Raw genomic sequence first — 69,628 nt, 5'->3', positions numbered from 1 at the left:
GGCGCACGCGGATGGTAAAAAGAATCATTAGCTGCTTCGATTGATACATATTTGTACCGTAGTATATACACTGTGCACACTAACAAGAATGCCCAGCGTGAAAGAAAAAAAAACGAAAAGTGGGATGAAAGAATAGCAACAAGCAACTTTCAAAAAAAAAGAAGAAGAAGAAGAAGAAGAATAGCAACAAGAGTCACACATCCAATGGACTTCTCACATCGGTCTTGTTTGTCTCCGAGGACATACAGTGCCTCAGCAGCAAAATCAGGCATCACCACAAAACGGGCAGCCCACGGGACAAACCGATTCAGAGAGTGAGCTCCTCGAGACCTCGACCGCCACAAAACGAAATTTGCGTATATGCGCGCGTGCGCTGCACGGATCAAAACCGCCACAGATCAATGTTGCAGAGAGCGTATCATGATCAGCACTTGGGGATATCGGACGGCGGAGGCGGTAGCTTCTGGTTCAGCAGCGGCCCGTCGTTGACGAGCCACGCCATGGCCAGGCCCCAGCTCAAGTGCACGTCCAAGTGGCAATGCATGATCCAGACACCTGCATGCCGTCATGAAGAGCTCGACAGGTTATTATCGAGATGCATTGGACCAATATTCAACGCTAGGAAGTAGTAGTAGTAGTCAACGTTCAGGGGGTGAAGAAGAAGGAAATTAAACAGCTGGCGGCTCACCGGGGTTGTCGGCGACGAAGCGGATGGCGACCCAGCCGGCGGTGGGCACGCTGACGGTGTTCCGCTGCACGGGGTCGACGAGGTTGTACCTGGCGGTGTCGTTGGCGGCGGCGTAGTTCCCGAACCCCTGGCCGACGACGAAGAAGTCGTAGCCGTGGAGGTGCAGCGGGTGGCTCTCGGCGCCCAGGATGCTGGTGTCCTGCAGCACCACCTCGACGGTGGTGTTGAAGGCGAGCGGCACCACCCTGGTGCCGTGCATCACGAACGTGTTGTTGGGCGGCGCGCCGGTGTAGTTGAACGGCACCGGCGGCGCCGAGGGGAAGTTGGCCGTGAGCACGCCGCCGTACCGCCGCTGGTAGTGCGCCTGCAGGAGGGAGGTCTTGGGCATGGTGAAGGACACGTTGTTCATGGACGCGGCGAACCGGGTGCCGTTGGGGCCCTGGCACGTCCCGTTCACCCGGCTCCGGCACGGATCCGCGCCCAGCCCGACGGCGAAGAAGAACTTGCGGTCCACCGACCGCGGCACGCGCGCCGGGTACCGCGCGCTCGCGAGGCTCCGGAAGTTGGCCGAGAAGTTGGCCACGGCGCCCGTGTCGTTGTACAGCGGGAGCGCCGGCGACGGGAGGCTCCGGAGCGCAGCGGCGCCGCCCTGCAGCGGCGCGTACTCGAGGGTGGCGACGGCGGTGGTGTTGTCGAACGTGCCGACGGTGTTGGTGTAGGGCGCGACGGCGATGGCGAACGCGGGGGCGGGCGGGGTGGCCGCCGCGGCGAGGAGCACGTCCATGGTCTGCCCCGGGGAGATGACCAGCGTGGTGGCCGCGAACGGCTTGACGTAGCTGGCGTCCGCCGCCACCACCGTGAGCGTGTGGTTGGCCACCGCGAAGAAGAGCTCGTCGTTGAGCGCGGCGTTGACGAGGCGCAGCATGTACGTGCGCCCCGGCTGCACCCGCAGCCGGAACGTGTCGGCCGCCGAGCAGTTGTAGGTCGGGCCGGGGAGGCCGTTGAAGGTGTAGGCGTCGGAGACGTTGGGGCCCCCGCCGGTGCGCAGCGCCTGCCTGATGACCGCGTCCGGGTCGGCGTTGAACCACTCGCCGAGCATGAGGGGGACCTCCCCGCCGTCGGGCTTGGGGAACGGGTAGGGGACGCCGCGCGGCGGGAGGATGACGAGCGGGCCGTAGAGCGTGGCGCGGAGCCAGGAGAAGTGGGCGTGCCACCACAGCGTGCCGCGCTGCCCCACGACGCGGAAGTCGTAGGCGTAGCTCCGCCCCGGCCGGATCGGGCACTGCGTGATGTACGACGGCCCGTCCGCCCACCCGCTGCGCAGCTGCCGGACGCCGTGCCTGCATATGCATTCAGGCGCCGAGCGAGCCATGCCAGCCGGCCGCGTCAAGCAAGCAACAAGCAAGACGCGGCTAAGCTAAGCTAGCTAGCCAGGATCATCACACGACATAGACATACCAGTGGAAGGTGAGGTTGCTGTTGATGTTGTTGTGGACCTGGACGACGAGGCGGTCGCCCTCGCGCACGACCACCTTGGGCCCCGGGAACCGCCCGTTCACCGTGGGGATGCTCTTCGTCACGCACAGCCGCGTCACCGTCGCCATCGTCACCTGGGATCGACCGTCATGAACAAAAAGGCCATTCGCTACAAACAATCAGCTATTGCCGCCGGCTGCTTGAGAGAAGCAGGACACACATTGGACGCCGGAGGGCGCGTACGTACATTGAACGTGTAGCGGCGGGTGCGGGCGGCGGCGAGGCCCGGCATGGCGAGCAGGGCCACGGCGGCGGCGAGAAAGAGGCACGCAGGGGAGAGGCACCGGGGACGGCGGCCGCCGGCCATTGCTGCTGCTGCTGCTGCTGCTGGATCACCTCGATCGATTAGCGGCCGACGGCGGCAGGGAGAGATCGATGGATCGAGCTGATGGTGAGCGGCATGAGTGGGGGCGAAGCGGCAATTTAAACGAGCGCGCGCGCGTGCTCGCTCCGATCCCGGTCCCGGGGTGTCGTGCATGGTAGGAGGTCACTCGGCGATAGTGGTTGGCTGGTTGGTGTGCGTACATAGAAAACTCGCGACCGGGCCACTCTTGCTAGCTCGCTCGCCCCTTTTTTCTGCCCCTGCGATCGAATGGTTGCCTCCATATCGATCGATCGATGCAAGTTGTGTGATTAGATTCAATTTAGAAACATCAGAAACGCTTGGACAGGAATAGGTTTCAGCTGCATATGCCTATGTGCTACTGTGCTGTATTGCTATAGCTACCAGCAGCAGCTATAGCTAGCTAGCTCTCACCAGAAATATCAATATCGTTTTCACGTAAAGGTGCGTAGAGTTTCAATTAAGCTTGCAGGTAGAATAATGAGAAAATGCTGACCTGACGACGCAGTATTAGTTACTGCAAGATAAGTCCGGTTGACTCACAAAGTCAGGTTGTGTCAGTAATGCCAAAACTACTAGCTAGTGCTGCTTATATGTGCTTGAACACACAGTTTTTTCCCCAAAAGATGCCTGCTAAAAATTATTTCAATCTCTCACCAAAACTGATAAGAATTAAGTATATCACTTGAAATCAATACCCAACCATGTTGTTATGTATATGAAGAGCACAAATTCCTTTATACCCCCCCACCCAGTTAGAATTAGGGGAAATAAAACGTAAATGGATCTTGAGCGTACTCTTGGAGACTGCACCGGGTTTAAACGTGACTTACATTTTAGGGGTTTTTTTGAGAAGGGAGGGAGGGGTACATATATCTTGAGGGAGTATCTTGATTATGATCAAGATACTCCCTCTAGTCACAGACAAGTGGAGTCTTAAGGTTGTGATGTTAGCTGTAGGAAGTATCGTTATGGAAGTGACTTTCTGTTAGTTCTAAACCACTTCAAATGCATATCTTTTTCTTTATGGAATCAACTGCTGTTGTGTGTTACAAATATAAGTATATAACAGAAGTACAAAACTAGTTATGAAAGTTGTATTTTGAAGACCATATCTATGTCCAAATCATCATTAATTTGTGACCGGGCCCAAGGGAGTATAGCTCGCTTTTGGGACCAAATTAAAGCCATAGCAAACATAATTTCCTGTATTATTCTTGAACATAAAGAGTATTGTAATGGGCATCTCATTAATTGAAGGCAAATGCGATCGACCATGTGGGTCAATATGCACGCAGCATCTCCCCCTTGTGTTTCCAGTGTGGACAAACAATTCCAGGGCTTGCCCTGCTGCATGCCACGAATCATTGAAAATTCACATGATAATCTCATAATTGTGCTGTGCCCCAACAGATACTAATAATGATGCAAGTAATGTGGTGGAGGATCACCTCTGAACTGAACATGTGAAAGCTTTACGGGACCTCCAGCGCCAGTGCCAAAACCATCTCTTTATGGCCGCCTTTCCTCCCTTTAGGCCATGCTGATTTCCTCCCCTTCCCGCTGGCCATGCATGCACCACACCAATCTGAAATCTGCTGCATGCAGGTTTCTTTGTGAACTTCTCAAGTTAACCATGGCCCCGGCAGGGTCAATTCCATGTCTTTTCTCTGCAAAGCTTTCTTACAATTATTTATCTTCCATAAGATTTGTCAAAGCAAGATTGATTAAAATCACTGTTGAAACACTTGGAGAAAAGTCGAAGGTTTTGTACGTGGTGCTGGGTTATTGTTGCTTCATTGGATTGGAGCCGAGGAGTTGTTGCAGTGGAACTTCCTGCTTTTTTTTTTGCTGGAGGGCTGGAACTTCCTTCTTTTTTGTTCTTGCCAGATTGGATGTGCATGCCACCTAGTGATCTGATAAATCCTTTTTTTTTTGGCGGGCTGGGGCCCCGTGAAAAGTGTCTCATTATGCCCGCCTGCTCTGTCTTGGGAGCCAAGGGAGGCCATGGAGGTTAGGGGACCAACAACTAGTACACATCTGAATCAACACTACATCTATTATTGCTTTAAGGTGAGAGAACCTCTCTCTCTCTCTCTCTCTCTCTCTCTCTCTCTCTCTCTCTCTCTGCTTACTAGAATATATATTCACAAAAGTAATGTAACCAGGGATGTTTGGTGACATATTTAATCCATTGGTGTAGCAATTCTTACTTTTTCAAAGCATTTCTATTATGTGAAAAATACACATGCAAAAAATGTTTTCCTCATATATTGACCTAATACAATAAAAAGGCGGATGTCTGTTGCCCTAATACAAAAAATGCATGTGTTATTATTGTCCAAAGTTTGAATTTTTTCAAACAGACTAGAAAAAAGAAGAGAAAGGGAACAATCCCTGAGAGCTATATATCTATCAAATGGTTGGCTGTGGTCTTACTAGAAAAATCCCAGCTTGATAATAAGAATTGAGAAGAACAATAACTTTAGGCCGTTTGAAAAAGAATACTGTCAGGTTTCCAATGCGTAGAGATATGTTTCTTGAATATTGAAATGGGCACCGGGACTCCAATTAACCAAACGGCCAGTGTGCTGCAGCACTGGGATCCGCAGTAGCTATGCCGGCAGAAGATTTAACGTCGGTTACGATGTGACGACAGACATTACAGTCCAGTTAGTTGCAACGTAAACCGCGGCTGGCCAGCCAACCGGCCGGCCGGGCGGTTTGCATCCGATAGTGCAATCTGGTGGCTTGAAGCCGAAGCATATCTCGTCTTGTTGGCAAGCTAGCCTCCACGCCGACCGGCCGGCCTCGACGATCTCGTGGTTTCGGACGGCGGCGGGCGGCGTTTGGAGTCGTGGAGGGAGCGGTTGGGCACTTGCGCCGCTACGCTTCTCGTGGCCATGCATGCTCATGTACGACCTCATCCATCGTCTGCCGGGGCATCGATCGAGCTGACCACCAACTCGACGGTTCGGGCGTCAGGCCCAAGCTTTTCAGTCACGGCCTGCCGGATCGAAACCTAGTCAGTACTCCACTAAACTACAATCTTGGTCAGTGTGGAGTTGCCATCAGCTCAGATCATACATACCCTCTTCTCCGATCCTCCCGCATGCTGTTCATGGAAAGCCTGATTAACTGACATGATCGCTGGGAGTGACCGAAGCTGCCATCATTTGCATAAAGAACTTGAAGAGAGATACCCGGCACCGGCCGCGTGGACAGCTACGCTTCATTTGCGAGCATGATCGATCAAGTTCTATAAAGCAAAGCTTTCTTAATTGCAGTAGTACATGTCAAGAAATGAGGGTGTGTTGTGAAGGTGATCTCTGAAAGAGACCTTAGGGCTTGCGTCGCATACAGTTACACAACAGAGACCAAGACGGCATATGCAGGACCACATCTCAGACGTTGTCAGTTCCAGTAATCCAGATCGTAAGAAATTCAGCTAGCATATATGCATGAATCTCTATCCTGAACTAACTTTAAACAGTTATTTTGCAACGGAAACGTTAGCCGTTTGGGACATACTAGTATAGTGGATTTGGAAAGCCGTTCATGCAAACGATGTGGCATCTGACGGGGAAGGCCGCGATTCCATTATGGCGATCGCGCGTCAGGACGCTACGTGGCGCGCGACCAGCTGTCCGCGCTCTCCGCAGTCCGGTCTCTACGTGACGTGAGACTCCACGCACCCACGTGAGTCGTAATTTTTTTTTTCACCCACCTCCATATGATTGACGTTACATGTATTTATTTTTTCTTTTCATTTTTTGTTTTTCCTTTTACGTTCCATAAGTGTTGTTATTTTTTTTCTTTTCCAATTTTTCCTTTTAACTTCTATATGTCTGAAGTTTTCTTGACAACTTTTATATGAAAATCGTACTAAAAAATTATACCAAGATTTGTGCTTAGAAGTTGCATGATAAATTTGTGCGTACAAAAGTTGTGTGAGAAATCTTCCAGATAACATCTTCGTACAATTTAGGCTGAAAAGTTATCCTCTATAAGTTATTTTAGAAAACTACACATTACATTTTGTATGCACTGTGAAAGCTGTGTTAAAAAAATATTAATTTCAAATTGTTAAGAAAAAATTATACGTAAAAGTTATGTACAGCATAAAAAGTTATAATACGAATCTGGCTTCAGTGAAGATGTGCAAAAAATTATACTTGCAAATTATATATATAGGTTATAATGTTCCAAAATTGGAAAGTTGTGCGGAATAATTTGTTTCCTAAAAAGGAAAGTGATCCCTGTCCGTATAAAATCAATTAGTTTTTTTCTTTGAAAAGTTATAATTTGTAAATATAATTTTGTGTATAACTTATAACACACATGTTCTGAGACATAAAATCTCATCATAACTTTTATAGTACACATAACTTTTAAGTATAATTCTTTCTTAAACTTCTCAAAAAATAACTTTTTAGCACAACTTTTACAATACATAAAATTTTGGTACATAGTTTTTTCAAATAACTTGTAGAGAACAACTTTTTTGCACAACTTCTATGGTGTTAACTTTATCAGAAAGATTTATTGCACAAATCTTTTAACGCACAAACTTTTGAGTACAATTCTCGATATACTTTTTTTCTACAACTTCTATAAGAATTTATCAAGAGAACTTAGACACATGATAGAAAAAAGGTAAAAAAAGAAAGAATCTGAAAAGAAAAAAGATCTCTGTAATATAAATCTATTTTATAATTTATGTATGTACAATTATATATAACAGTAGGTTTAAAGGAAATTCCGAAGGGGAATGGGGAGGCGGGGGCCTACCACTTGGGCCCTGGGCTTCTGCGGACTCCCGCCGGGGGTGGGGGAGCCGTCCACGAGACCCCGACCCGTCAAAGGAAAGGAAATATGGGCCTGCGCGAATCCGCTGTTTCTAGAAAAGGAAAAAAATAGGATGTCGGAGATCGTTTGCTGGAATCTGTCCTGGCGTGCGTATTAGCCAGCCGAAGGCCCAGCTACCAACTGGACAGCCGGCAGGCTTTTCGGCAGCGACCGAACGCACCCAAACCAACCGTCCCAAGACTAGAGCTGCCTCCTGTCTTGGACTGTTTCTGAATTCCCATAGTGGTTCTAGGATCTTTGTGAGTCTTTGGGACATGTCGGGATCTGCCTCGCACTATAGGACCAGGGGCAGTCTGACCTTTGGTGCAGCCGTGCAGCGGTGTCCTGACAACAGCAGATATTGCAGGCATGCAGTGCTCCTGGTCTCCTGAATCTCTGGGGGCAACAGAAGTACAGCATCACTGCACTGTTGGACATCCCCCTCTCATGTTCAGTTTGTTAAAGAAAGCAAAGGGAGTACAAGCTAGAGATGGCAGCGGATCGGATTCGATGCGGGGATCCGCGGGTTTCGGGTTTTCGGATTTCGGGTTTGGTGTTGGTTTTTCGCCCACGGTTTTCAGGTTCGGGTTCGGGTTCGGTTTCGGGTTCGGTTTCGGGTTTTGGTTTCCACCCGTGGATATCCAATGGATATCCGAAATAAATTATTTGGAATTAAAACTCATGTTTTATAATATGTTAATGATAATTTGTTTACTTAAACTATTAAATTTATTGAAAGTTGAGTCATGAAAATATTTATTATTTGTTGCATCTTGTTTATTCATGTGAATATGTGTATATTTATCTGCGGGTTTCGGGTATCCATTCGGGTTTTGGGTATCCATTCGGGTTTCGGGTATCCGCGGGTTTGGTTTTGGTGATGGATTTCCACCCGAATCGGTTTCGGGTTCGGGTTCGGATTTCGATTTCGGGTTTCGGTTTTGGGTGCACGGAGACTCCACCCGATCCGAACCCGACCCGTTGCCATCCTTAGTACAAGCAGGGCCATGCATGCCACCAAGGCAACAACCATCGTCGATGAGGATGTCGTCACACTCGATCATCACCCTAAGAACAATCACATTATTATATATACTAACTAGCGAGATGGCCGGCGCTAGCGCGGGTAGCTAGTTTTTTTTTTTAAAAAAGTTATTTTTATTTTTTACCATAACAGAAGAGTTATATTTGGTATTTCATTTACCTCTACTTCACCCTCGTTGAATACTATCTGCATCTTTATATGTATAGAAGTTCACATCAATCATCGATCTTTAAGTTGTTTTTGGTCTATACCACGTTTGCATGTTTTAATACTTTAACTTGCAAAATAACTTATTCAAAAAAATTACAAAATATAAATTTGAGGATTGAATTTAATACTGGTCACCTCGAATAGATGTTGAACCTCGATTTGTGCCTTGCAATATTTTATTTATTATTTAGCAAAAGAATCTCTAGCCTAATTGTCAGAATACGTGAGTAGCATCTAGTAGACCTAGGTCTGACTCATTGTGGAAGCGAATTAAAAAAATCATGAATTAAATAAAAGGCTATATTTAAAAATTGTTGGGGCCACCTTACTTACTTGGGTCAAAAATATTTTATTTATTTATTTCTAGTCCTCCATACATAATATATATATGTGTGTGTGTGTGTTTTAATTTTTATTCAGCCGAATCTATTGTTATTTTTCCCCACTTTGGTTACAGTATCTTTTTTAATTTATTTTTAGTCCATCTGATTGGCTGTATAAATTGGTCAACTTTAGACTTTGTTATCTCGGCGGTGTATAGTTTGAGGCATTTCTTTGATGTTGTTTCTAACTCTTTTATTTAACTTCCATTTTCTCGATCTATTTTGGTCGATTTCTCCATCTTTTTTTTTGCTCCACACATTTGAAATTAGTGTGTTTCATGTGCGATACACCTAATGTAGAAGTTCCTTGTTTAGTTAGCTCATTTACTGAGTTTAGATTGTGCCTCAGAGCTTACAATTTTTTTTTAAATGAAGAGGAGCAACGGCAACGATTGTTTGTCTATTTGAATCATTTGTTATGTATCGTAGACTATCGACATAGGGCTAGTTTGGCAGGTCTCTAGGTGTAGCTGAAATGGCTCTGGTTGTAGTTCCTCTGATGTAGCATTATCTCTAGTGGAGATGGAGCCTGTTTGAAAAACATTTGGTACGATAGAACCATTTCTCTTATTTTTTTTAATGAATACATAGAAGATGTCAAATGTCCAATGCGCCTCTAGCTATATGCACGTACAAATAAATATATATTTTATAATATACATAATTTTATATGAAATAACATAGTAATGAATATAATCATGGACTAAACCAATATTTTGTCTTTCTTTTTTTCTTCCCCCTCACTTTTGTTATTTTTCATACCTTCTGTTCTCTTCTATTTTTCTACCTTCCAGCTTATCCATTTAACTTTGCTCCATCTTTATCCTTTCCCGTGCAAGTTACGTATAGGTTATAGAATACGGAATATTTAATACATAGTGTAAGCCAAGACGGAAATGTGTGTTCTTCATGCAGACTCTTTATTTGCTAGGGGCTCTGCTATATCTTTAACTTCAATTGGATATGGATTCTAAGTAGTTTAGAATATTGTATCTTCATTTAATTTGACATGGACTCTTCTGGTTAGTTTAGACCGTCAGATTTTCATTAAATCCAATGGTGGAAATTCTTCTCTTTTTTAGATTAACGTGAGAATTTCTAGATCTTCGCAGCGAACATGGTGGCTTCTTTTAACACTCCTTTATTAATATAATAGATATGAGGATGGAGTACTTCCTTTGTTCGAAAATATAAGTATTTCTAGATTTGATAAAAAAACAAATTCAAAGTTGAGAGGAGCAAACAGCAAATAGACAGTATAGCGCATTGACTAATGGTCGTGAGTACATGGGCCTACATGAAGAGTGTACACATTGCACGGCCCATGTATGATGATGGCCTGCGGGCTGGGCCAGCGCAGGTGAGACTCAGTGCATGCGAGCCCATTCGGTCGATGCGGCTATACGGTCACCGCAGAAGTTGTTGGCTCGTGGGAAAGGACACGTAGTCTAGTGGTTATAAGAGTCTCACTAGCATATGAGTTTTTGGGTTCAACTTTTTGTGGGAGCGAATTTTCTAGGATTTAACGGCGTTTGTGCTTTCAGTGGTAAGCGATGTTTCCATCGACAGCGAAGCGCCTGTGGTGACTTCGTCAATTTCAAGGATTTGCCGACTCAGTCTCTCGGAGGTGCTCATAAGGGTAGGGTTGTGTGCGTGTATTCATAGAGATAAATGTGCGTGCATGTTAATTTATGAGCGTCTGCGTCTACTGTGTTTCAAAAAAAAAAAGTTGTTGGCTTGTTGCGGTCTTGCATGCAGGCAGCGAATCGAACCTCCACGGCGCGTTTGGTTGGGGGCACACCCTCAGCCCTCGCCCCTCAGTGCTGCGTGCGTGCGAGAACAGATGCTTTGATTGGTTACTGTATCTATCGGGCTAGGCTCTACGCGTGCAGGAAGACTCATGGGGGCTAAGCTCCGCGGAAACGCCGTTTCTACCGGACCAGGCTCGCGGGGTGCGGGTAGTTATAACTTATTTTTTTTGAACGAACCGTCACAGACTGTGCCATTTCTATTAATATAGAAGAAAGTTATAAGTAAAAGATCCTGGCCGATCATTTACAGGAGAAAAAACAAAGCATGTACGAGAAAACAAGAAAGCAAAAAGTACACAAAATCGAACGAGAACCTACGCACCCTCCAGCAGCGCAGAGAGATGCTTAGCTCCCGCAAAACCCCAAGTTCTGGCCTCTTCATTGATCATGAGCAGAAGAATATGTACAGGCCGCTCCGCATGCTTGAAGGTTCTCGCGTTGCGCTCAAGCCATAACTCCCAATTCACAAGAAGAAGGAGCGAGCGAAATCCGCGGCCTGGAACCCCCTCCAAGGTTCCCATGCTAAGCCACCAGTCTCTCACAGTGCCTCTAACCGGCCACCTTGAGTGGTCGGCTCGGGGGATGGAGGCCCAAACAGCAACTAGGCCCCAAAGATGTTTGGAGTAGCGACAAGCAACGAGGATATGATGCGCTGATTCCGGTCGGCTTCTGCACAGAGGGCATACCTCATTTCGCGGCAGATTTCGCGCAGCAAGCCTGTCCGCAGTCCACACTCTATTTATGATAATCAGCCAAGCGAAGAACTTGCATTTTGTCGGAGTTCAAGGCTTCCAAATAAGCCAGCGGAGGTCAAACTTTACCGACCCGAGGAATTGAGCACGGTAAGCCGAGGTGGAGTCATACTCTCCGAAAGCCGTCAGCTTCCACGTCACTCGATCTTGTGCGTCCCGTTGGAGGCGCACCTCTTGCACCTCAAACCAAAGCGCATTGAACTCCTGCAAGTGCCCCACGGTGAGGCAAGCCGACATTCAGGTCCTTGACCCATGCATGGTCAAGTATGGCGTCACTTAGAGATCAGTTCTTTTTTCGAGATGCGTTATAAATGCAGGGCGCTATGTCCTTTGGTCGCCTTCCCCTCGCCCAGGCAGAGTGCCAAAAAGAGATTCTCAACCCGTCACCAATATGAGTGGTTGTGCAAGCCGCGAAGAGCAATTTATCAACCTCAGTGCATGGAGTGCCGATTCCCACCCAATGCTTATCTGGTTCGCTCTGTTCTTGCCAGAGCCAACGCACCCGGAGTGCCCTTGCAAAAGATTTGAGGTCAAGCACGCCAAGGCCTCCTAGCTGTAGCGGACTCTCTACCGTCGGCCAATTCACTTTGCACTTGCCGCCGGACAACGCCTGATCTCCCGCCCACAGGAAGCGCTTTCTCAATTTGTCTAGATCCTCAAGAAACTCAGCAGAAGTGTTGATGACTGTGAGAAGGTACACGGGTTGCGATGAGAGCACTGATTTGGTTAAAGCAAGTCGCCCCGCTTGCGTCAGGTTGCGACCCCACCAAGCCCTTAGTTTCCCGGCTACCTTATCCACGAAAGGTTGTAGGTCCACTCTTTTTAGGCGTTGTACTGTGAGTGGAAGCCCAAGGTACTTGATTGGGAAATTCCCACGTTGAGCGTGGAACTCCTGGAGAATGTCATCGAGGTCAAGGTCTGTACATCATATTGGTACCACTGTGGACTTCTGGAGGTTGCAGTGCAAGCCGGTGACTTCGCCAAAAAACTCAAGTAGCCTGGCCAGTGTGTTAATCTCCTCTTTGATCGGCTTGACAAAAAGGACGGCATCATCTGCATACAAAGAAGTGCGCAATCTACTGGGATTCCGACAGATTGCCCTTAGGAGGCCAGCTTCCGTTGCAAGCTGTAGAAGACGTTGTAGAGGGTCAATCGCAAGGATGAAAATCAGAGGTGAAAGCGGGTCACCCTAACGCAGTCCTCTACCATGCGGGATTGACTCGCCGGGGATGCCGTTGAGAAGCAACTGAGAAGAGGAGGTTGTTAGAAGTGCAGCTATCCAATCCCTCCATCTCACTGGGAATCCCAGACGGCTCAAAAGCGAGAGGAGGTAGTCCCAGCGCACTGAGTCGAAGGCCTTTTGGATGTCCAACTTTACCAAGAGCATGGGCACTCTATTGCGATGAAACCTCCTTTCCATACTATTGACGTACAAAAAGTTGTCGTGGATGCTGCACCATTTGATAAAAGTGCTATGGCTTTTAGAAATGATGTCCTTCATTGCTGGGGCCAGTCTCAATGCTAGCATCTTGGTGAAAAGCTTTGCGACGCTATGAATGAGGCTGATCGGCCTATAATCAGAGATTTTTTCCGCTCCAACTTTTTTGGGGAGGAGGATTATGTTCGCCGTATTTAGCAAGTCAAAGTTTAAGCTTCGCAGGCTGTGAAGCGTGTGGAACAACGCCATGAGGTCCCCCTTAATTATGCTCCAGCATGAGCGAAAGAAAGCTCCCGTAAATCCATCAGGGCCCGGCGCCTTGTCCGGAGCCGTGTGGTTGATTGCCGCAAGTGCCTCATCTTCTGTGAAAGGCGCATCAAGGTGGGATAGGTCGAATGTATGGAGGTTGAGTGCATTCCAGTTGAAGTCCGGGTCACGAGGCCTAGGCGTGGCCATCAAATTGGCAAAATGGAGTTGAGCCAATCTTGCTTTGTCCTCATGGGAAGTCGCCCAGCCCGTGCCATCTTGGAAGCGAAAAATGTGATTCCTACGTCGACGCCCATTTGCTTTCAAGTGGAAGTACTTAGTGTTGGCGTCACCCTCTCTCAAGTTTTTGACCCTAGAAGTTTGCTTTTTCCTCGCACTCTCGATCACCGCTCGATCACCGCGTAACCCAACACCCTATGCTTGAGCCTTTGTCGTAATTGGAACTCAGCCGAGGAGAGGTCCCTAGATTCTTGGGCGATGTCTAGCCCTCTGAATGATCTCGAGTTCCATGAGTAGCTTGAGCTTATTTTCCGAGATAATGGATTGACTCCAGGACCTCAAGTGTCTGGCCGTCGCCGCCATCTTATGATAAAGGATTCGAACATGTTGGGTGTGCGTCGTGGGTTGCTTCCACACAGTTTGAACCTCCTCGGTGAAGCCTGGTAATTTTGTCCAAAAGTTCTCAAAACGAAAGGGTCGTGGAGCCCTAGGCCCGGACATGCTTGACAGCAACAACGGGCAGTGGTTGGAGTGGGAAGTGGACAGGGCCTGGAGCCCATGTTGTTCGAAAGCAAGGTCCCAGCTCTCATTAGCGAAAACCCTATCAAGGCGGCACATGATTGGTCGGCGCCTCTCATTGCTCCAAGTGTATTTGCGGTTCTGTAGATGTATCTCTCAGAGCTTGCAAGATTTAAATGCTGCTCAAAACTGTCGCATGCGGCTCTGGTTGAGATTCCGGTTATTTTTGTCCCGTGCTCTATAAATTAAGTTGAAATCACCTAGAAGAAGCCACTTGCTTCCCTCATCAGGCTTGCAACGCCGCAGCTCTCTTAGAAAGGCAGGCTTCAGCAAATCTCTAGTGGGTCCATACACCGCAGTCATGAGGAACGAAATGTTGGAGTCAATCAGTGTTACCGTCGCCGAGATGGAGAAGCGTCTGATGCTGATATTTTGCAAATCCACGAAGTTACTATTCTAGAGCAAAAGAATTCCCCCTCTAGTTCCCGCTGCTGGTTTGTAGGCAAAATTGTCGAGACGGTATCCCCCCAGGAATGCAGCAAGGTGATCGTCAAAGTTGCTCAACTTGGTTTCTTGAAAACAAGCTACAGTTAGACACCTTGCTGCCGAGTTAAGGCCCCGAACGTTCCAGCATATCACATTTAAGTTGGGTGTAGACATGGAACAAAGTAGAGCAACGCAGCATCTGGCCTGGTAATAGTCGGCCGCACTTCCAGAGCTATCCTCATAGGGTGCGCGCAACGCACGCAAGCCACAATTAGAGGTTCAGAGCATGGTGAAGAAAGCAGCAGCTTCACACAGTTAATAGTAGAGTTCTTCAAGCTGGCGCGCATATTCTCCGCAGTCGACCGAGAGCAACCGGCAATCGAGTCTGATACTCGCCTGAGACATCTTAGCTCAGCACACATGAAACACTGAAGTTCAACAATAGCACATGTTCTGAAGGCGGCATGAGGGGGCTCCGTGGTTGACCAAGGAAAGTTGACGACCGAGACTAAAACTCGCCGGAGACACTGCTGCAAAATGCGTGAAGAGAAGACTAACATAAGCGAACCGAAGAACTCAAAGCAGGCTGGGCATTGTTATTAAGCCCCGTTGCCCTACTGCACCTCCGCCTGGAGGTCAACCACCTCCTATCCCACGAGCTCCAGGAGTGTGTCGCCGAGTGAGTCCATGTAGTCGTCGTCGAGGCCGAACATCGTAGAGAGGGCGGCCACCACCTGCTCAGGTAGTGGCCCGTTGTACATGGCGATGTACTCCGCAATCACCTTCTCGATCGGGTCAACGTTGATGCCGGGTAGGTGAAGCTTGCGGCACAGGTTGATCTGCTCCTTCGTCTCAGCCGGGATCGCCGGTTTCTTGGCTAGGCGCGTACTGCGTCGAACGTTCGACATGTCGTAGACCCGCCGTCGCCTTGGCGCTTTCGGTGCTGGAGTGGCCAGCGGTAGGGTTGGAGTGGTCGGTGTGGTAAAGAAGCTGTGGGCACCAACACGACCCTCCTCCAGCACTTCCTGCACCGGACGTCGCACCTCCAAGTCGGTGTGACCCACCCTGCCACCCAGTGGTGTGCCCTGTGGTGGACGCTCCTCCTCGACAGTGGCTGGAGGGTGGTCCGGCCCCAAATCTAGGGGAGGCGAGTCCCCAACGTGAGCCCCTTGCTGCCCGCCCCGGGAAGCGGCCTGCAGCTCGATGCGCCCCAGCGCCTCCTCCACCATCTCAACGGTGACCACTTCCGGCATTGCAACGGGGATCATAAGGTCATGCTTGAGATGCTGGAACACCGTGTGCTGCGGGACTGCCATGCCAGCACACTGGCCGGACGGGCGCAGTCCCGGGCTCGACGCATCCCCCACGGACCAGTCTTCAGCCCCATTGGACTGTAGCTGTTCGGCGATGCAAGCAGCCTTTGCGAGGAAGCCGACTACGGTTGCTGTTGCCGCAGGCGGAAGCTGCCCTGTATAAACAGAGGACATCGAAGAGTGAAGCTGAAATAAGAACCGAAACTTGAGCACCTCAGCATCTTGTCGTGCGGCGGCGTCCCACTGCCCCAGCTGGGAGATGTCGCGGCGTCGCCCCCCGTACCGCTGACCAGCACCATGGCGTCGGGGAGAACGCTCACGCTCCCTGAAGACCGGCTCCTGCTGCACGGAGCGGGCGCCGTATAGGCCGCCAGAGCGGTGGCCGCCCCGGCGGGAGTTGCCGTCCCCATCGTTGTGGTCGTCGGGACGTCTCTGTTCATTGCCGAAGTCGGGGTGGTCGTTGTTGTACGTCTTCTTGCCGGTACGGGCCTCACGACTGTCCCGGCGTACCTCTCGGCCCGCCACATTGGTCTGTCCCGAGGACCCAGCATGTGGCGGCCGGTCCCCGCGCCACTCGCGGGCTGGCGGCGGGACGTTGAAGGGTGGAAACGCCGGCTTGGGCGCCTCCTTCCCATCAATGGCACCCATGTGCCAGGAGAGACGTCGCCGCTCCGGCTCTGGCACGACCACCTGGACACCGGTGCCCAGCAGCCCGAACGGGTCGACGGATGTCCCCGTGTAGTCGTAGATCCACTCAAGGTGGATGAGGGCAGAACTTGAAGCCCCGTTGCCAACGCTCCGGCGGCATCGTGGAGATCGACACACTGGTAAGAGAGGTGAACACAAGCCACAGGTGCTTGGGGATCTTACTTGGATTTGCCGTCCAGGCCCAAAGATCGATCGTCCTCGTGTCGTCGGGGTGGAGAAGATTTGTGTCGAAGCACTCGAGTGAGCTATTGATTCCCACGATCCTCTCGATCAGCACCGAATTCCACACGTGAACAGGAACCCCCTCCAGACACAAGCGAACACAGAAGAACAGAGCAGTCCCCAGCGCTGCATGCAGACTGCGCCATGGCCGGACGTTGATAATGATGTCGTGGTGCTTGAGGCGAGCCATCGAGGCTGCCTCCTCTGCATGCTCCTTGTTGAATTTGATCAGAAACAGCTCCGGCTGGTGCCTGGAGACCGTGACGTCCCCACGACGCAAGCAGAGCTCGTCCAGCACAACAGCCTCGATCTCCTTGGGCCCCGTGGTCGGCAGCGCGCTAATGGCCATCACCACAAGCGTCGTGCCCTCCCACTCCTAGACCTCCTGCTCGAGGTCGAGGGAGGTGGGCACAAGGTACGTGGCCTCGTCCGGCCTGGTGGAGGGGTCGCCGATCCTCGCCATCTTGCTGGTGCGCGTAAGCCTTAGCGATGGAGGTAGCGTGGTGTGGCCGTTGCACGGCGGCGATGGCGCGTGGCGGCCAGTCGTTGGTGACACCCGGCGCCGAGTCGGCGACAAACCGCGACACCGTGCCGGCACGGCTTGTCGGACACGAGGGCGCGAGCGAGACGGAAGCAGGTGAGGGCGAGCATCCTGTCGGCCCCTGGGCGAGGGGGTGGGCGGCGCTCCCTGCAATGGGCCTCCCTGTGCCCGGACCTGCGGCAGGAGAAGCACCTGATGGGGTCACGGCATGCACTCGCTCTGTGGGATGTTGAGAGGCAAACGAAGCAGCGGCCGGCGGTCTTCCTCTTGAATGCGTCCAAGGCGAGTGAAGTGGATGGAGCACGATGGCCGGCAGCATGTCGACGCGGCGCCGGACGGGGGCTTGCATTCTCCTTCCTCATCCACCAGTACCTCGGGTGTACCTTGCTCCAGCCAGGGTCCGGCGAGTGATTGACGCGACGCGCTGCAGCAGGAGCCGCCTAGGCTGGACCTCCACTCCACGGCTCCCGACGAGCAGCATGGCGAGAGGGGGAGTAACTCCGCCCCTCAGTAAAAGGAGGCCGGCCTGGTTGGTGGTTTCGCTGCTCCCCCTTGAAGTCAACGAAGCGATGGCTCCTCACCGCATCCGTGTAGGATAAGGGTGAATCAGGCACGAAATCCACCGGATCTTGGAGGGGGCGGCCAGATCTGGGAGGTGGTGGTGGGGGCGCGGGTGGAATGGCCAAAGAAAGGGGACGTGGTGCTGCGACGAGGCGGTGAAGCTGGTGGTGCATTGCGGCGGAGTAGCCGGGTTGGCACAAGCTGGGGCTGCGGCGCCGGCTGGTGATGGCGTGGCGGCGGCGGGGGAGGGGGGGGGGGGGCAGGGCATGGTTTGTGACATCTTCTGTTGTGTGCAAATGCTATGGCTTTTGTAGTTATAACTTATAACCATCTAACAATGTTATTAAGATATTATTAGCGCATATTAAATGATATTAACATATTTTGATTGATATTAAGGAGTAATGAGATAAACTAAGAGCTAGTATAAGATAATAGTTGCATGTAATAGATGGCATGATGATAATTTTTTGGTATACTTTTATCTCATGCAACCCCGTCCTTATGCGAGCAACCAAACAGGCTCTCGGGACAGTCTGACTTGTACGAACGGATAGCCAAACACCACGTTCTTGCGTGCATTGGGCCAGGCTACCAGGAGCCTTCCATGCGAGCCAGGCTGCGTTCATGCGTGAACCAAACAGGCCTAGTCAACCACGTGCACGGGCACAGATGACGGAGGTCATGGAGGTTGTGCATGGAGCACAAATATCGTACTTGCACACACGGATATTTTATTTTTTTTTGCTTATTATTACTTTGGATTCTCAAAATCTCATTATTGAAACCCAAACTTTAATGTTTTGTTGACCATCTACCTCATTTTGTTAGGCCTTCTCCAAAGGCTAGAGTTATCATAGCTTATAGCTACAGTGGCTGTACAGTGGAGAAATCAGCACCGTAGTTTTTGCTGAGAGAGGGAGGCACCTTGGGAGCGATCGAGCTAGCGCTCCGCAAAGCGCTGGTCATATCATTTCAGCACTGTTTATCACTGTTCAGCGAATAGAAAATTGTATGAGCTAGCACAAGAGCTCGCCGATGGAGAAGGCCTTATACACTGTGTGGATAATTCATGCTCAAATTTGTTGCCTGCACTCCGCTGCAAGCTTCGATGTTGTCAGATTTTCAGGGCTCTCCAAAATGCGCACAAAAAAGGCAACGCCATCACGCTGATCCCCATCGCACAGTTCAAGCCCTCAGGGCACATGAGTTGACGTCACTGCTTCGCTCTCTCCCTTTTTCCCACATCCTGGCAAGCTGCCAGTCATCTTCGCGAGCGTCAGACCTTGTCCGAGTCGCTCTTTCTTCTTTCTTGGGAAACAAGATCGGTTTGGGGGAGACAAAAGAGTTGTGGACCGCGACGAGCCAACCGGCAGCCGTTTCCAGATCGCGACTTTTGCCCTCGTGGTACAAGCCTGACCCTGACCAATCCTACAGTCCGTACCTACACTTGGGAATGGATCATCATCCAAAATCCATCTAACGATATCCAATTAACATCTAATTGATATCATGTTAACATCCAATCCAATCCTAGTGGGCAGTTCCCACCATCCAATCCTGTCCAATCCAACCTCATGAATGTCCACATCCATCCAACCAATCCTACCAATTCTGCCTGACTGATGTCCACCTCCATGCCAGCGCAGCAAGCCAGCAGCGGAGGTAGGCCACCAGGTCCTGCGCCTTCCACTCCTGGACGACGCACATCGCCGCGAGTTTTATAACTCAGCCTTCTACTGGCTAAATACAAGGGACATGTCACTCCCAGCCAACTAAACAGCTACCTCATATAATGGATGGGTTGTTAGCTTGGCTAAGAAAATGGCTGCAATAGAGAAGCAAGTAGTTAATGCTTGCATGTGCATACAAATCTTTTGTGGACTACATCTTTGTGGCCATTCATCAAACAACATAATACATGAACATACAAATAAACTCATCCGGCCAACGAACATACCAGAACAGATTAATCTGGACTAACAACACAGTTCATTTTAATCTCAGACAACAGGTTATGGCAAATATTGCACAGGGAAACCAGGCAGCAGGTTCGCAGGTGGCCACCAGGGACCTTAAGCCGCCATGCCAGGTTGTTGTACACCAGCGAACCAACTTGGTGCCGAGGAGGGTGCCATGGATTGCGGTGTTCTTGGGGGGAGAACCAGGCAGCAGGTCCGCAGATGGAAGGGAAGGGTGGTGGCGGGACTCGATAGGGGTGGCGGTGGTGGTTTGACGAGCTGAGTCGCCGGCGATGGGACCTCCGGCGGCGGCGGCGCACGCGTCCTCTTCGACTGGCAGCTCATTTCGCGTCTTGGGGACGACGTCTAGGGTTTGGGGATTGGGAATTTGGGGGCGATTTTGGGGTGGATTTATCTCTGATTTGGCGCGAGAGGGATCGATTTGAGTCGCGGGAGGATCGATTTGGCGGGAGGGGAGGCCGATTTGGTGGGAGGGAAAGCCGATTTGGCGCGCAGTGGAAGGAGGAGTGCAGGGAGGAGCACGGGATCGGCGGCGGCGACTTCTTCGCCCGAGACGGGCTGGGAGCGGGTTTTTTCGCCTCGGGAGCGATGATTCAACCGGGCGAGTGACGGAGCGCCCGTTCCCTTGTCTCCCTCCGTTTCTCTTTCTGCCAGCACATATTTTCCTGACGTGGAGGCTCATACCGCCCGACGACGTGGCCTTGTAATACCTGCTCTTAAAAATCCCATCCTAGCCACTGAAGAGCACTCACCGTGACTCGAACTCTGCAATGAGGTGGGTCTGCGGCCACACCATCGCAGTCGTTGTGCACGGCCACACCATCGCACTCACCGTGAAAGTCCAGTCAGGCCACGCCCATGGCCAGCACGAGCCATGGATGGGCGTCCGGCGGGCACGCGGATCCCACCGGCGGCGAAGCGGCGCGGGCCTGCAGTCAGCGCGGCCGGGCGGAGCTGGCGCACTCGGCAGCACAGCACAGGGCCATGCGCGCAGCTTACGATGGCGGGGTCAGCCACGGCGCAGTGCGACAGCGTTCCCGGTGGCATGGCCGTGAGAGAGAAGTGCGCGGGGGGAGAAGACGTGCGTACCTGCTCGTCTGGTCCAACAGATTTGGATTATCTATCTTATTTTTATCCAATAGAATCCAATCCTAATTAACTTAAAGCAGTGGATATTCATATCTAACTAGATCCAAATCCAATACAATCCAAGGGCTAAAATCCAATTGGATTAACTAGATCCAAATCCAATACAATCCAAGGGCTAAAATCCAATTGGATTTGGATTTAGTCCAATCCATTCCCAAAAGTATCCGTACCCTCCAAACAACATTTTCCTACGCAGAATTCATATTCTTTGTGTCGCAAAAGAATTCAAATCAAATTCATCCCATCTTCATCAGTACTCGTATTTTCAAGTGACGAAAATTTCCTCGCAAAAAAAAGTGACGAAAATTACTGAGAATCCAGGCACCAACCAACCCCATCCCGAGTCCAGCCAACCTCCCCAGCTCGTAGACGCGGCGGAAACCGCGCACCGCCAAGCCAAGCTCACCCGATCCCGTGAGCACCGCCGGCCCGCCCGCACCCAAACCACGGGCACGCCCCCCCGCCGTCGCGGCGACGGGCGACCCCTCCTCCTCTCCTCACAAGTCACAACAGAGCAGACGACGACGCCCCGACGCGCCGCGCGACCCACACCCACCGCACAAAAAAAATCTCGGAACCGAGCGCATCTCTCCCCCCTACTCGACGCGGCCCCCCTCCCCGCCGCGCGGATCCGGACGCCCCGGCCCCCTTCCCTTCCCCCTCGCCCCGCGCCCAGCCCTCCCCTTCCATGCGCACGGCGCCGCCGCGGCAGACATGACGCTCGCCTCCCTCGCCCGCGCCCTCGGCAGGTCCGCGCGCTCCTCCCGCCCGCGCCAGGCGAGTCTCCCCTCTCCCTCTCCCTCCCCCCGGCCCCTATCCTCTCGCGGCGCGTCCGCCGCGGCGTCCCCGGTGTGGGGGCGGAGCTCTGACGGTCCTTTCGATGCTCCTTTTTAGGGTTTCCAGCTCGGGGGCCTCGGCGGGGCCCGGTCGTCGCCCGCGCCGCTTCTGCCGCCGCCGCCGCGGGTCCATGGCGGGGAGGGCGGCGGGTTAGGATTTGTCCGGGGGTACCTGACTGCGGCGTCGGCGGCGGGTCTTGCGAGGCCCGCCGCGGGCAAGGCCGTGGATTGGAGATGCCTCCTCGCCAGCCCGCAGTTCCGGCGGCTCTTCTCGGACGAGTCCAAGAAGAGTGCGTTCCTCCTCCTCTGTGCGGTTTTCGTTGGGTTTGCTGGCCCTGCTTTTTAAAGGTTTGCTTTTCTTCTGCTGCTAGATTACGAGAACTACTACCCCAAGGGTAAGAAGGAGGTGCCAAAAGGAGATGGGAGTAAAAAGTCTGAATCGAAGCGTAAGTTCCCCCTCATGCTTCTCTTGTTCGTGTAGAGGAGGGTAGCCATGTTATGGATATGCGGGATAGTTCATAAAAAGTTTAGCTTTTGATGCACTCGAAGCAAATTGAATCGGTGAATATATTTGATCAACAAGATGTGCAATTGGCATGTGATTGCGGATTTTCATATGCTGCAACTGCTTTGGCGAATAGTATTTGAAATGGTTGTTGACTAGAAATGGATAATGGTTTTTGTGCACTGTGCTTCTATTCGTAGTTTTATGACTTCAGTGCTAACTATTTCGCTTTTGATGGGACTGCAATCTTGTGGTGCGCAGAGGAATCCAATACAGACGAGAGATGGAATTTCCAGGAGAGTGCTATGAAACATCTGCAGAATTTCCTTGCGCCTCTATTAATTCTTGGCCTGATGCTCACATCCATGTCATCTAGCTCGGCAGACCAGAAGGAGGTGAGATTACTTTGTTAACTCTGCTGGAAATAATTCTGCAAATCATTAGTTCCATAGAACAGGTAAATCTATGTTTTTTTTTTGGTTTGGTTCACACTTGCATAATTAGTTTGCCCTGAAAGCTTCAGAGGTAATGGAGGAAAAAGACTATATCACCACTGGAATAACTTTAAAAGTCAAGTTCTGTACTTATAATTATGCATTTTATCACGAACCTGAGAAATAGTAGCTTGAGTACCATCACTTTCCACTTACATGGTTTTCACATTCTGACTACACTAGACCAACAATAGCACATCTATATAAATGAGGGAGAGATGAAGTCTGTATAGACAATACACTATTGCAGAATAGCCGTTGTGTAATTTACTGGTCTAACCTGAAGTTCTTCCTCTGGCATATCTATCTTAGTGTCCTGTGCAGCAGCATCATTAGTTTGCTGTCATGTGCTTTGTACTTGAAGTTTTCTTTTACTAGCCTTTGAATGTGAATGTGATATTGAGAGATCTTGATTTGTGTAATTGGTAATTTTGTCCAATAATATCATTTCATGATACTGGATAATTAATGGTTCATTACAATATCGTTTGTTTCAAATATCTGCAGATAAGCTTCCAAGAGTTCAAGAACAAGCTACTAGAACCTGGTTTAGTTGATCGCATTGTTGTTTCAAATAAATCAGTGGCAAAGGTTTATATCAGGACTTCACCACAGCCAAAGAGCCAAGGTCAAAATAGTGATACCCATATTTCTACAACTGATGTTCCAGGCAAGCCTGCTCCTAGCAGATGCAAGTATTACTTCAATATTGGTAGTGTTGATTCCTTTGAAGAGAAGTTAGAGGAAGCCCAGGAAGCGATGGGAATAGATCCACATGATTTTGTCCCAGTAACTTATGTTGCTGAAGTAAATTGGTTCCAAGAAATTATGAGGTTTGCCCCAACAGCATTTCTTGTTGGATTGATATATTTGATGGGGAAAAGGATGCAGAGTGGTTTCAGCATTGGAGGTGGTCCTGGGAAGGGAAGAGGTGGTATTTTCAACATTGGAAAAGCTACTGTGACAAAGATGGACAAAAATTCCAAAAATAAGGTTTGTTGTTTCTTTTTTCTTTTGTCACTATTTTAACACTTTTGCTTGGCCCTATTTTTTATGGTAACAACAAAAAAATCTGGCACAAATGTTTTTTCACAGACAGGCTAACTTCTGAGCTCTGAAACTCCACTTGCTTAGTTTTGCAGTAGCTTGATTACCATCTTCTTAAGAAGAAAAAAATCAAGCTTCATGAAATTCTTGAATGTCTTTTCAATAACACTTGCTTTTTCGTTGGTCCAGGTGTTTTTTAAGGATGTAGCTGGTTGTGATGAAGCTAAACAAGAAATAATGGAGTTTGTGCATTTCCTTAAAAACCCCAAGAAGTATGAAGAGTTGGGAGCTAAAATACCCAAAGGTGCTCTGCTTGTAGGCCCTCCTGGGACAGGGAAGACTCTTCTTGCCAAAGCTACTGCAGGAGAGTCTGGTGTGCCCTTTTTGTCTATTTCTGGTTCAGATTTCATGGAAATGTTTGTTGGTGTTGGACCATCCAGGGTACGAAACTTGTTTCAAGAAGCTCGACAGTGTGCTCCTAGTATTGTATTTATTGATGAAATCGATGCTATTGGTCGTGCAAGAGGACGTGGAGGTTTTTCAGGCTCAAATGATGAACGTGAGAGTACTTTGAACCAGCTGCTTGTAGAAATGGATGGATTTGGAACAACTTCTGGTGTCGTTGTTCTTGCTGGGACAAATAGGCCTGACATCCTGGATAAGGCATTGTTGAGGCCAGGAAGGTTTGATCGCCAGATAACAATTGACAAGCCAGATATAAAGGGCCGTGATCAAATATTCCGCATCTATCTTCAAAAGCTTAAACTGGACAATGAACCATCATTTTATTCGCAAAGGCTAGCTGCTTTGACACCTGGGTTTGCTGGAGCTGACATTGCCAACGTTTGTAATGAAGCTGCTTTAATTGCTGCAAGAAGCGAGCAAACTCAGATTACAATGCAGCATTTTGAGTCTGCAATCGATAGGATTATTGGTGGTTTGGAGAAGAAAAATAAGGTAATATGGCTATCAATATTTTGACTCCTTTGACTAAACCTATGATTATATGAAGCTTATATGTGAAGTTTGTTTGAATCTATTACCATTTGTACCATAATTAATTTGGCAGCCTTTTTCTGTGTGTAATGTATTTTTTGTACATTTATTTTTGTTCCTTATCGTGGCCTCTGAGCATGTTAATCGTTTTGCAGGTGATTAGCAAACTGGAGCGACGTACTGTTGCTTACCATGAATCTGGGCATGCCGTTGCTGGATGGTTCTTGGAGCATGCAGAGCCTCTTCTAAAAGTTACCATCGTTCCTCGTGGAACAGCTGCATTAGGCTTTGCGCAATATGTCCCAAATGAAAATCTTTTGATGACAAAAGAGCAGCTTTTTGATATGACATGCATGACATTAGGTGGCCGTGCTGCAGAACAGGTACAAAGTTTTTTTCATATATTATTTTTGCTGATGTTTCATGCTATAGATAGGATTCATGGATATTTCTCCCAAATTGTTTTCTTGTAGACTAATCAATTCTAACCATTGTAGGGTTTGAGTAGAATGAATCAGTTGTTACTTTAAACTTCCTACGTTCAGCAATGAAATTAATTATTGTATGCTTGGTTGATATTATCGCCACTTGAATTATGACTATATCTTGTGATATGGTCATTGTTGTCACATTACAGTAGAAATTTTTTCAATTCATTTGGTAAGTCAAAATACTGCACCATATAAGACTTTTGACCACATTTAAAGGAACCAGAAAACTTTTTAACCATCTCCTCTGCCCATGTGATGTCCACGATGAGATAACGACATTCATCAAACTGGTTGCCTTCTAAATGTTGTATATAATCTTAACTGCAAAAGTCTTAGAACATACCAAAAAAATAATCAATTCCCTGTGTTCCAATGCCTCGTGTTTGGATATCCATTTATTTGCATAGATCTGTACTAAATCTTTCCCAATATTACGATTAGAAATTCTTAAGCATATCAGTTGAAAGGCTCTAATTGAGCTTTGTTTCAGGTCTTGATTGGCAAAATCTCAACTGGTGCTCAGAATGACCTGGAGAAAGTTACCAAAATGACCTATGCACAGGTTGCCGTGTATGGTTTTAGTGAAAAGGTTGGGCTTCTATCCTTCCCTCAGAGGGATGACGGCTTCGAAATGACCAAACCTTACAGCAACCAAACTGCATCCATAATTGACGATGAGGTCAGGGAATGGGTTGGCAAGGCCTATAAGAAAACAGTTGAACTGATAACGGAGCACAAGGAGCAAGTAGCCCAAATAGCAGAATTGCTGCTCGAGAAGGAAGTCCTCCACCAGGACGATCTGACCAGGGTACTAGGAGAACGCCCTTTCAAGGCAGCAGAGCCAACCAACTATGACCTCTTTAAGCAGGGTTTCCAGGATGATGATGACAAGAGCCAAGCGCCAGCAAAGAATGCTGAGTTGCCTGATGATGATGCATCTCCCTCGCTTGGCGAGGTTGTACCCACGTAGTTTTTCCTCAAAGTTAGAGCTGTAAATTGCATGCTCGTTCGATAGATTCTTGTTTGTTGCAGCATAAGGAAACTGTATAAATTAGCGCCCTCGTCTGATTATGCCGTTGTGGAAATGCGTTTGGATTTCCACAAGGGTGGCAGTCCGGTTGATAGAATGCCTTGAGCTCATCATGGCATCTGCAAACGTTCTGAATCTTGTATTCCCATGTATTTTTCCTGAAAGATTCTGTCGACTGAGGAGTTGGTGCGAAAAGAGTGCTTGTCCCATCTGAAGGCATGTGTTTTTTTTTTAATTTTGCTGCAAATGACAATGACTTGTGTTTTAGACGAATCCGTACTTAGCCTTTTGAATTTTGACCAGCACCGGTGTGCTCTACTTTGTTGGGCAAATGTTATAATCATACCACAGGCTGTGTTTAGCTCCCCCAATTCCTCTAAACTTTCCATCACATCGAAACATTAAATATAGTAAATGATCTATACATAGAGTACTAAATGTAGGTAAATAAAAAAACTAATTACGTTGCGAGACGAATCTTTTGAGCCTAGTTAGCCTATAGTAGGATAATATTTATTACATACAAATGAAAAGTATTACAGCGATTTTCGCAAACACTTTTTGCATCATTTTCGCAACTAAACACAGCCACAGACACATTGGACAAGTTTGTTGCAGGGACATATGTGATGAGTCATGCACCAGGAGTAAAAATCTCTGTAAATTTTGGCTATGAAATTCACATACGCTGGACATTCACGTACGTATCACAACAGTTCGCAGCTAGTATCTTCTATGGCGGAAGAAGACCAAAAAAAAAAGTCAATTCAGTCATGGCAATTTGACGGCTACCAACCAGCTATCTACCACGGCTTGAGGTCCCCCGGCGGGCCAGCTGTCCAGTTGAGTACCGTCTGCCCGGGCCTGAGGAAGACGCCGTCGCCGTGCGGGAGCTTGCGCGCGAGCCCGTTGAGTATCTGGTGGAACGCGTCCCCGGGCTGCGCCGGCTGCGGGAACAGCACGGCGCGCTTCACGGCCGGGCTGGCGAGGAGCCGCTGCTTCCTCAGCACCACCTCCGGCGGGATGGAGGTGAGGATGGTGTCCAGCCTCGGCACGTCCTCCTCGGCGACGAACACGCCGACGTCCGCCCACGGGATGGCGTCGGCGAAGGGCAGCACGATGCCGTCCGCGATGACCACGGGGATGCAGCCGAACACCACCGCCTCCACCAGCCGGGGGCTCCACGGCGCCCACCCCAGCGGGCACAGGCAGAACACCGCCCGCTGCATGTCCTCGTAGTACGTCGCCGGGCGCTCCGCCGAGATGTCGAACACCGGGCTGCTCCGGAAGTTCTCCCACACCGACGCGCGGGCGCCCCTCGCGTAGCGCCCGCCCTCGGGGTCGTTGCCGGCGTCGTAGAAGAGCCCCCGGAAGTAGGCGAAAACGGAGCGCGGCGTCCCGGGGGGCAGGCGCCGCGCCTCCATCCGCGCCGGCGGCGCGTACGGCGGGACGGTGATGGAGCCGCCCTTGAGGCACGCGTGCCGCCGCTGCCCGAACGTCTGCACCAGCGTGGCGCGCCGGAGCAGCGGCAGGATCCCGCGCGCCACCGCCTTCTCCTCCTTGAAGTGGAAGCAGGCCCCGAAGTCGTGCGGCGTGACGAAGAAGTGGTCGGCGCCCTCGGAGCGGTTCCAGTGCGGCCACCGCTCGGCGACGAGGCGGATCGCGCCGCGCATCATCCGCGGCGAGTCGAAGGGCATCGGGTGGCCCGAGGACGTGAGGTCGCAGGTGGTGTACACGGGCACGAAGAACCAGTCGGCTTCCTCGGGGTCCAGGGTGCGGACGGCGCTGGAGAGGAGGGACCGGTGCACGAACACCTCCGCGGCGAACATGTGTGTCAGGCACCTCGGGTCCTTCTCCAGCAGCGCCGTGTTGTATCGGGCCGGGAGGTCGTAGACGTAGACCTTGAGCCGGCCGACAGGGTCGTCTTCCAGAACATTACCGGCGCTGCCTGCGTTTTCCATCAGGTTCAGAATGATGATGATCAAGGCTAGTAATAGTATAGGAGTAGGACACATCTTTTAGTTTTGGTGCAGAATTGAGGCCTCGATAATTTGAAATGCGTGAAGTTTGTAGGATTTTTGGAGGGATTATGCAGTTTCTTTAGAAATTCACATTCCAAACAGCCATGGTTTGGGCCAGCTGACACATTGATCGCGAATGAGCATATCTGAATTTGTTTGATATAATTTTCGACGGAGGGGAGCAGAGCAGCCCCACCATAGGCCACGCGCGAACACGCCCCCACCGCCTCCGCCGCTGCCCTCCCTTCCCTTCCCAGCCCTTCCCCGCGCCGCCGCCTCCCCCCAAATCACGGCCGCCGTCCGCGACCTCCACGCACCGCGCCGCCTCCACCGCACCCCTCCTCGCGGTTCCCTTCCTGCCACGACACCTCCGCCAGCAGTGGTTGTTCAGAAGAGCGTGGGGCACCCCCCAGCCCCCCACCCCCCCCACCCCCCCCCCCCCCCCCCCCCCCCCGCGCGTACGCTGGCACCATCGGGCTTGGAAACGGAGCGGCTATCGCGACAGGGCTTTGGTGACCAATGCAACATTTCTGCTTTGGTTCAGTTCTTATGACATCCTGAGGTCTAGTATACTAGTATACAACTATGCATTCAATGCTTGGCTAGGTACAATGATGTTAAGTTTTTTATTATCGTTTTCCTTGACTCTTCAACTTGGAATTTTGATTTGGTCTCACAGTTAACTTGAAGAGATTAATTGCTAAATTCAAAATTCCTTGGTAGTGTAGGGGTCCGGACATTGTGCGTGTCCATAGAGCTTGCACAGTCAAAACTAATCAATTTTATTATTTTTAAAGGTTCTAATTCTTATGATGATGACATTCTGGGTTGTTCATCACTTACTGGATATACTAGTAGCTTGAAGGTTCTAATTCTGGGTTGCACAAATGAATATTCCATCTTATAATTGCTGTACATATTTCGTTTTCTCCTTCAGTACCAGCTTTTCTTTTTCTTACTGGTTCCTGAGAAGGATGTGCTGATGGACACAGCACAACTATAGGATATGAACTATGAACAGGTGTCCTGATTGCCTGCTTTATTGTGTTTCATACTCGTGCAACATAAGCCAACATTTAATACTCTCGGGGCACAGGTCATAATTAAATTGTAGAGTGGTCATTAGTGGAACTTTCAGAGCCAAATATGATGTATTGCTCCCCAGTTGTCTCATGCAGGAAGGATGTATTTTTTAGGTCCAAGTTTCTACTCATGTAAATTTGCAACTTCCACATCACCACAAACTTGAAGAACTCAAATGTCTGTTTTAATTTGTAGCCTATTGCCTTCAGATCTTCTCTACAGAAGTAGCCAAAACCTACATTTCCTAAGAAAAAAATAGAATTTCTTTCTTTGTCTTTCAGTTTATGCATACTGAATACTAACAAGGGAATGTAAACATTTCCCATTTGCTAATGTCATCTTTAAGCAGTGGAGGTTTACCCTTTGCAGTTTATGCGTACTGAATACTGAACAAGAGAATGTAAACATTTCCCCTTTGCTAATGTCATCTTTAAGCAATGGAGATTTTACTCTTTGCAGAAGTATACAGGAGACGCATCACAACATTTAGGCAAGATGAAAAGAGCGAAGGAAATAGCACAAGGAAAAGAAAACCTGCCCCGCACCTGAGATCCTCTCTGTATGGTGGTCCTGCTTCACTTCCTGCGCCTCAGACCCAAGGAAGAGCACTGCTGCAGCGGTGGCGGCAAGAATGGCGATGGCGAAGACCTGCCTCATGTTCATGCTCGCCGCAAGCCCCTTGGCAGCACCTGTGTCTCCTTCCCAAGCCTCCCCTTGTGTGGCCTCACATTCTCATGAGCTAGGTAATAGTCACAGTGGTAGTTAAAGGTGTAAGGCAAGGATGAAGCTTTTGTGCCAATTTTCCTACCAAGAAGCGTTTGGTGGAGAGGTGAAATGGAGCTTTCCTGGGCTTGCTTCATTCTTCCTCCTCTCCTGCTGCACACTAACAACATCACATATCAGGAGCAATAACAGTCAATGCGTACTTCAAAGGGGGGAGCAGGGTAGGAAGGCTGTCCCTTGTTGATCTTTAAATATTTTTCCCTATACCTCCCTACTTTTCTTCTATATTTCCAAACATCAATTGCTAGGTAGGTGGCTGGAGGTCCCCCGCGACCCCCCCCCCCCCCAAAAAAATAAATAAAAAATAAACCACATTCATTTATCTGGTGTCAAATATCAAGGATTCATGGATATGTCTCCCAAATTTCTGCATTTTACTGTAACGGCTTCAAGTCAATATAAATGGTTTTATTAGAACAGATCAACAGTTATTTTAACTTGGTGTACTACTATAGTTTGCTAAGCTAATTCGCCACTTAAATCATGACCGCATCCGGAATATGGTCAATGTTGTTGCATTTTGGCAACAAATTCTGGTTTGTTTGGCAAGGGTTCTTAATTATCTTAGATACTTGATTGCACAGGTATTGATATGCTTTACTCAAATTGGTTGCGTTGCACCAATTTAACAAGTAAAAAGCCAATGCCTCATTGTCGGTACCCCAGGACTGGGGTACCCCCTCTTGCTGTGTCTAGGCAAAGGTCTTGTAGTTATCCTTAACTACATCCAAACAGCCGGACCCCTGCGGTCCGGAGTCCTGTTCTCCCAGCAACGGTCCGGACCCGTCCCACGGTTGGGAAAGGTCCGGAGACAACACGTGTCCCGGAAGAGGCAGGAACTCGTGCGCGAGCAGCCGGGGCTCCGGACCTCCCAAGGAGACCGGACCCCCGCGGGGTCCCGGACCCCTCATGGGGTCCCGGACCCCCTGTATAGTAACCGGACTCCTCACTAAGGGAAGAAATCGACACCCCGTGTCGGGGTGGTCTGGAGACGCCACATGTCTCCAGTATATGGCTGTTTGGGTTTCCATGCTAACGTTCACCCACCATTGCATTCATTGCGGTAGGTGGACGTCTGCATTGATATAGCAGAAGCTGAGGCGTTTCATTGACCAGGGGACACTATTGATCGCGTATTACCAAGGCAGTGGAGCCGCTGGCGCCGCCCATACCGCGTCTGCCAGTCTGCCGTAGCAGACTGGATACGACGGCTCGGCTTCACCCATTATGACTCTACATAATAGCCTCAGCAGGCCACGCCGCAAGCTACGCCTACTCCAACGGGCACCTAGCTGACGGGACAAGAGAAGACCCCCCTGAGTCAGAGGAACAGCAGTACTCATATCGGAGGAAAGATTCGTAACCATTGTAGTCTTTTAAGTACTCTGCACAGTATGCTGCACAGCACGTTGGGCCCACTTGTCGGGGCCCCAACGTCCAATGTATCCGCTCCCCCTTGATCTATAAAAGGAGGGGGCGCCGCTAGAAGACCTCAGGCTGGGTGAAAGCCAAGGCCTGGCAGAGGATAGGTTCATACACAACCAAGAACAATACATCTCCCAGTGGCGTAGGGTATCACGCTCCGGCGGCCCGAACCACTCTAAATCGTGTGTTCTTGTGAGCTTCCTCCCAAAGCTAGATCAGCCCAATCGCCAAAGTACTTCCCAGAGTCCTCCCTCACTGGGAATAGGCGGGTGCGCTCCGCCACCCGGCTGTGGGTACCCTAGAAACTCCCACGACATTTTGGCGCCGTCCGTGGGGAGTCGGGCGCTGGTTGGATCTTCGGCTTCTGGGTTCGTGTTCATCCTCTGCAACGACAAATGAGAAGATGAAGGAAGGCAGGGCGTCACCCACGCCCCGTGCCGTGACGCTGGGGCACCAACGCCCACGACCCGATGGCGCACGGCAGCGGCGTCTGTTGTGCGTTGCCACGGCAACACCACAGAGTCGGCGCGGCGGCGCACAGCGGAAGCGCCGCTGGGCGCTGATACCCCTGCGTCGACTCAAGGTTTTCTCTCAAGCAACGGTCATACTTCCTCTGCGGCGGTATAGCGTCGGCTCAAGGCTTTCTCTCAACATGGAGCCTGGAGCCGACGGCCATCCCGGAGGAAGTTGACCGTGTCGTCGTGTCGTCCCCGGCACCACCCGGGGCTCTTGGTGCTGCTGCAGGCAGGACCCCGCCACCAGGCGCGGGGGCCCCTGGCGCTAGCACCAAGGACAAGCCGGCGAACGACCGCACTTCTCCGCGCGTCGCACCGGTCCTTCTGCTGCACAAGGGCGTCTGGCTTCCATCGGCGGACGACGACGACGGCTGGGGACCTCTCCCATTCAAAGCCAAAGAATTTGTCTCATGCCATCTAGGCATGTGACAGCTCTTAGGCAAGGAGGGGTCCCCCGAGCTCCCGAGGTGATGCTGGATGATGCGGTTCAGGCACATCCAGGGCGCTTTCGCCTCCGAAGAACACGCTGTATAGCATGCAGCCGTAGGTTACTCCTAAGAAAAGACTAAGAGAGTTCCTCCTTTGTAATAACGTGGCGCCTACGTGTGTGTCCAGAGCGGTCAAGGTCCGACCTTGTAAACCCGACCTCTGGCCCTATCACACAAACAGGCAAAAAGTGGTCCGGAGCGGTGGAGGTCCAACCTCGTAATCCCGATCTCTGATGTATACCGTGACAACCACAATGATAAAGGAGATTTTCTTTCTCGGTCTTATCTTGGCTCCACCCTGATTACATTCACTCGTTTTGTTGCTGGCTTGTGGTCAGGTGAGGACACCCCTTCTAGTTGGAAGGCAGACCGGACCCCTAAGGACCTGCTCAGGAGAAGTGGTACTCGTATCCTGGGGTAGAGAAGCTCGGCGTAGCTTAGCCTGGTAATGAACCCTAAGCTACGTACTTCGCTACCCTGTTACAAGTACTCTAGTATCCGAGTCTGCTGTCTTTAGAGGTCCCGGGCTCTCTTCTAGTATAAGGCTTGGTTTCTTTGCACCTTACTATGAGGTCCGGTAACATGCTTCATCAGGTCATCAGCAACAATCCAAGTCCACTCCGGTGGCCCGCTCCGGCGGGGACCGCTCGCCACGGTCGCTCCAAGTCCACTCCGGTGGCCCGCTCCGGCGGGGACCGCTCGCCACGGTCGCTCCAAGTCCACTCCGGTGGCCCGCTCCGGCGGGGACCGCTCGCCACGGTCGCTCCAAGTCCACTCCGGTGGCCCGCTCCGGCGGAGACCGCTCGCCACGGTCGCTCCAAGTTCACTCCGGTGGCCCGCTACGGCGGAGACCGCTCGCCACGGTCGCTCCAAGTCCACTCCGGTGGCCCGCTCCGGCGGATACCGCTCGCCACGGTCGACAAAAGCCGGGTCCGGGAAGTGGTGCATGCTCCCTGAGCGATCCGAAGTCTGTGTAGCCGCTTAGCTTGGTTCCGTACCCTAAGCCTACACCTTCGTCGCCCTATGGAGAGCACTCTAGTACCTAAATCTGGCAACAGATGTACCGGCCTCAGGGGTCCGGGACTCCCGCTCTCTACACGAGCACACCAACGCAATTAAGTGGCGTAGAAACACATCCCGATAGTGGCCCCACCCGCGGGTTTGTGCCTCTCCCGAGGTGGGCCCGGGGGCCACTGTCGGTACCCCAGGACTGGGGTACCCCCTCTTGCTGTGTCTAGGCAAAGGTCTTGTAGTTATCCTTAACTACATCCAAACAGCCGGACCCCTGCGGTCCGGAGTCCTGTTCTCCCAGCAACGGTCCGGACCCGTCCCACGGTTGGGAAAGGTCCGGAGACACCACGTGTCCCGGAAGAGGCAGGAACTCGTGCGCGAGCAGCTGGGGCTCCGGACCTCCCAAGGAGACCGGACCCCCGCGGGGTCCCGGACCCCTCATGGGGTCCCGGACCCCCTGTATAGTAACCGGACCCCTCACTAAGGGAAGAAATCGACACCCCGTGTCGTGGTGGTCTGGAGACGCCACGTGTCTCCAGGATATGGCTGTTTGGGTTTCCATGCTAACGTTCACCCACCATTGCATTCATTGCGGTAGGTGGACGTCTGCATTGATATAGCAGAAACTGAGGCGTTTCATTGACCAGGGGACACTATTGATCGCGTATTACCAAGGCAGTGGAGCCGCTGGCGCCGCCCATACCGCGTCTGCCAGTCTGCCGTAGCAGACTGGATACGACGGCTCGGCTTCACCCATTATGACGCTACATAATAGCCTCAGCAGGCCACGCCGCAAGCTACGCCTACTCCAACGGGCACCTAGCTGACGGGACAAGAGAAGACCCCCCTGAGTCAGAGGAACAGCAGTACTCATATCGGAGGAAAGATTCGTAACCACTGTAGTCTTTTAAGTACTCTGCACAGTATGCTGCACAGCACGTTGGGCCCACTTGTCGGGGCCCAACGTCCAATGTATCCGCTCCCCCTTGATCTATAAAAGGAGGGGGCGCCGCTAGAAGACCTCAGGCTGGGTGAAAGCCAAGGCCTGGCAGAGGATAGGTTCATACACAACCAAGAACAATACATCTCCCAGTGGACGTAGGGTATCACGTTCCGGCGGTCCGAACCACTCTAAATCGTGTCTAAATCGTGTGTTCTTGTGAGCTTCCTCCCAAAGCTAGATCAGCCCAATCGCCAAAGTACTTCCCAGAGTCCTCCCTCACTGGGAATAGGCGGGTGCGCTCCGCCACCCGGCTGTGGGTACCCTAGAAACTCCCACGACCGCGCCAAATGTGGTGGTTCCGGACCCCTACACGGTGAGGGTAGTCCGGACGGGCGCAGGAGGTCCCGGACCCCTATGGGGGTCCGGGCCTCGGCGGTCAGCTCAGAGCTTCCCTTCCTTAGAGACACGCGGCGTCTCCGGACCCATCCCCAGGCGGGGAGCGGGTCCGGGGCCGTTGGCCTTGCGAGGGAAGAGCCCGACCTGTGGGGCTTGGCTACTCCGTCTTTCCCGCGCAGCTACGGATAACTACGCGGGTCCTGTCTTGCTGCAGTAAGAGTGAGTATCCCTGTTATAGGGTACCGACACTCATGATTGCACAATACTACCAGTGGAATTTTTTTATGGGCATATTAATGGAAAATCTCTAATTGACAGTTTGTTTCATCCTTTTCAGGTTCTGATTGGAAAAATTTCGCGTGGTACTCATAAGTTGTAACAGCATTGAGTAGGTAAGTAGGGCCATTCAGGCAATGGTGGGGTTTGTATCCTATCTCAGTGGGATGATGGCTTTGAAATGACCAGATCTTGCAGCAATCAGGAAGCATGCAACATCAACGAAGAGGTCACGGAATGAGTTGGTGAGGCCTATAAGAAAATAGCTGAACTGATAAAGCTGCATGAGGAGGAAGTACCTCATACTGCATGATTTCTGCCTAAGAAAGAAAATTCTGGGACCACCCCCCTGCCCTTTTCAAGGCATCACCGAACATTCTGACGTTCCGTTGCGGACTCATGTGCTCTTATCTTCTTGAAGAGTTCTGTCCACAGATGACATACCGCAAAAGAGAGCTAGTCCCATCTGACATGCTAGATGCTACCTTGAGCCAAATAAGCCGTTTACTTGTATCCAGTATGCTTACTATCTATATATCTTCGGTTGGAAGTAAACTGGCATCCTTCATGAATGACGCGTGTGTGGTCTACATACATCAGAACCTATGTGAAAAATGCTGAAGTCTGTAGCCTTTTGATCACAGAACCTGTGATGTCTGCTTTGTTCGACCGACTGTTGTAATCACTCACCAGATTCCTACGACATGTTCTCTAGAAGGTTGAAATGTGTCAGTAACTCAGTATGCATTCATACCGAACAGAAGATAAGGGACAATGGAAAGGGAACAAGAAAGAAAAGGTATGCAATATACTGTAGTGACTTGGTCATCTATCTGTTCCGATGTAAACTCTGAACGCTGAACCCATGTACTGATGTACAAACTCGGAGGAAAGCAGGGCATCTCATCCAAACGACCGGGACGGTTAAGGCGTCCCTCTCTGCTTCCCCAGGAGACTTGGAAGGGCAAAAGATTGCCACACGTAATCTGTGTCGAGCCTTTCTGAACCAGTGGCAAGGCTATCAGGAATCGTCAGCTGGGTGGCCAAGCCTCCTCCAGGTCATGTCGCCGTCTTCGAAGTCCTTTTTATTTGCTTGTGCATGCAGTCCCTTGGCATGTAAGGGTAAGGATTAGGAGGCCTGAATCGGCTATAAAGGTTCAGACTTGGAGTGGATATTTGCGGTCAAGGTCAGTTGTCACTCAAAGCGAAGCACTCTTTTTTTTTTTTGAAAGAATAAAGCGAAGAACTCAACCACTGCTGATTTAACACATTTTTTAGGGGTTGGTGGAGCCCTGGAGGCCTTAAAAATACCGATAAAGCGTCTGTCAACCGATCGACTGTCAACTGGTAGTAGGAAAAAGGGAAAACTAAATGTTGTAGGAAGTCAAATTTTCAGAAATTCGGCCATGATGGGAAACTGAGTGTGAGCCTCTGTCGATTACAGAAATATGTCTACATCATCTCGTGAGATGTTTAACCAAGAATTTAGCCACCATTTCAAAGATGGATATGCTTCATTTTAAATGTTTTTAGTAAAATTTGCAGCAAGAAAGAGATGAGACAATTGTGCGTGCCAACCAAGCCATGAACGCACGCGAAATTTCAAACAACTGAACACAAACCGCAGGCACACGCAGGTTGACTTTGGCCGCACTCCAAAGCTACAGAGAGTGCTTGCATGGACCAGCCAGCCAGCCTGCGCTCCCGGTCTATCACTTATCAGCAGCAGCAGCATGCTAAGCCAGCCACGGCCGGCTTTGATGCGACGCCGAGGCACGAGAGATCACCTACCGACGCAACGGTCGGTTAATTATCCACAAAGACCACACGTTGCATTTTTTATGACGGCACTTAGCAGCCATGTTTTCAGACCAATAATGGGATCCAGGAACGTAGAATGATACTCGCAGAAGGTTTTTACACTTAGCTGTCATGTTCCCGGCTGCTATATATGTGACGGCATAGAATGAAGGAACTGGATGTGCTTAGTGATGTTAGCTAGACTTAAACCATCAGTTTCAAGAGCTGTCCGACCAAATTGATGCCATTCTTATACCTTGGCCCTGAATTGATGAGGAGCCCTCAGAGTGTCTGCCTTCAGCCTTCTTGAGAGAGTACTAACGGGACAAGGAGACCAGACAGGAGAGATCTTGCAAGCAAGGGGATTCTGTTATCAAGGTTATGACTTATTAGAGTATTCACTCTGTTCTGCTGGCAACCAGCAACAATATTTTTCTCTCATACCAAATCAGCACCAGCCACCAGCCAACCAGTAATACTTTTCTCTCACAACAAATCAGCAACAGCCACAGCCAGCCGAACAGAGTGATTATGAGAGTCATACCTTGGCTCCTCTCAGCTCCTGAACAAGCAACACTCAAATAATCTTGTTGTTGTCCAAAATTAGGAAATCAAGATCTACATCGCACCTGGGGTATTTGCTTTTACTAGCTACACACCTGAAACTTGTGGCACACATGCAACTTACTTTCAGAAAAAAAATGAAGTATCTTTTAGGTGTTTAGCAGGTGTTGAAAAATTCAGGTATCTTGAGGGGGGAGTAACACATGAATTTCTAGGTACACCAATCAACTTAGAAATTCAGGTCTCAGAGTCATTTAAACAACCAAATTTGGTTTCCCCTTCATCCATGCATGCTAATTAGAAAGAAGAAAGAGGAAAAAGAAAAGAGAAGGGGGGAAAAATCGGTTGCGGCTAATAGAAACTTCTTGTGGGCATATGTTCCTTCTTTTTTTAAGAACTCATGTCACATTCTGCTGAAACAAGTTTTCTCCCGTTGAAAATAACACATGTATAGCTCACTGTATTCGTTGTTGGCATGATTGCAGATAGTAGCAAGAGACAATTGTTGCGTGTCAACATTAACATACAGTAGGCACACATGAAGAACAACTCAACATAAGCACAGTACAAACTACAAAGAGTGTTCCTTCAACAAAAAAAAAAGTACAGAGAGCAGACGACGCACGCAGGCAGCATGCAGGTTGACTTTGGCCGCACTCCAAAGCTACAAAAATAAGGAGGAGGAGTTCTTGCATGCGAAGCCGCTAGCTACAGCCGCGACCGACGTTGAACGCGACGCGGCGAGAGACCGAGAGAGTTCACCAATAGCCCGAAGCCGAACGGCAACCGAAAGCTACTACATGGAGCAAAAAAGCCCCAGTGCAAGCGCAATCGTGAAGCAACAACAGTGCACGCCGGCAGCAGGATCACCGAGGAGCCATGCATTGGCCGATCGCCGAGATCCATCGTTCGTCTGCATGCCTTGTTCCCCGGCCACCTTTACCTGTCGATCCCCGGCACTGGTGTATATATAGGCCATCCGCCGTGCCTCCCCCAGCATAGCTTCATTGGCGGATCGGAGGAGCTAGCTAGCTCGAGGAGATCTAGCAGCAGTGCAGGGAGGTAGCAAGCAGAGGGATCTAGAGAAATGGCGTCCTCCTCTGCTGTCCCTTCCAGCGCGTCCGCCGCCGCCGTCGCCTTCGCCGCGGCGGTGCTGCTGCTCGCCGCCGTGGGAGCCGAGGCCGAGACGAGGAAGTACCAGTTCGATGTAAGTCTGTTCGGTCCAGCCCACGCGTCTCGATCGCTCTCATAGTCTCATGCGTCAACCTTTGACCACAGCAGAGCTGGCTAGCTAGTTAAAAGTGGCAGCAGCGATGAGCATTGGTGATTGGCCCATGCTGACGACGCAGCTAACCAAATCGATGGCATGCAGGTGCGGATGGCGAGCGTGACGCGGCTGTGCGGCACCAAGAGCATCGTGACGGTGAACGGGCAGTTCCCGGGCCCGACGCTGTTCGCCCGGGAGGGCGACCGCGTCGAGGTCGCCGTGGTCAACCGCTCCCCCTACAACGTGAGCCTGCACTGGCACGGCGTCCGGCAGCTGCTCAGCGGGTGGGCGGACGGGCCCGCCTACATCACGCAGTGCCCCATCCCGTCCGGCGGGCGCTACGTCTACCGCTACCGGATCGCGGGGCAGCGCGGCACGCTGTGGTGGCACGCCCACGTCTCCTGGCTCCGCGCCACCCTCTACGGGCCCATCATCATCCTGCCCCCCGCCGGCGTGCCCTACCCGTTCCCCGCGCCCGACGAGGAGGTGCCCCTCATGCTCGGCGAGTGGTGGCGCAACGACACCGAGGCGGTCATCGCGCGGGCGCTGCGCACCGGCGGCGGGCCCGACGTCTCCGACGCCTACACCATCAACGGGCTCCCCGGGCCGCTCTACAACTGCTCGGGCTCGCGGGACACGTTCAGGCTGCGGGTGAGGCCCGGCCGGACGTACATGCTCCGCCTCATCAACGCCGCGCTCAACGACGAGCTCTTCTTCTCCGTCGCCAACCACACGCTCACCGTCGTCGACGTCGACGCGCTCTACGTCAAGCCCTTCGCCGTCGACACACTCGTCATCGCGCCGGGGCAGACCAGCAACGTGCTCCTCGCCGCCAAGCCGGCCTACCCTGGCGCGCGCTTCTACATGGAGGCGCGGCCCTACACCAACACGCAGGGCACCTTCGACAACACCACCGTCGCCGGGATCCTCGAGTACGAGGACCCCTCCGGCGCCGCCGCCGCCGCCAGCAACCAGCTCCCAATCTTCGCGCCCACCCTGCCGCAGATCAACGACACCAGCTTCGTGGCCAACTACACCGCGAAGCTCCGCAGCCTCGCGAGCGCCGCGTACCCGGCGGCGGTGCCGCAGAGCATCGACCGGCGCTTCTTCTTCACCGTGGGGCTCGGCACGCACCCGTGCGCCGTCAATGGGACCTGCCAGGGCCCCAACGGGTCTCGGTTCGCGGCGTCCATCAACAACGTCTCCTTCGTGCTGCCCACGACGGCGCTGCTGCAGGCGCACTTCGCCGGCAGGTCCAAGTCCAACGGCGTCTACGCCACCGACTTCCCGGCGTTCCCGCTGGTGCCGTTCAACTACACCGGCCCGCCGCCGAACAACACCAACGTGATGAACGGGACCAAGGTGGTGGTGCTGCCGTTCGGCACCACCGTGGAGCTGGTGCTCCAGGACACGAGCATCCTGGGGGCCGAGAGCCACCCGCTGCACCTCCACGGCTTCAACTTCTACGTCGTCGGCCAGGGGTTCGGCAACTTCGACCCCGCCACCGACCCGGCCAGGTTCAACCTCGCCGACCCCGTCGAGCGCAACACCGTCGGCGTGCCCGCCGGCGGCTGGGTCGCCATCCGCTTCCGTGCCGACAACCCAGGTGCGTGTAAAGCCAAATTCATGTGCCAAGTTCGCGATCTCTTTTGCTAAACTCTTCGTCGATCTATGACACTTGTTGCGTGCAGGCGTGTGGTTCATGCATTGCCACCTTGAGGTGCACATGAGCTGGGGGCTGAAGATGGCGTGGCTGGTGCTGGACGGGAGCCTGCCGAACCAGAAGCTGCCGCCTCCGCCGTCGGATCTGCCTCAATGTTAGGAACAAAACGAACTCCCCATCGAGACCAATGGCCAATATCGTTTCACAAATTCGCATGAATCATTTCCCACCAACAAAATCACTGCTTCGTTTGCTCGATCATCAGTTGCCGTTTATTCTGCTATTACATGATCGATCGTGTGTGTGTTCGTCGTATCTCATGATTATTTCCTTGTTGGTGTGGGTTTTTTCAATTGACTGATTATTGCTCAGGCGATTGACCATGTCAGATAAGTGTTTTCTTTTTAATATTTTCACCTTTCTTGTAGCTATAAAAAGCTTGCCCTGCAGCTTTTTTGTGACTTGTATCTAATTCAATGTAACCGTCCTGATCTTGCTTGCCGCAGTAATAATTAATAAAGAGTGCAAATTTTAATGGTTTTGGTGAAGATATATTGTTTGTGTTGTTGAACTACACGGTTACATACTTATCTGTTCCAAATTTCATATAGACTATACAAACTTTTGACATACTTTGCCACTGTCCAATTACTGATTCATAATAACTTTCACACACAGGTGATCGACCTCCTTTCGTAGCACGTGCATCCTTGTAAAATGCTTTCAAACAATGATTTCATCATTTCAGTGCTTTCCATAATGTTAGCCTAGGGTGAAGCCAAAATAATAGAGATAAGATATAAGCATCACTCAGCACACTGCAGCCTGCGATGCTAGTGCCAACAAAATTGGAAGCGGAGCTTGAACATTCACCAATGCCTGTGGAATAAATAAACCATAAGAAGTACAACTCCGAAACACTATTCGCTTGGTCTTCCTGCTGCTGCAGGCCGTAGGCCAATCACCACCCCATGCTTGTGATTTTATATTACCTCATTTTTGACCTTTTGCCCGTGTGTTGGGTCCCGCAAGTGAAACTTCACGCTGCAGCATTTGAGAGTGATGCCAATTAACTATTGTGGGACCTATTTTTACTTTAGGGCATCACTCCACACCGTGTGTTGGGTCCCGCAAGTGAAGCTTCACGCTGCAGCATTTGAGAGTGATTCCATTAGGTCGTTGGTAGTGATCAGCAAATGGATGTATAACAATTGATATTGACATTCACTTTGATGCAACAAATGTACAGCCAACAAACCTTACGGCCGTACATGGCAAATACATGGTAGCTAGCAAATCGTACAGCTCAATCAACTAATGGAAATATATAGTATTAGGGATATTAATGACTTAAATTTGAATATATTTGTACAAATGTTTTGAATAATATGAGTGGTCAAATTTGGTATCAAAAAAGTGAAACAACCTATAATTTGGACAGAGAGAGTAGTTAGGCGCATTCACTCGTCGATTGGTCATGTTAGGTTGTGAAGGATCTCTAGGCTTCATCTCCGTATTTTTTTATCCTTTTCGCTAGAAAAGAATTAAAAAAGTACAGACACCAATATTAATTGGTGGGACCGTTCTCAAATCTCAGCTCAATGGAGATGGGTTTTCAAGTACTTGTGAACCCCCACCCTAGTTCAATGGGAGATGGGTTTTCAGTGAACCCCTGCCCTAGGCTGTCTGCTAGTCCGCGCACGCGCGCCAGGGGCGGAACTGGCAAACAATTATCGACAATCCAAAAGTTTCTATTTCCGGCTTTCACATCATTTTCTTTCCATTTTCGGCCTCCTGCAGGACCTGCACTCTCCATCCCGCTCCTCCCGGCACGAAACGCACACAGCTGGCACGACGGAACACGCGTTTCCTTTCCGCGCCTGCGTGGCTCCACTGTGACCCACCCACCGAACCTCTCCAAAAATCGTATATACATCATATAAAATTATGCACAAACATTATAATAAAAAAATTTATACAACAAAATTATGTAAAAAGATAATAACGTGAAACATATTTATATAGCAAGCTTATATACATAACATTTACATAAACAAATGTATAATTTAATTTTCTAAGAAAAAAAGATAACAAATAAAATTGGAGAAAAAGTTGTGCAAATACAACACTGAACAAAAATTGTTGATAATACTTATGCAGAAAGATGATAAACTTGTACAGAAAGAAAAGTTTAGAAAAAAAATTTGTACGAGACAAAATTATCTAATTTATAATTTCTAATTACAACTTTTACGTAAAACTTTTTACACACGTCTGCTTAGAGATAAATTTGCATCATAACTTTACGATACATACAACTTTTACCTATAATTCTTTCTTAAGAACTCTTTAAAAAATAATTTTTTTGCACAACTTTTGCGATACATACAGTTTTAATGCATAAATTTTTCCAGGCAAGTATGGAGGATAACTTGTTACCACAACTTGTATGATGTTTTCTTTATCTGAAAAAAAATTGTACAATTTTTTTCGCACAAGTTCATCACACAACTGAGTACAAATCCTCGGTATACTTTTTTAGTACATTTTTTATGAAAAAATCTGTCAAGAGAACTTAGAACGTAAAAAAGAGAAAAACTGAAAAGAAAAAAATAATAGCACTTGCACCACGTAATAGGAAAAAATAGAAATAAGAAAAAGAAAACAACGGAGTACGTGGGTAGGGTAGTAGTCATGTGGATGCCTGGAGATAGCTTCATCATGCCAGTCGCGTCGTGCGCTAGGAGCCATCTAGCATAACGGGCCGCGCCGCAAGCAGCAAACTGGGCCAAAAAGAAAAAAAAACAAACCGCGCTTGTCGGATCGATTGTTGAAAAGAGAAGTAGCGCGCGATGGCTAGAATGGATTGCCCAATGGAGAGTGATTTAGAGTATTTGTGATTTAGAGTCCAATCAGTCGTCAGCCCATTAGCAGGCCCAGGGCGCAGACCGCGGCCCATCATCAACACTCGGCCCGGACCTAAGGGGCTAAGGGCTCATCTCCCACACGGGCCAAGTCGCGAATGCGACGTTCTTTCGCGCGCGGCCCCTCCTGCACGCAGAGATCGCCGCCGGTCTCCGGCTCTCCGCTCCGCCCCTGCCTTTCAGTTTCAGGCTTCTTCAGGGTCTGACCCGTCGCGCCGCGCGCTGGCGCCCCCGCGATGCCGCGTCGGCTCGCCTCCCGCCGGGCTGCGTCCGCCAACCAGATGCGGACTCGTGTCAGGACGACAGCTCCCCCCCCCCCCCCCCCTCTTCCTCCAATTCTCCTCGACACCCCCCGATCGCCTTCCCTTTTCCTTGGAGCAACCTGCCATTTGCTCCCGAGGGAAGCAGGGTCGCTGGGGTCGTCCGTGTTGGGCGATCAGGATTTGCTTTAGGTTGCAGGCTAGGTGTTCGATGCTATTGGCCTGACCGCCTGAGGTGAGAATAGGCCTGCTGCTCCGCTCGGTCTTCCGTTTGGAGGTGACTCACGCCCTTCTGAATCCGATTCAACAGCTGTAGAATCGAGGTCTCTTGCTTGGCTGTAGTTGATTCTTCGTCATGCTCGTCGATTGACTTGTTTATCTGCTTGCTTGTGTGGTGCAAGTGCAACCGTGTCGTTTCACTATGATTGCTCCTAGGGTTCCAGAACCAATTCTAGGCAATGGTGGTCGTGTTGTGCCCACTGCCTGTTTGGTGGAGGAGTATTCCAGCTGTGAATGTAACTAGCTTGGAGCCTGATATTTTGTCCAACTGCTGAATTCATGCTTCTCATTTGGAACATGGGAGGCAGTTTAACAGTCTTATAAGCCAAATTTTGTTTCGTCTTAATCAAAAGCGGAAAAGCCAGAATACGTTTTGTTATTGTTTGCTGGAACAAAGTAGAGTATGATTCGATCACTGTTTTCTTTTCCTTAAAAATGCAGATAGTTGAAAAATCGATTGAGTAACTATAGCATCTCGTGTGAAGCACTGATGAACTGCTAGCCCAGGTTCTTGAAAAAATTTATAACTTCTCATTGGTGCCAGCGAATCAATGATCTGCATTGAGTGACCTGCTTCTTGCTGTTCCTTCTGATTTCGTCTTGTGTACATTATGTGCTCACCTAGGTGTTTTAACTTTTAAGTGGTCTTCATATATCAACTAGGACACTGGATTCCAATCCAAAACAATTTAAGCGCGAGTGGTTTTGTGCAGGGAACATAATGAACTTCTTTTTAGAGAAGTTTTGCATCTCGATTTGATGTATCCGTGTACATCCTCTGAATTTTTTCATATTCTTAGCTTAGAAGGCACATATGAACAACTGTATTGGTAGATATTTTACTTTTACACTTGATGTATTTATTGCATGCTGCTGTTTTTTCCCCTTGTTGGTAATCATCATTTCTACAGAGATATCTCAAATCAAGGCCAAATATGTAAAGACTTGACTCTTTAGTTGGTGAACCAACTCTCTCAGGCTTAATTCACAACTTTCTTCCATTCTACTAGTAGACACTTAGCTCTGAATTCTGATTTTTTTTTGAGATAATCTGAATTCTGATTTGACACTGTGACGTCTGCTCTGGTATCCATAGTTGAGAATAGCTGGCGTGCTTTCTAATCATGAGCTTTCTGTTACCTTGATTCATTAAGGTAAGCATCAATGTAGATTGGTTTTGAGCTTTAGACGAGAGCATTTATATGTTAAGGTTGGTTGGTTGTTGCACTGGAGAAATCATTATCCAGCTGTACCATTGTGATGTACTTAGCTTATAAAAAGCCACTAGGTACTTCTATTTGCTCACTCTAGTGCTTTACTCCCCTCTGTGATCCAAGCTGACAGAAAACAAGAGGGATAACATCTGAAACAGCGAGCTTCGAAACAGAGTTGGCAGTAAATTAATGCTTCAGCTGTCTGTAATGCTGACTCACGTTCTCTGGTTTTGTTGTCTTATAGGGATTGATTTGAGACGTAAACCTTTTACCAGGTTGATAAATCTGAATTTTTCCACATCTTGACAAGAGCAATATGCCAATCCCCTTTTGAAAAGAATCCTTACAGATACATAATATATCAAGAGGAGACATTCAATACAAATTTGAATTGGTTGCAGATTTGGGAGCTTGCTGTACAGTGTCGATATTCAGTATGATCTAATTGTGTTGGGCTAGACATAAGTTGTTGTGCTGTCGTTGTTGCAGTAATTCCTCAATGGATTCTCTTTTAAGCATAGCATTCTTCCAAGTGTAGGAACAGCTGTCTGTGGTGATAATCTTATATGTCAAGATATTCACCTGAGGTCTCCGACAGATCGGCGAGACCGCTCGCTTTCATAGCTGCTGTGACCGGAGAAGTGGAGAGGACAGCAGAAGCTAAAGCAATGGTTCACCTGATCTGCTAGACTAGTTACTGCTGCTGCTTCTGTAAACCGCCGTCAAGACTCTGGAGCATTGGATGCTTCTTATGAGATCAATTGCGTGAACAGGTACGTTTCAAGACCTATGTTGTACAGCTGTTATTTTGGATTGTCTCATTGCCAGGTCTAGATACATCTTCTTTGTCCCCATAGTTCAGTGGTATTGCACCCAAGAAATTTACAGATCATCTCGGAACTTAGTACAAGAACATCTGGAAAAAAAATCAGAATAAGATTTACACCATGGGGCCTAATTATTCCTTAGCAGAACCTGGAATCTGTGCTGCCTTTTTGAGCAGGCACTTAGAAGCATCATCTTAGTTGGGTTACTTTGTAGGGCTACACTACACGAAAAAGGAACAGGCAAAACTATACACATCAACACAGAAGTAGACACGCATGCGTGCGTGTACAAAGATTCTGAAATAAACAAGTGTTAGCAAGTTTATTATATATATCGATGGCAAAGATGGGGAGCGTTGCCAACAGCGCCTCCGCGTTGTCTGACCAACCTACCCGACCGATTACATTACAAAATGGTAAAGCTTAGCTCTTCCTTAATGCCCAAGCGGCTGGCCCTTCACTCTGACAGCACCTTTGTGATATGGTACCAGCAGGCACAGCACAGCGAGGGGGGAGGGGAGCTGTGGGACTCGTCATTACAGCCTTTCCCCCGGACACCATCCCAGCAGCACAACTCACTCCAGCCGGAAGCACGCCATGGCGGAGGAGAAGAAGAAGCACAAGCACAAGCACAAGGAGAAGGGCGGCACGGAGCAGGCGGCGCACTTCAAGCCGTGCGCCGACGTGAAGGGCATCCGGTTCGGGGGCCAGTTCATCGTCAAGTCGTTCACGGTGCGGCGGGCGTCGCCGCTGGAGCTGCTGCGGCTGCTGGACATCCCGCCGTCGTACCTGAGTGAGTGCCAGAGCCTGCCGTTCCCGTCCACCACCACCTACATGCCCACCAGCTTCACCATCCTGGCGCACCAGGCGTGGCACACCCTGACGCTGGGCCTGGGCACCAAGAAGTCCAAGGTGGTGCTCTTCGTGTTCGAGTCCGAGAGCATGAAGGCGGCCGTGGACCAGCTGTGGCCGGCCATGATCCCGCTCGGGGACGTGAACAAGAAGCTCATCCGCGGGCTCACCGGCAGCGAGATGGCGCGGTTCAAGTTCCGCAAGGGCTGCCTCACCATCTACGTCTACGCCGTGCGCCGGCTGGGCGCGGCCGGGTTCATGCGCGCCGACGACCTCCGGCGGATCCTGCAGTCGGTGGTGGACCTCAAGGACTTCCTGGACCACACCGCCATGCTCGCCATCCCGAGCCAGAAGAGCATCACCCTGCAGTCCCGGACCGCGGTGGCTCACTGAGACCGCAGAGCATCGATCTCTGATGGAGCCATGAGAAAACCTCGATCAGTTCAGCTCCCAAGAACAGGTACGCCGGACTTGTAATCTTCAGAGGTCCTAATTCTTTCTCGGTTGGATTCGTTTGGTCAGTGTCGGTGCAAAGTGTTCACCTCCTCCTCTGCTGGGAGCAGCAGCTGTATAGATCTGTTGAACAAAAAAGTGTTTCAGCAAATCAAGCATAGTTTTTTCCAAAGGCGAATTTTCCTTCCATGGATCTTACATTTCGTTATACTCTTGTGGCCTTTGTCCCCTGAAATAATCCATCAATGAAGCCATCTGTTCTATGGCACTTTCTGGCCGTACTGGACAGCACCCGTTGCTGTAGCTACGGTACAGTGCAGTCTTTGGAATTCCTCCGCTCCTACAGTCCCTTTACCTCCCCACACTCATTGTTCCACAGAATTGCGAGCGCCCTTTTTCGTACCAGGATCGCACCCAATTTCGTACCGCGCAGCTGTTTCTCTCTGGGACGCTGTTGCTTGTTAGGATTGCCAAATGGGGCTGTCGGCATTCACTTCGAAGAAAAACGGAGCTGTCAGTCAGGACTCGAGAAGTCGAGAGAGGGGTCGTGTTTGGATGAAGGGTGGAAAAGTTTTGATGAGAGAGAAACGATGATTTGACTATTAATTAGTGATATTAAATAAAGTCTAATTATAAAATTACCTCCACAACTGTGGTACTGTAGCAGTTGCTCTAACTAATGAGGTCTTTGACCGCATGATTAGAGGATAATTGAGCGCGGTTACTGTAGCATCACTGTAGCCAATAATGATGAAACTTGGCTCATTAGATTCGTCTCGAAAAATTACACCCATTCCTAAAAGGGTTTTGCAAATAAACTTCGTTTAGTACTTCATGCATGCATTCGTCTTTTTGTGCAAAAGTTTTGATGGTTTTATCCAAACATGGACAGGAAAGCGAACGCTACAGAATCGCAGAGAAAAAGTTGTTCCCGTTATCAGTTTTTTTTTCTCTTTTATTTTATCAGCAGGTCTTATCTTTTTATGTGGAAGTAGCCATCATGTCATCACAGGTAGAAAAAAGGGAAAATTCGATTCATGCCACCACAACTCCGTGAAATTGGGTTTCACGTTGAAAATCATGTCACTCAATGGCATGAATTTCAACATGAAATCCAACTTCGTGAAATTGTAGTGGCATGGATCCAACTGACCCTAGAAAAAAAGATGCACACATGCTATCTTTTGACCTGTTTGAGGGCGGTGACACCAATCTTTTTGGTACAGGTGGCCAACCGGGCCGGGCACGGCCGAGCACGGCCGGCACTGGCACGGGACGGGACGGCACGCCGGGGCACGGCGCCGCCGTGCCGTGCCGCGTAGTGCCGCCGTGCCGGCACCCCGGCCAGGCACGGCCCGACGAGGCTGTCGGCGTGCCGTGTCGTGCCCCGGGGCGGCGGCGGCCCGCGCGGGGGCGGCAGCGGCGGACGACCGGAGACGGTGGAAGGCCAAGAGCGAGGAAGCAGTCGGCGAAGGCGGAGGCAAGGTCCGGGCACGCGGCCGGAGGCGAGGTCCGAGCTCGCGGACGGAGGCGAGATCCGAGCATGCTGGAGGTGAGGTCCGAGGCTCCGAGCTCGCGGAAGGGAGCGGCGCTACGGCGGCGGCCGGAGGGGGAGCGGCGCGACACGAGTCGCAATCGTCGGTCGCGAGGAGAAAGCGATGGGAGGGGGGAGCGACGCGAGGTGTTTGACGGGCCGAGGCCGTGCCGCCCCGTGCTTGTGCCTTGGCCGGGCCGGGCCCGTGCTAGTGCCGCGGGCCGGGATTGCGGCCCAAGCACGGCCCGGCGCCTGGCACGGCACGGGCCCGCAAGGCCACGGTTCGGGCCGTGTTCGGGCCGTGCCCGTGCCGGCCCAGCGGGCTCGGCCCAATTGGCCACCTATACTTTTCGGGCATCTGCTCCATCCTCCCCTGCGGCAGAGAAATTTGACCGAAAGTCCGGATAGAAATACGCCCGGCAGGGGGGCATCGCCATGATCATGGGGGAGGTAAAAGTTGGTTGGGCAGGACGCTGGGTTCAGTGACGTGCATGATGAGTGGTTGAGCGGCATGGGCCACCCACCACGCCCTTGAATCATGAGGAACAAAAGCCGTCTTCCGGGTCGCGCGGCGCCGAAGGACGGACGGTGCAGTCCCTACCATAGTCCCGCGACCTGGCCTGCCTCCCGGATCGTCACCCCTTTTATTCTGTCCTTGGATCTCGTTGGTGTCAATGAAACCCCGAGATGTGCTGCTGAATCGGTGTGTACCGTAACCTTTTTGTTTCCTGAAAGATTGCCGCGTACCTTAACTTCTGTTAAGCTTATTCAAAGCTGAAGTGGTGTCGAACGATTGGGTTTCCAGTGTTCTGTGAGTACGCAAGTGCTCGGCTGAGCAGCAGAAGTAGCCTTCCTTTGACGAGCGTAACGCACAGGTAGAAAGACGCTGGTCCTTTTTTTGCAAGGAAGGAGTGGCAACTACTACAGGATCGAGATTACTGTAAGGTTTACTGTAAGGTTATGGGATTCTTCTTCTAGTCCTCCAGCAACCGCACCTAGACATGCATCTCCAGAACTCACATCGCAACTAGAACATTGCGCGGCTGCGCCTCGCAGAAATATGCCTTCCAGTTCAGGTTTATTTTAAGAAATTGAACTGCAAAAAGTCCGGGGGAATTTTCGTAAAATTGGTAGACTGCAGGGGGTCGATTACTGAAAAGTTCAAGGGGTTTTTCATAAAATTGATGGACTTCATAATTATTTTAACAAAGTCTAGGGGTTTTTTACAAAATTCACGGAGTACGACACGATTAATAAAAGTTCAGGTTTTTTTATAAAGTAAGGTTCCACAAAGTCCGAAGGGTTTTCCGTTAAATTGATGGACTCTGTGTTCATTTTAACAAAGTTCGGGATTTTTTTTGCAAAATTTACGTCCCTATCTATTCTGACCGTCCGACGGCCAATATTTTCGGAGCCAACGTGGTCCATCTCCTGGCCGCGAGCGCGACCAGGGTTCAGTATTGAAAGATAAGTTTCGGCGGCCCGTGTGTAATTGTAGCCGATCGGTAGCTGGCCGACCGGGTCCTCTCTACGCGCTGGCTGGTCTCGTCGCCGTCGCCGAGCCAGCCCCCGGCCCGCCCAGCTGACATCTGCCGCCGCCGCGTGCCCGCATCGGCGTTGCTGCCGGAACAAAACAAACGATGCGGAATGGAACTCGGGGCACCTAACCTAACCTGACCGACGCCCGGCCGCGGGCGCGCTCGGTCGCCTTCAACCGTGGCGAGGGGCGATTGGGGAGAGCTCCAATCATGCCGCCGGGGCCCCGCCGTGTGACAGGGCACGGGGAGCAAGCAGATCGAGACGTATTTATGCGCTCATGTGGCAGTGCATGGGCAACCGTCTGTGCCGGCCCGGCGGCCCGGCCTAGCCTCCCCTGGCTCCGTGGCTCGGCGAGTGCGAGCCCCATGCTCATGCCCCCCGTGGCAGTTGGCTCTGGCGCGCGCATGTTCTGGTGCTCGGCGGGGGCGCGCGCCCTGCCTGCGCGTCGCAGAGGGGACTTTTCTGCCTGCCTGCCTGCTCCTCATCGTTCCCGTGCTGTTTCGGGGGGTAGGCAGGGCAGCGAGCCCTGGCTCCGTTGGCGCGATGGCACGGAACGGGGGACAGGCGGAGGGCGCGAAACGTCATGGAAGTAGTGGTCCGGTTCCCCGGCGGATCGTCATCGATCAGGTACGCGCGCGCAGGGGCGGTCGGGTTGGGGCTTTGGGACGCGACGTGAGCACCGGCCAGGCCACTGTCTGCCAGAGTGCCAGAGCCCAGAGGATTGGGAAAATCTCGAGCGCGCCCGTGGTCATGAGCCTAGGGGTTCGCAGCCCGCTACGCCATGAGCGGCGATGGTGCGGGAGCGTGCAGGCTGGCAGCGCGCCGCAGGGTGATCGCGAGGGCTCCTTTTGGTGGAGCCAACTTTGGCAACAGCGTGATAGCTTTCCCCTTTGTTTAACTTGTTATTATCGATGATTAAAGGGGGATCTATACGGGCGGCGGGATGAGTCGGATGGCATGGCAGACGGTGGGTGGATGCTTCCTGTTAGTGTTAGTACTACTACTGGCACCATCGTTTGTCCGTTCCAGGGCTTTTATCAGACGCTTTTGACTCGCTCTTTCTGTCCTCGGCTTTTAGTTTTCATTTACAAAAAAAAAATCAATGGATTCCTGAGTCAAAGCTGATTCAGTGATTGGCCCTTCCTCCTACCGAACTAGAGACTCGGATGGAAGATTAAAGTCGGTACCTTCGAGTGCGCAAAGTCGTAAGACCATGTATGGGGGCTTGACGCATGCCCAGTGCCGGAAGGTCAAGAAAGTTGGTAAATTGATGACAGGAAAGCTGGAGACCGAAGCTCCGGTGAACAGCAGCCGTAACTATAACGGTCCTAAGGTAACGAAATTTCTTGTCGGGTAAGTTTCAACCCGCACGAAAGGCGTAAGCGTAACCATAGTCACAAAGTTCCTGGGTCGACTGGGTCGAGGAACGGGGTCGAGGGTCGAGGGTCGTCACTTTATAAAATTATGATACGAAGGGGGTATACATCTATGGAACGATAAATTATTATGTGGGACGCGACCCTGATTCATCGGGGTCGATATCTTCGGGTCGATAAAGACAAAAACTATATATATGCTACTAATGAAGAAACTAATCTGTACAAGCATATAAGAAACATATAAAAGAGTATATTTAGACCATGCTACACGTACTCAGCTCATTGTCTAACAAAAACCATACCAATCCACTGTCCTTAACCTCCTTATCCCAATTAAATCTGCTAGCAATGGGACTGCGACCCCTTTCAAACCGGGACACGATCCAACCTTGAATGAGACGCTGACCCACTTCGACCCCGACCCTTGAATCGGAACGACGTTCCCGGGTCGAGGGACGAGGCATCGACCCCGAATCCTGTGACTATGTGCGTAACGATATGACACTGTCTCGGAGAGGGACTCGGTGAAACAGACATATCTGTGATGATGCGGACTACCTGCACTCGACAGAAAAACCCTATAAAACTTTACTGTTCGCTACCCTGAAAAAAGAGCAGATAAAGCGCTTGGCAAATTCAAATGAACCAGCTTCTTCTTTGAAACTTTGGGAACTTAGTCATAATGGATTGTAATTCAAGCGGCCCACCACCCCCGCCGTATTGTGTGACTTGATTGAGGCAGTGGGCCAAGATTGGATACGTGGTTACAAACAAAGAACATGAATCTAACCCGACCTGGAAGGCTGGAACTTCGTACATTTCAGCATAATATAATATAGACAGTTCGTAGTTAAGCACTTTTTTTACACTCCGGGCGATTATTCCTGATCTATTATATTAATAAAGGAGTGTTAAAAGAAGCTACTACGTTCGCCGAGAGGGTCTAGAAATTCTCACGTTAATCTAAAAAAGAAAAGGATTTGCTACGTTGGATTCTATGAAGATCTAACGGCCTAAACTAACTCAAGAGTCCGTATCAAATACGATCAATAAATTGCTAATTTCGGAATTAAAATATTAAAAAAAATTAGTACATGCCCTAAGAGTTCATAATGAACACGATTGGTAAAATATCAAAATTTGGAATTAGAAAATTTGCACTCCTGCTTGCCCGTCCACCAGTAGACTGTTCATTTCGCCTTGATGTCCTTTCCAGAGTTCACGCATCCATATATACTTATGTTGCGCTTACCATCATGGCAAATAGGTTCCCTCCCGTGACAGTGTTCGCTGGGGCAAGGAGGGAGCTCGGTACATCCATAATATGAGCTTATCCGTGAGAGTTATGATTGCTCGGTTCAAGTTACATGTGGCCTGTCAGGATTCAGGATCTCGGGCTGGCAGATAGTTGCATTGGTGATCATCGGAGTTGACTGGAAGCATTTGGACACAGCAAGTAAGGCAGATTCAATGATTCATATCAGTACAACAAAAGGAAAAAGTAACGGCACCCTCCATGCAATCATGTGATGCATGTGATACAACTTAATACAATCATGTGTTTGCCTCTCCTGCAATGCATGCAACGCTGAACATGGACAGCATGCGATCACTCAACTCAACTGATAATGTGAGCCTGGTGAATGGTGTGTTCGTATCGTCACTATTGATCTCGATTACATATGCATGTGGGTTCGAGCTATAGTGAGATATTGATTTCATTGGTGATTGATAAACAACTCAATTTCGACCCATTAATGATCTAGACGCTACACTTTGTGGCGAGAGAGAAAGAGAATGAAGAAAAACAACATATAGAGAGAGAAGAAAGTGGGGAATCTTGCTTGCACAAAGATCAAAAGGTGGTACGAGGGTGCTATATAGGTAGGATGGTAAAGGGTCTAAAATTTAGTCTAGACATTTTAAGGATCAGGCTAGAATTGGGGCTCATATTGAAAAACATCATATAGAGAGAAGAAAGTGTGGAATCTTACTTGCACAAAGATCAAAAGGTAGTATGAGGGTGATATATAGGTAGGATGGTAAAGAGTCTAAAATTTAGCCTAGACATTTTAAGGATCGGGCTAGAATTGGGGCTCATATTTTATATATTTTTTAGCTAAAAATAATTAAGCGTTGAGTTTGATGTTGAGGGGGGTATTAGAACCATGGTCCATTACCATGCCTATATATGGGGTAGACAAAGATCCCATAAAAAATACAATTGATCTATTACCATGAACCCACTTGAAATTACTAAACAGAGTTGTCGTATTAGTGAACCACACAGTAAAACAATGTCAACAATCATATGTAGTAGTTATTACTAAAAATTTTTCAGTAATTTTAGGTGTAGCTACATCTAAGGTGTAGAATAACATATGTAGGTATAGCTTCAATTGAAGAGAAATTTAATAATAGAAAAGATAGATAATCAAATCGGTATCAAGAATATAATAATAGAGGTACCATAAATGATGAAATTTGACCAAATAATAAGATATCATTCTTTATCCATTTGAAATTACGATGGGACAAAAGAAAAATAATCAATCCATGGGTGTCTGGATTGGCTAAAATAGGAGCGCCAAATTTATCCCTAGGTGCCCATGGGCTAAATATGGAGTAGCCCATATTTAACCCTCTTATTTGGCATCCAAATAATAGAGCTAAGTTTAATATGAAATCCAAACATCCCCATATAATACTTAAGTGTTAAATGAATCCAATAGACTTGCTCATGGGTTTATAAATTACCACAATAATAGGTCAAAATATAAATATCTCCACCATTGATCTTAGTGGATTCATGACATAACGAATAGATTTTCTATGATACAAGGGTAAACTAAAAGCATCTTAGGATGGCACACCTATAACGATTACATTAAGTGCGTAGTATATAAGTGCCAGAGTGAATTACTGTTTGTAGAATCATCAAGGTGCAATTAAAAAAAAGAATCATCAAGGTGCAATGGGGGAGTTGAGGACATTCGCTGTGCCCTAAATTTTTGGCACCAGTCTAGAGAAAGATTAGTGGAGCAAATGTGAGAAACAGAATACAATAGGTAAATCACTGGTGGAAGGCAGAGAGGCTTCCTAGCTATGGAAGGACACACGAGGCATTGGTACACGTCAGTGAAATAATTTTAGAAGTAAAGACTTTTGTGAAACTATAGAAAAACGTAAGTCAAATAGAAAACTATGAAACAACTAAAAACTAAGGATCCATAGTGACTCCAAGATAATATAATTTAGTGAAATTATGCATTTAAACTATGTTTATACATTAGATATTTCCTTTTATCATGTACATGTTTTGCGTGATAAAATAATATGATAAAAGGCGATATCTTAAACTAGGCTATTCAGAAAAAAATAATGATAATGAAACAACAAACAAAATTACTTGAATACATTTAATTTTAAATTAAAAGGATCCCAAATACTATCATAAAACAAGTTAGCTACCCGCGCTATTTGCGCGGGCCACCTTGTTTCAATTAAGCGACAGAACTACGTGTTCAGCGCAAGCAAGCGTCAGCGGCAGGCTGGCAACTCTGGCGAATTTGCCAGGTCCGGCAGTCACGAGCCGTCTAGCGACTAGCGATTACCACGGTAGCGGCACACCCTGGCGTCCGTGTACACCCTCCCCAGCTCGCAGAAGTATCCCTTGCTCGGCGCGCAGTGCGCGTCCTCGGAGCACACGCACAGCCCCTCGAGCGCGCACCCGTCCCTCACCACGCTCACGCCGCCGGCGCCGGCGACCCCCAGCACCTGGTCGCTCCACTCGCTGGAGAAGAGCCCGTCGGGGTCGTAGGCGCGCTTCACCCTGAGGAACTCCCCGGCGCGCCCCGCGCCGAGCCTGCCGGCGGCGCCCTCGAAGGCGGCGTTCCGGTTCTTGCCCCAGTGCGGCAGGCCGCCGTACCTGCGCAGCGCCATCTGCTCGATCTCCTCCAGGGCGTCCTCGTGCAGGCGCGGCGCGCGCGGGGTCGCGGCTCCGGTAGTAGGTCATGTCGAAGTCCACGACGTCCTCGGGCTTCCCGAGCGGCGCCGCGGAGGCCCGCACGTAGCGCATGAGGACGCCGCCGTACACCTCCAGGCCGCAGAGCGCCTCCGGGCACAGGTCCCGCAGCCGCTGCACGTCGCGGATGAAGCCCGCGGCCTTGGACACGGGCACGCTGATGGCGGCCTGGAAGAAGAAGGCGCCGCCGGGGACGCGCCGGTCCCACCCGCAGGCGGTGAGCAGGGCGTCGTCGGGGCCGCCGAGGCAGCTCCCCGAGGACTGGATGCGGTTCTGGTAGCCGATCACCGTCTGGCCGAGGAGCGTCGGCAGCAGGCCGCCCGCCGCCGTCAGGCCGTAGTTCGCGGTGGTGATGAGCGCCGACTCCGTGACGGCGGTGGCGCACCTGAGCTGGGCGTCCCTTGTGGCTTCCGCGGTATCCTCTTCATCATGTGACAAGGAGCGAGATCATCAAGAACACTCACTTGCTGTTTGTACAGAGAGCTACGAGATTCGATCGAGGTGATTGGTTTGGCGGCGTAGAAGTATTTACCAGATTGTCTGGCGGACTGGATGGCGAGCGTGGGGGTGGGCCGGAAGCCTACGAAATCGTTCACGGCGTCGCCGGGGCAACCGGCGGGGGCGCGGTCGTCGATCCTGTAGACAGCCACGCGGTGGCCCGGGTACCACCAGATGTCGGCGAACTCGTGCTCGCTGGCGAAGGCCACGGCTCGTTCCGCCAGGTCGGAGTCGGAGGCCTTCCGGTACGTCACCGAACGCTTGAACATCGGTTGCAGCGCCAGAGTGACCTGACGGAAAGCATGATGGCAAAAATGTTAAGCATCGGAACATGGTCCCGTTTACAGAGTTCCATACTTTCCCATGAAAACATTACAGGGAAAATCCTGGGTTTAATTTTTCTACTCGATGTAAATGAATCAATTGTGGAGTGCACGTGCACCAAGCATAGGAGGTGCCTGGCCCCTTTATCCCCTGCCTGGACCCCTCCCTCGGTCGGTCCAGTGAACACTCATCCTCCAACAAGCCGTCTCCCTTCTAGAAAGGCCCCATTTAGGTCTATTTGCTTCTAAAAATTAGCTGAGGCTCCACTTCGATCCCCAAGCTAATATGCCAGCTAGTAACCTTACCAAGCAACTAGCTCCTAAATAATGATCACTGTAGTTGTTATTAGCTGTTCCACCCTAGCTAACATAAGTATAATAGTTAGCTTCGAGAAATCTGCTCGGAGCTAAGTCAACAATTGTTTACAAAAATTTTGTCCGCAAAAGCAGCACTTAGGCATTTCATGTGCGTGCATTGACTTTTAATCTGAATAGACTATCATCTACTCCTTCCATTCAGTTTTGATAGATATATTTTCATATGGCACAATGACCAAAGACACTAAGTGTGCTTATCAATCTAATAAATGCAACATAGACTTTTTATTGGTCCTCCAATGGTTTAATTGAGAACTCCTCATTAATAATGATATTTATTGCTACAGCACATGTCAATAGCAAATATAGCTATTATTTTTGAACATTTGAATTTTTGAAATATATCTATCAAAACTGGATGGAGGGAGTATGTGGGATCTCCTATATGCATTAGAAGATTATATGCAGCTTTACCAGCTCATCAATTTTGCAGTATACTAGGTTATTAGTTCCAGCAAATTTGTTGACTTCTGTGAAAATTATGTATGGATCCCAAGGTGATGATTCGTTCACAAGAACAGAATGCATGGTACCGTCGTGGGAACCACGTCCCATAGCTGCATGTTGCTGTCCAGGAGAAAGAAAAGTAGGAGAGAGAGTGTTGCATGCTGTTCACGCTCGAGCAAAATTATTGCTCTTGCTCTAAGGGTACGACTCTACACCGGCCATGCTCATTACAAGCTCATTTGTAGGCATGTTTTCAACAATTTATATTATATGTTGGCAAGAGGCGCACTCATGCGTGTGCAAATGTGGTTATGGGCAATATTCTTATTTTTTGGAAAACAAAAATTACAGCATCACGGTAGAAAAATTAAGCCAATGGTACCATGATCGAAGGTGCAGTTATGTGAGTCTGCGTTTGACCGAGTCCACATTTCTCTAAGAAAAAAGAAAAAAAGAAACTGTCATGATCTATTATTATATAAATATTTGAGTGTTAGAAGAAGCCACCACGTTCGCCGAGAGAGACTAGAAATTCTCACATTAATCTAAAAAAGAGAAGAATTTGGACCGTTGGATTTTATGAAGATCTAATGGCTTAGATTAATCAAAGAGTCCATGCCAAATACAATCAAAGATATTTAGTTATTGTAAAAAAGAGTATGCATATATTAAATATAGAAAAGAAAAGAATGTAAGATTAATACAAAGGGTCCATGCCAAATATGATAAAAGATATTTACTTATTGTAAAAAAGAGTATGCATATATTAAATATAGAAAAAGAAAAGAATTTAAGATTAATTCAAAGAATCCATGCTGAATACGATCAAAGATATTAAATTATTGTAAAAAAAATAGTATGCATATATTAAATATAGAAAATTAAAAGAATATAAGAGTAATAAGATCAATATATCTCTTTACTAATTTCTCATCTGTTCTTTCCAAAAAAAAGAGAAACAACAACAACCAAGTCGTACTAATAAAAATAGAAAATTAGGGCTTCATTTTTTTCTTTTTATAAGGAAATAGTAGAGAGGCAAACCTCCCCCCTTTAACTAATTCCATTAGCCGAATTGACTAGATCAAAACTACAACAAATTTATAGAGGGTGCAAATTATAAAAAGTAGAAGGGAAGGGAGAGAGATTAAGACTATCGAAGTTCATGCACTAGGTTTAATTTGGACATCAATCCAAAATCATGTTTCTTGGAGTGTGCAATCGATCTCACCAATATGACATAAATGACAACAAACTCTACTCGGCAGTATATTAGTTTTGAAAGAAAAAATGAGGACAATTACATATGCATGTGTCAATCAAGCCAACCATGCAACGCTGTAAAATTTGTTTTGGATCATCATCATCTCCCTTTGCCTCGCATGTCAATCTTTAGTATGTTTGCTTGATTCTTAATTACAAAACATCCTTGGTGAGAACGGCTCAAGGAGCCAAAGTCGAACTAGACATGTGGATATCGATTATCACATATTTGAGGCTTTTTTTTAGTGAATATCATCCCTATTCGCCTCATGGTCTTCAATATATTTGCTTGATTCTTTATTGTGAAAGCGTCCTTGGTGAGATTGGCTCGAGGAGCCAAAGTTGAACTAGATAGATGGAGATCGATACATCATAAATCCAAGGCAATGAGATGCATGTCACCAATAGCATAACCATCAAGAGGGACGAAAAGGGTGTGACACTCATCCTGTTACCGCTGAAAGAACAAGCAAGGAAGCGTTAAAAGAAGTCACCACGTTCGCCAAGAGCATCTAGAAATTCTCACGTTAATTTTAAAAAGAGACGCCTAATGTCATGAAGATCAAACGGTCTAAACTAGCCTAAAGAGGCCATGTTTAAAACTAGCCCAAAGAGTCAATTTTAAATACGTTCATCGAGAGAGGGTCTATAAATTCACACATTAATCTAAAAAAGAAGAATATACACTGTTGGATTTAATGAACATCTAACAGTCAAAATTAATCCAAAAAGTCTATATCAAATATAATTACTAAATATCTAATTTCAGAATAAAAAAATAGGACATGACCGATCGAGATTGTCTGGATGTTACTCAGGTGCTCTAACGACTAGACTAGACTTTCTTTCACTTAATATTATTCAAAATATTGCACAAATCAAAGTTCAACATCTAAGTTACAAGTTGTTGGCTTCAACATCACTAACACATACATATAAATATATTTAGTACCTACATATAAAAAATTTGTAAAAAGATAAACATGTATCCAAGTTGATCCGATCTTGCGAATCATCGAACTTAAATATTATGTGCTACAATATGCGTCCATATTCAAGGTTACCTAATATTATTGAATCATCATATTTATATTTTGCAAGTTAAAATATTATGAATTAAAATGCGATATATAATAAAGCAATTTAAAATCTGATGATTTAATACAAACCCATAGGAAGCTGCAAGTAGTATTCAACGAGAGCGAATGAGAGGTACAGTAAATAAAATACCAAATATACTATTCTGTTAAGATAAAAAAATTTAAGAAAATAAATAAAAAACTAGCTACCCGCACTATTAGCACGGCCCACCATGAAAAAAATGTGGTTTCATCATTAAAGTCGAAACTAAAGAAGTTTTAGGAGGAGATCAGGTCCAACCAAATAAATCATTAGTGTGCGATCTAGGAAGCATGTTAGCAACTAAAAAACCATTAGCATGGCCATGGAGAAGTATAATTTAATAGCATTGTTTAAAAAACTATGAGTAGAAAAAAGTGAATACGAGTGAGACTTTCAGAGAGTGATGATGACCATTGCCGGCTATAATAATAAATTTGTAGAGCCCGTTAAGGGCACGCAATAGAGAAAATATACCGCGACCATAAAACAAAATAAATGCATATGTGCATAAATTTTAAAGAATTGCATATGGAAGAATAAAAATAAAAACTAGCCACAAGCAAATGCTGCAACAATCCTCAATAGTTCATTCTCCGCTTCATCGAGGCGCACTACTGCCGCCGCCGCCCAAAGCAATTTAGGAGAGGAACAGAGAAGACTTGGTGATCGGCTTCAGCAATCTCTCATAAAGCAAATAAAACATATTATTGGGGCGGCCTAAAGTTATGGGGCCGGCTACTGGAGGATGCTTTCTACAATTCTGCTAATTCTCATTTTATGTTACTAGGACAGAAGATTTGGTTGCTATGACTTAGCCGTGCTCGATCAGATCACCAATGTGATTGGTTTTTAGGCTAGACTTAGAACGCCTATTTTTAACTTAGATGCTCTGACCTCTGAGTGTGCCTTCATGGGGCACGACTTTAAACTTTAAACTTAGATGCTGGTCCAGATCTTTTTACCTGAGAAATGACCCCAAGTACCCCGAGGGACACCTTGGCCGCGTTCAGCTCAGGAGTGCCGTCGACGAGCACCCAGACCTTGGCATACCCCTCGCTCGCTGGTGCCGGCGTTACAATCCTCATCCCGACGACGTACTCGTGCACAGCAGAGCCGTTGCCCCACAGGGAGCTCCCGTGCGCGCCCGTGGAGAGCAAGCCGCCGACCGTCACGCCGAGCCAGTAGGGCGAATGCGGCAGCGCCAGCCCGGCTGCCGCCACGGCGTCGATGAGCTGCTTCAGCGTGACGCCGCTCTCCACGGTGATCTCCCTCCTGGCGGCGTCCACGCCGACGACGCGGTTCAGGGCGTTGGTGCTGATGACGAGGCCGCGGTCGCCGCCGGGGCACGCCAGCTTGGGCGCGCTGTGGCCGTACCGCGTGGCCACCTTCATCTTGGTCCCGGCCGCCGCGGCGCTGGCCACGACGCGGAGGAGCTCGGCCTCGGAGGCCGGGAAGGCGGCCGCCGCGGCGCGGCACGTGGAGCGGTCCGGGAACGCGCCGTACGCGTTGGTCACGGTGCAGTCGGTCATGCCGGCGGCGGCGCACCGGACCGTCAGGGGCGGGGGGCTGGCGCCGGAGAAGCGGGCCAGAAGCAGCAGCGACGGCGCGAGGCACTCCACGAATAGGACGGCGATTGCCAGGAGGAGGCCATGCGTGCGGGGCATTGCCGCTGCTCCGGCTAGGCTACTTCCTCCTGGCATGCCGTGCCTTGGTGTTCGTGCTCGACTGGTCTGGTGGTGATCTTTGCGCGACCAGTAGGTTGGGGTGTGCCCCGGCATCATGCGGAGGGGTGTTGATTAACGAGTACTTTGCGCGCCTTGGCGCGCCCTTGCGGTTATTTTATAGTCATGTAATGATAATATCATTTGCTGTACAAAGTTATATCTCTATGTATGAGAGGTAAAACAATTTCTGAAAAAAAACATGGGTAGTAAATAGCCATCCATTATTAGTATCTCCTTAAATGTGTAAGATCACAGAGAAGCGATGAGAATCAACAACAAAAAACTAAAGGGAGCAAATGTACGCCTAAATTCTATAGTCTGAAATATCACTGAGATTTGTTACTAATTAACATGGTAGTGCTGCTGTTTTTTGATAATAAATTGTTTTTGGTTTGAGTGGTAGGATATATGCTTTTTTTCTTGCAAAAATTTCCAAGAAGCATCTGAGTGAAATAGTTTCTTAACAGTTGTAGAGCAGCTTGATGTAATACAGATCGTACGGGAACAATATCTAAAGTAGCAGATAGTTATATGGGCCCTTAAACTAAAATGGAAGGGCCAAAAGGTAGAAGGCCACAGCTGTATTTAGTATTCAGAATCTGACCTGTTTTACTTCTCCATTCCACAAATAGTGAACAACAACGAAACTGATCACGCCAGGAACAATGTATAGTAGAGCAGGCTGCATATGCCCCCAAAATGACCATATTAATATTTCAGAGATGACAGAAATAAGGGGATGAAAAGGCAATAAACCTGAGCAACAGAACTCACCTGTGCAGCTTGAGACCAGTTCATTACAATGATGGTCACTGTGAAACCCAGTGTATCTCAAAAAATGCACTGTTGAAGTAACGGTTCTTGATACCTCTTGAGACGTCAAAACGCAGGGCAAGTGCAACGAAAATCCCTGGACCCAAATGTAACACCCCTGTGTTAATTGTGCTCGCTAATCCCGTGTTTAATCACTAATTATGGCTTAAACGCGTCATTAGCGTTAGTCGTGTTCGCATAGTAAACATCATTTTAGCCATGTTTGACCCCATTTTTCTCGATGATCCGAACTTCAAATCAATTTTCGCCCAAAATGAAAGTTGTAGATCTTTTCCTCTACAACTTTTATTTTGGTCAAATTTCAAGTTGCTATATGAAAATTTGAGTTATGGGAGGTCAAACTCGAGTCAAATCGATTCAAATGAGTTCACTGTTCAGCTCCAGCGCTTCCACTGTGCACGCCCGACGCCCGTACCGGCGTCTGGCCGTCGACGAGCTCTTCCACGCGTCGCCACGCCGGCGATCCTCGCCCTCCGCGCACGCCATTCTTATCCGTTCGAGGGCCCTGGATGCTTCTCGTCCGTTCCTTCTCCTCCCTCGCGCTCGCGTCTCGCTGAGCACGAGCAAGCCGCCGCCGAGCCTTGCGCCGGCCAACCCTCGCCACCGCAGCTCGTTTCCGCGCGCCCCAACCTACCTCACCTCGCCCCGCACCGACGCCGCACCGCCCCGACCTCGATTAGGCCATTAACCGGCCGGAATTGGGCCGTCGCAGCCATCCGCCATCGTCGTCCGCCCCCGAAGCTTCGCCCTCACCGTTGAACTCCCCTCTCCGGCCGTCCTCCGCCCGATTCGAGCCTGTGGTGAGCTTCCCCGCAAGCCCCTCCTGCTTCCCGGCCCTTTTTCCCCTTGATTCCGCGGTCGCCGGCGTCGGAACATCACCTCGCCGCCGTGGCCGCCGCGCGTCACCGCCGGCGCACGCCGCGGGGCCCTCCTGCGCGAGCCCGCGCAGCGCCATCGCGTGCCCCAGGGCCGCCTGGGTTTCCTGGGCGCGAGCCCGCCCCTCTCCCCGCCGTCCTTCGCCGCGCCGGCGAGGACACCGTGCGCCGCCGTCGCCCCTGCCATGGCGCCGCCGCGGGCCGCCCTGCGCACGCCCCTGCGCCGCCCTGCGCGCTCCCCTACCCCACCGCCCTACCCCAGCCGCGGGCCTGGCAGCCCCGTCGCTGGCCGGCCTCGCCGCCGACGGTTGCACCGCCGTCGGGCCGTGGGAGGGGGACTGGGAGCTGGGCTCGCACTTACATGTGGGACCCGGCTGTCTGAAAGAGCATCTAGGCCCTAGTGGGTTTTGGAGCATTGATTGACAATACGATTAAAGGACTAACTTGTTTGCATGAGATTATGAACATGTATTTAATTATGAAATGTGTATTAAAAGAGATATCTCAAGTATTGCAAGCAAGCGTGTTTATCCCATTTATATAATGTGTATGTGACAAGCAAAACAAGAAAAGAAAAACAGAGCAAAGTATTCATGATTGATATAAAGGCTCTAATATTTGCGAAGGCTTGTTTCGATCTATGATAGGATTCAAAGTGACAAGTAAAGATTTTGTGAATGAGACGTGAAATGCTTATGCATAGTCTCAAATATAGAAGATCTTGTCACATGTGATAAATGGATGTTAACTTAAGATGCAAGCAAGCAAGGCAAAAGAGAATGAGACATGAGTTGATACATATATGATGTCTCAAATTGGAAGGCTTGCATATAAGATTAAATTGAGAATTCAAATTGACAATGAAGAATTCATGCATGACACAAATCAATATGAGTTCAAGATGGACGACTAGGATAAAGGTAGAGGACCGAGAGGCGTGTTTCAAGAGGCTACGCAAGCGACGGCTTGGGGGGAGCAAAGAAACCGATACGGGTCAAAGGCCGGAGATCCTAGAGTCATGGAGAGCTCTATGTTGAAGAGTGTCATTATTCAAGAAAAGAAGGTGACTTGTGAATCCAGGTGGATTTCATTCCTAATGCAATACAAAGATTCAAGGTCACTAGCTCAAAGCGGGTATGCTCAAAAGAAAGAAGATGTTGATGCCCTCACGGTATTGATCGAAGAAAATTCGGCATGATCATATTATGAAGAAGCTCAAGTAATCGTGGAAATTGTATATTTCTTTTATGCACTTGAGTATAGGTATGCCGTACTATTAAGAGGGATGCAACATCAGTAGGTTAGACAATACCAAAAGTGCTCAAACCAGTCCCTATAGAGTTTAGCCTAAGGAGTGAGAGCTAACTGCAGAAAACAGAGAGGGACCGGTCTGACCGGTCTGAGCAGGGTGAGCCTCCAACGGCTAGTTTTCAAAACCGACTGGTCTGACCGGTCTGGGGGACTGGTCTGACCGGTCTAACACTGACAAGGCAACGGCTAGTTTTGTGAGAAGGGGTATTTATACCCCATGACTTCACCCATTCGTGGGTGCTGATGATAGAACATTTCAGAACATCTTGAGAGCCTTGTGAGCACTTGGAGAGTCCTCCCCAACCTCTCTTTGTGAGAGTTGCTTGATTCAAGGTGAATCTTTCAGTTGGGTTGAGTGAATCCATTCCTTGAGAGTCATTTGAGCAAGAGAGAAACATCCCAAGCTTTGAGCACTTGAGGTTGCGTCGGCCAACTCAATTGAAGCATTTGTTACTCTTGGAGCATCGGCTCCTAGACGGCTAGGCGTTGCCGGCTAGCTCCCAAGGTTGTGGTGAGCAGCGGCAAGTTTGTTGCAGCTTCGATTGTGTGCCAAGAGGGCGCATGGTCATATAGTGGAGAAGAGGAGATAGCTTGACCTTGGGGTCACTACGAGCTTCCTCAATGGAGAGTAGGATTCACACGTGGGTGCATGGGGTGAATCCGAACTTCGGTCAAACAAATCATCGTGTCTTCATTGCATCATCTCTATTTCGGTTTGATTTTCTTACCTTGCATTTATAGTTTTGAGTTTGAATTGTGCTTCCGCTCGATCTACTTGGGTGTGCTCTACTTGTGTGTAGGGACTTGTTTGTTTTGTTAGAAATACTCTGCAAGACACATATCCCAAGTTTCTTATAGGTTCAAGCTCGAGAGGGGACTTATTCCTGCTGATTGCACTGTCTGCCTGCATAGACCGGTCTGACCGGTCCAGGCAGTCCCAGCAGGGATTAAACGCCAATTTTTGAAGAAACGCCTATTCACCCCCCCTCTAGGCTACGACATCGCATGATCAAGATCCTTTCACTGTCAGCCCCCCTAATGTTTTCCAAATTATTTATTTCGGCTGATATTTCATAAATTCATAGAAATTCCTAGAAAAATCCTAAAAATGCAAAACCAGTTGCAATAGCTTCGTAATTTCATATTCTATCCGTTAGACTCTTGTAATGGGTAGTTCACACCCTTTTGCTAGGTGGTTTTACTTAGGCTTGTTTAATCGCCGCTGAGGTTTAGAACACTTATTATCTACCTCAGAGTTGAGCTTGATTTGAGCAAGGGCAACTCCAGTCTTCTTTGATGGAGACACTTCAGGCTAAAAGGAATTAGCAACCGAAACCCCATCTCAGCACTACACCATTCCTTTGAACCATAGTTTTGGGATGCTGTTTATCGGTCATGCCTATGCTTCTAATTGCGTGTGTTGCATTTCATTGCATCATTTCATGAGTCTCATGCATGGCATATTTTATTCGTATAGACGCTGAAACCGAAGTCGCCTACGAGCTGATTGCCGAGCCGGTCCAGGAGCCTTCCGCAGGAGAACCGCAGCCAGGAGAAGTCGTTGATCATGCTCCCGAAGAAGTCACTAACCCTACTGACCTGCAAGGCAAGCCCTGGAGCATAACCCCTACTTTCAGTATTCAATGTTATTATTTAAGTATTGTGCATTAAGTTTTCTAGGAATTGAATGAAACCCTAGTATGCATGTCTCTCCCTAGGTACCTTTGAGTCTCTACTAGTACAAAGTATTGTTAGAAATGCTGTGCTAAGTAGGAACCTGATAGAAGTCGAATGATTCCTGTCACTCGTGAGATATAGGTCCTTGTTACTTATGAAAGGGTTACTAGAGAATGAATCATTGGGAAAGAAAGGAAAAATGGAGACCGGGCGGAGATGGATTTGGTAATGGATATGGAAGGTATGGAAAGTGAGTCTCCGCCTGTGTCGATTGAGGACCGTACCGTTGTTGGCACTACTGATCGAGGATTGAACAGTACTAACCACATGCCGGAAGTAGGAGGTTGTCGAAACCGATAAGTTGTGTACCGCTTTACAACAATACTTTGAATCCCTACCTGCTACGCTGGGCGTGGGAGTTGGCAGGTGTTGGATGGATGCACCTTCGGGTTCTCTGGGAGTTCACCGTGAGGGGCCCAACACCTGGGTTTTAGCAGCCGCGATTCAGATGTCGTGGTAACGATGGAAACAGTTGATGCGTGTGGCCCGACGGGGTTTACATGTGTCGTGTTGGCTAGGTCTACCTTGCAAGGTTAAATCGAATCGATTCGTCGTGACTCGCGGATATGAGAACCTTGATCTCTCTGTCACATCGTAGTAAATGATGGAATTGGGAATGGAAAGTTGAGAATATGAGGTATGGCTGTGGTATTCTGAAAAGATAATGTGATCAACCATGCGTGCTCTAGATGTACAGGCAAATCTAGTCGGTATTTGTATAATAAACTTGAGCTAAAATACTGAAAGTAAGGATCCTCTATTAGTAGCTTTTCAGCAAAATAACTCCAGAGCCAAACAGCTTTGCATGTCTAGGAGTCGGCTAAGTATATACCATAGTCAGGTAAGACTTGCTGAGTATTAGTATACTCAGGGTTGTTGTTGTAACCTCTTTGAGCAGGTTGTGTCTTCGTTGACTTCGAGGAGGTCTGTGCATCCTAGATTGGACAACCACTTCCTCCTGGGTGCTCTGTCGAGTGGGTCCCATCTTCTCCGTGAAGGTCGGGTAGACCGGCATCACATCGGTGGGCAGGATGTGGAGTTCACCATGTATCGTCATTTGCTTCTACCGTATTGTTTTTGAAACTCCGTTTTAAACTTCCGCTGTACGTTTAAAACTCTGTATTTTGATATATCAAACTTTTCTATAAAACTCAGTGTTGTAAATTAATTTGGTTTTGTTGTATGCTTGTGTCACCTGTGCTCGTCTTCGCACGAGTCTACTAGTGCAATTGTGATCCTGGAGTGTAGTAGTTTAATCGAGATTTACCCGACAGCCTGTCAGATTACACTGTTTTAAGTACACAGTAACTTGATTAAGTGTTAAGATGATGGTTAGTGCACTTAAGCCGGTTTAATTTAGACGGTGCTGCTATAGCTGGTATCAGAGCTAAATTGCACTGGGGGTGATTACTTGCGTGCTTAATTAAGTTAAGCAAATCTTGTTTTGCAAAACTTTCGGGTTTTTCGAAAAGTTGACGCTAGATGCGCTAAGAATAGGATAGATAGTTCGTATGCCCTAATTATGTGTTACAAGTTAGGTGGCATCTAAGTATCTATTTTATTCCAGCACTTCCAGCATTTACTTTCCGTTAAACCTTACTTTTGTGCACAACTACTATTCTGTAACGACGCACCTACGCTAAGGTAAGCATTCTTGGTAGTCCTTTAGAATAGCCCACGTGTTTCATAAGTGCGCGGGTCCTGTATGATGAGCATACGAGGAGGTGATGAGGCTCGATTCAAACGAGCCTGTCGCTATCTGTCGCCTGATATGGAGTGCGGATTTCCTACCGTGTGATTGTGATCACGGCCATCTCGTAAGGCAATGTTACGAGATGTAAACCTATCATGCGGTTGGCCATGACCGTGACCCTTGGGACACGTCTACCCTTGGATGTCCCGTAAGGCGAGTGTACGGGAAGTGAATACGTTATTATGATGTATGCAGCGCTGCCCATTCAGCGTCGAACGTTTGGGTGCCATCTCTATAGTGGATGGCAATGATGGAATTGGGAATGGAAAGTTGAGAATATGAGGTATGGCTGTGGTATTCTGAAAAGATAATGTGATCAACCATGCGTGCTCTAGATGTACTGGCAAATCTAGTCGGTATTTGTATATTAAACTTGTCGGGTACCACAATTAGGGACACCCTAATCGGGGTACTAAGATCGCTTTAAAAACACAAACACCTGTTGAGGCAACTGGACCCACAAAGGCCCACGGCCTGCTTCCCATTCGGAAGAAAGAAAAGGACTCAAAGAAGCCCAGCGTGCGGCCCATTCACTTTCCCCTCGAACCCACGGAACGACCTCCGCCTCGCTCGAGGGTCCCTCTCGGGTCCGCTGGGCAATCCCCGCCTCGCTCAAGGGTAGTAGATCTACCCTCGAGCAGGTGGCTCATCTCCGCCTCGCTCGAGGGTAGCGGATCTACCCTCGAGCAGGTGGCTCATCTCCGCCTCGCTCGAGGCCACCCCCCGGCACAAGGGACAAACAACCCCGCCACCCAACCGCTCGCCGTACGAAGGCATTAAAAGCCAGCCACTCCGCCACGGCTCAAAGGACGGGCGGCGTCAGGCTGTCACAACCATAGTAGATATGACCGGGGTCCCATCCGCTGACTCCGGTCACCATTCCGCCATCCCGGATGCTGTAGCAGCACCTTGGGACCTGCAACGCGGGACAAGACAGGCTCGGCACTGCTGCCATCACTGTTCTGCCGACACCGACCATCCGGACTCGCCTCCCACTGGGGAAGGGGTCCGGCGACATCGCATGTCCTTCCGAGAGGGGCGCCCAGTACAAAATGGACAGGGTCCTGGACCTTCCCCTTTAGGGGCCCGGGACTTCCACGTGTCTCCCGGACCTTCTAGTGTGCACGCCCGCACTCCGACCAGGGGGTCCGGGGCCGTCGCGCGCTATTACTGCCGCTGGTGCATGCAAGACCCTAGTCCGCAGGGCCCATTGAACACCACCACGCAGTATATAGAAGACTATGCACCGGCGATGACCACGCCGCCTGCAGGGACACTACAGGACGACCGGCGCGATCTTCGCAAGACCAAGGACAATATCCAGGATGACTGCGACGCTCGTCGCCTTCCCACAGTGTACTTCCTGCAGTGTTCGACCACTATACCCCCACGATTCAGGGGAAAACGACGACTTCCACGCCCC

The 69,628-nt window shown here is 49.4% G+C and overlaps 5 protein-coding genes, 1 long non-coding RNA gene and 1 pseudogene across 14 annotated transcripts; 4 read left to right on the top strand and 3 right to left on the bottom strand.

The window, feature by feature from the left end:
• Positions 1-12: 12 nt before the first annotated feature.
• On the bottom strand, positions 13-2,718 carry LOC120698463 (putative laccase-11). Its single transcript, XM_039982086.1, has 4 exons — positions 2,412-2,718; positions 2,147-2,298; positions 689-2,028; positions 13-555 (listed from the first exon to the last, which is right to left on the bottom strand). Exons 1-4 carry the CDS (start codon positions 2,700-2,702, stop codon positions 425-427), a joined length of 1,914 nt encoding a protein of 637 aa, XP_039838020.1. The 5' UTR covers positions 2,703-2,718; the 3' UTR covers positions 13-424.
• An 18,840-nt stretch (positions 2,719-21,558) lies between these two features.
• Positions 21,559-26,635, top strand: LOC120698459 (ATP-dependent zinc metalloprotease FTSH 8, mitochondrial). The gene is made up of 8 exons (XM_039982083.1): positions 21,559-21,798; positions 21,916-22,147; positions 22,229-22,303; positions 22,624-22,757; positions 23,364-23,849; positions 24,093-24,860; positions 25,055-25,282; positions 25,881-26,635. The coding sequence occupies exons 1-8, from the start codon at positions 21,736-21,738 to the stop codon at positions 26,358-26,360; spliced, it is 2,466 nt and encodes an 821-aa protein (XP_039838017.1). The 5' UTR covers positions 21,559-21,735; the 3' UTR covers positions 26,361-26,635.
• Positions 26,636-27,050: 415 nt separating this feature from the next.
• On the bottom strand, positions 27,051-30,352 carry LOC120698461 (probable glucuronosyltransferase Os01g0926700). The gene is made up of 2 exons (XM_039982085.1): positions 30,070-30,352; positions 27,051-28,368 (listed from the first exon to the last, which is right to left on the bottom strand). The coding sequence occupies exons 1-2, from the start codon at positions 30,185-30,187 to the stop codon at positions 27,224-27,226; spliced, it is 1,263 nt and encodes a 420-aa protein (XP_039838019.1). The 5' UTR covers positions 30,188-30,352; the 3' UTR covers positions 27,051-27,223.
• On the top strand, positions 28,889-36,865 carry LOC120698462. 3 transcript variants are annotated; one of them, XR_005684857.1, is made up of 4 exons: positions 28,889-28,953; positions 29,984-30,468; positions 35,423-36,548; positions 36,640-36,865. It is a non-coding gene; the product is annotated as an uncharacterized LOC120698462 (long non-coding RNA). The 3 variants fall into 3 exon arrangements; XR_005684858.1 differs by having other exon boundaries at positions 28,899-29,047; XR_005684860.1 differs by having other exon boundaries at positions 28,900-29,003.
• A 1,802-nt stretch (positions 36,866-38,667) lies between these two features.
• On the top strand, positions 38,668-41,207 carry LOC120698460 (laccase-12-like). Its single transcript, XM_039982084.1, has 3 exons — positions 38,668-38,932; positions 39,098-40,598; positions 40,684-41,207. Exons 1-3 carry the CDS (start codon positions 38,813-38,815, stop codon positions 40,812-40,814), a joined length of 1,752 nt encoding a protein of 583 aa, XP_039838018.1. The 5' UTR covers positions 38,668-38,812; the 3' UTR covers positions 40,815-41,207.
• A 2,701-nt stretch (positions 41,208-43,908) lies between these two features.
• LOC120698458 lies at positions 43,909-47,732 on the top strand. Of its 7 annotated transcripts, none has more exons than XM_039982080.1 (3): positions 43,909-44,074; positions 45,871-46,105; positions 46,654-47,732. In XM_039982080.1, exon 3 carries the CDS (start codon positions 46,757-46,759, stop codon positions 47,402-47,404), a length of 648 nt encoding a protein of 215 aa, XP_039838014.1. In that variant the 5' UTR covers positions 43,909-44,074; positions 45,871-46,105; positions 46,654-46,756; the 3' UTR covers positions 47,405-47,732. The 7 variants fall into 7 exon arrangements, with proteins under 7 accessions (XP_039838014.1, XP_039838013.1, XP_039838012.1 ...); XM_039982079.1 differs by having other exon boundaries at positions 46,651-47,732; XM_039982078.1 differs by having other exon boundaries at positions 43,909-44,116; positions 46,651-47,732.
• Positions 47,733-55,419: 7,687 nt separating this feature from the next.
• On the bottom strand, positions 55,420-62,343 carry LOC120698457 (annotated as a pseudogene).
• Between the last annotated feature and the right edge of the window lie 7,285 nt (positions 62,344-69,628).

Source organism: Panicum virgatum, chromosome 3K (genome assembly GCF_016808335.1).
Source record: "Panicum virgatum strain AP13 chromosome 3K, P.virgatum_v5, whole genome shotgun sequence".
NCBI classification, from domain to species: domain Eukaryota; kingdom Viridiplantae; phylum Streptophyta; class Magnoliopsida; order Poales; family Poaceae; genus Panicum; species Panicum virgatum.
The sequence above is the reverse complement of the archived record's forward strand: the minus strand, read 5'-3'. Positions and strand labels throughout refer to the sequence as shown.

Coding starts and splice junctions, on each gene's coding strand:
- LOC120698463 (XM_039982086.1), bottom strand. CDS start 2,702: ATGCACGACACCCCGGGACCGGGATCGGAGCGAGCACGCGCGCGCGCT. Junction 2,029..2,146: donor AGCAACCTCACCTTCCACTG/GTATGTCTATGT, acceptor ATGCATATGCAG/GCACGGCGTCCGGCAGCTGC. Junction 556..688: donor CTTCGTCGCCGACAACCCCG/GTGAGCCGCCAG, acceptor GACGGCATGCAG/GTGTCTGGATCATGCATTGC.
- LOC120698459 (XM_039982083.1), top strand. CDS start 21,736: ATGACGCTCGCCTCCCTCGCCCGCGCCCTCGGCAGGTCCGCGCGCTCC. Junction 22,758..23,363: donor GCTCGGCAGACCAGAAGGAG/GTGAGATTACTT, acceptor AAATATCTGCAG/ATAAGCTTCCAAGAGTTCAA. Junction 25,283..25,880: donor GTGGCCGTGCTGCAGAACAG/GTACAAAGTTTT, acceptor GCTTTGTTTCAG/GTCTTGATTGGCAAAATCTC.
- LOC120698461 (XM_039982085.1), bottom strand. CDS start 30,187: ATGAACATGAGGCAGGTCTTCGCCATCGCCATTCTTGCCGCCACCGCT. Junction 28,369..30,069: donor CCATACAGAGAGGATCTCAG/GTGCGGGGCAGG, acceptor TGGAAAACGCAG/GCAGCGCCGGTAATGTTCTG.
- LOC120698460 (XM_039982084.1), top strand. CDS start 38,813: ATGGCGTCCTCCTCTGCTGTCCCTTCCAGCGCGTCCGCCGCCGCCGTC. Junction 38,933..39,097: donor CGAGGAAGTACCAGTTCGAT/GTAAGTCTGTTC, acceptor GATGGCATGCAG/GTGCGGATGGCGAGCGTGAC. Junction 40,599..40,683: donor CTTCCGTGCCGACAACCCAG/GTGCGTGTAAAG, acceptor TGTTGCGTGCAG/GCGTGTGGTTCATGCATTGC.
- LOC120698458 (XM_039982080.1), top strand. CDS start 46,757: ATGGCGGAGGAGAAGAAGAAGCACAAGCACAAGCACAAGGAGAAGGGC.